At 40.5% G+C, this 72,089-nt stretch overlaps 3 protein-coding genes across 3 annotated transcripts; all 3 read right to left on the bottom strand.

Moving 5' to 3' along the window:
- Positions 1–808: 808 nt before the first annotated feature.
- Positions 809–1,744, bottom strand: LOC142108317 (olfactory receptor 6N1-like). The gene has a single exon (XM_075191951.1). The coding sequence runs from the start codon at positions 1,742–1,744 to the stop codon at positions 809–811; it is 936 nt and encodes a 311-aa protein (XP_075048052.1).
- A 21,217-nt stretch (positions 1,745–22,961) lies between these two features.
- LOC142108316 (olfactory receptor 6C4-like) lies at positions 22,962–23,918 on the bottom strand. The gene has a single exon (XM_075191950.1). The coding sequence runs from the start codon at positions 23,916–23,918 to the stop codon at positions 22,962–22,964; it is 957 nt and encodes a 318-aa protein (XP_075048051.1).
- Positions 23,919–43,046: 19,128 nt separating this feature from the next.
- LOC142108315 (olfactory receptor 6C4-like) lies at positions 43,047–71,403 on the bottom strand. Its single transcript, XM_075191949.1, has 2 exons — positions 71,179–71,403; positions 43,047–44,018 (listed from the first exon to the last, which is right to left on the bottom strand). Exons 1-2 carry the CDS (start codon positions 71,401–71,403, stop codon positions 43,047–43,049), a joined length of 1,197 nt encoding a protein of 398 aa, XP_075048050.1.
- Positions 71,404–72,089: the final 686 nt, after the last annotated feature.

The raw sequence follows: 72,089 nt of genomic DNA, 5'->3' as shown, positions 1-72,089 counted from the left end.
AGTACATATTATTGTTATGAAGTGTGAATTACACACAACACAAAACAATATTTTCCCACCCAATATAGATATTGTGTGGGAAAACTTTACTAAATCTGGGTACACACTAATGTAATTATTGTGCATCACACACAGTAAACAACCATTATGTCAGATGTTACATTAGTGTGTGTGCTCCCACGATCCTGTTTTATCATAGCAATGCACATTGTATTGTTTGAGTTGGGTTTTTAAACTTCCTAAAAATCAAGATCAGCAATTTAACATTGTCAGGCAAATGTGGAAGTGTGTATGCACTCACAACCAGCAGTGTAGACGGATCTATATAGAGTGTACAGAGTCACAATCTTTTCAGCAGATGGTTATGACACATGGAGATCACAGTTCTGAAGGTAAAAAATGGAGATGTTTATACATGAATTATCATTGGGACTTTCAGCAATTGGTAAAATCGAAACAGAAATCGCATTTAAAGTATTATTGCGTTAGTGTGTACCCAGCTTTATGCAGCACTACAGTTCACAATTAGCAACAGGGTGCATTGGATGGGAATCCATTACAAATGCAGGAATACATACACAAGTAAAATACTATAAGTGTGAGATAAACTGATCAGTAGGTTGTCTCAGAAATGCGGCTTATGCTGAATATTTGAGTGCCTTATTTAGAGATGGACGTAGTTACACATGGCATGCGCTTGGTTTAGAGGTGTCTTAAAAAAGACAGTTTTTATGTGGCAAATTATTCTATAGAAAACATACACTAGCTATAAGGAAATGTAAAAAGCCTATTTAATTTGAACATCTTTTTACAAGGACCCTTGTTTTATAAGACGGTTTATTGAATTCCTGAAAGCATTTTTCACATCCCTGTTTCTAAAGGTATAAATAAAAGGGTTAATCATAGGTGTGAATGCTGTGTACATAATAGCAAGATACTTGTCATAATGGCTTCCCTTAGGTTTGACGTACACAATGATGCCTGCACCATAATATAGGCTGGTTACAATGAGATGAGATGTACATGTAGAAAAGGCTTTCTGTTTTCCCTCCTCACTCTTGATCTTTGAAACAGTGATTATTATATTGACATAGAATCCTATGATTATAATTAAAGTAAAAATAGTAATTAATATTGCACTTGTGCTTGTACATATAATGCTAATGAAGGGATCTGAACATGCTAAGTTCTGTAGAGGAGCAAAGTCACAGAAGAAGTGGTCGATCATATTAGGGCCACAGAAATCCAAACGTGCTGTGATGATGGTGGGGATTAAAATAAAAGCAAATCCCATGATCCATGGTAAAACAGACAACTCAATACATAAATCATGTGTCATTATAGCTGGGTAGTGTAAAGGATTGTTAATAGCCAGGTGTCGGTCAAAGACCATTACTAGGAGAAGATAACATTCAGTTACACCTAAGGAGTCAAAGATGTACATTTGGGTAAAACATCCATTGAAAGATATAATATTATTAGCTGCGATTAGATTGGATAAAAGTCTGGGGACAGTGACAGACACAAACATAATTTCTAAAATAGAGAATACACTAATAAAAAAATACATTGTAGTATGAAGAGAAGGTTCTGTTCTGACAAGAACAATTATAGTAACGTTCCCCATGACACATGTAATGTAGGTCAGCAGAAAAATAACGAAAAGTAAATTCTGAAACTGGTGTAAATCAGCAAAAGCCAATAACATAAATTCTTTAACAACAGTTTTGTTTGTTTCCATCATTTTGCTGACAGATACCTATGAGAAAAAAGATCAGGTTCCAAAATTAGTATGTAAAGAATAGATATTAATTAGTCATAATTGTACGTACCTTTTTGTTATCTAACTAAACGCAAATCTTTTTTTATATAAAATATATTATATTTTAGAAGATGTTTTATTATTTGTTAAGAAAATGGAATTTTACTAGTAGCGCTTTCATTTAAAATACATTATATGAAATATAATATATGAAACATAAATATAAAATATAATATGAAATATAAAATATATATATATATATATTATATGATTTATGGCGTTTTACATAATGTTATCTGCTTAAATCATATAATTGAGCACATATCATGCATCATATATTCCATAGAAAACATCTGAAACTGTCTTAAATCAATTTTGTACCAGCTTAACTATTGGAAAGCAATATGACTAAATTGAAGTTAAATTGCTTTATGAATTGCTATTGACAAATGTACAATAACGCTTATTGGCAAATTTATTAGATTTTTTTAGTGCATCTAACAAATATATTTTTTCTAAACAATGAGTAAAGCAGTGTCATGATATTGTTGTGAGCACTGAGATAAAATATAACAGATTATACCAGAGAAGCATTACACATATTGCTGGGAATTACCTTGGGACCTGCTAATAAGGAGAACTGTAAATATCTTTATATGTTAATGAGCCTAGCGGGAGCAGGGAAATATCTACATATTGAAAACAGTGATGCTTGTATATTAGGATCATTATTTTATTCTTCAGTAAATATACTCAGTTATGTGTGAAATGTTTTACACAACAGTTATCACTCCTACATAGTGTTACTTCAGGAAATGTTGAAATTTACTAGACTTGATATAATGGTCACTTTTACTGGGTAAATGTATTTTTAGCAACCCAAAATAAGTATTTCAAGATTTTAAGATTTTTATATACTGCTGCATTAAATACAAATAAGTCAATTGCAATAAGTCTATTGATATTGATACTTTGCAAATTTTATATGGAGTTTGAAGATAAGGCATACGATGTTCACATAGTTATATGCAATGTAATTTCAAAATAAAATAATGTGCACACAGCTTCATGTAGAAATAAATACATATCTTGTAGACACTGAGATTGATGGCTTGTTCACATCTATGTGCTGTTAGTCTGATTTTCATCTGCTGAATAAAGTCTGAAAAGTGAAATTTAACATTATAGATGGGTTCTTATGGGCTTGTTCCCATCACTGTGTTCCAAATAGCAGCTCACCCTATTTGTCATGCGTTAAAATAATAAATAAATGAAAATAAGTGAAAAACGCATCCCACTGTCTCACATATTTGCAAATATTTAGTCCCAAATCCAGATTTCTTTTTAATCCAAACTTTCTAAATATCTATAATATTATAATATAATAGAATTTGACACATGTCAATCTATTTTATACAAACTTTTAGCTCTGATCTTCTTGCACCACTGCTGTGCCTTAATGTTGACAGCTGCAAGCATTCCGTGTTTTAGCTATTAGAACATATAGAGGCTCGTGTCCCAACTCAACAATTCCGTTCTGCACAAGATCTGTGTCTCTCTTCCACTCTCATTACATGCTCCCATTACTGTTTACAGAACGTTTTTCGAGCTTCACCCAGTCTATGGAATTCCCTATCTAGCACAATAAAAGTTTCCTCTGGTTTACAAACCTTCAAGAGTTCTCTGAAAACCCACTCTTTCAGGCAAGCTTTTAATATTCCTCAACCTCCCTCTTAACTTTCATAGGTTACCCTAATACCACCTTCTACTCAAATCACAAAAGACAACAACCCACTGACCCCCTGGCCAACATTGCTGTATGACTGGATCTTACAGCATACAAATCACTTTTTACCTTTCCAATCTGGCTGGCCCTAAATGCAATATATAGACTTAACCTCATGTATCTAACTTCCATTGTCCCACAGATCGTAAGACTGCGAGCAGGGCCCACTTACCTCTTTGTATATAATACCCAGTATTGTTTAATTACTGTGTTTGTCCCCAATTGTAAAGCGCTATGGAATTTGCTGGTGCTATATAAATAAATTTTGTTGTTGATGATGATAATACACATTTTTAGTTTAGGAACTAGTGCTTTGTGCACTTGGGCAGAAGTAAAAAGAACTCATTGGACCACATACCAAATACATTACATTATTTTCTATGGAGCAGAAAACACAAATCTTTTCGTTACTCATCCATAACAAAGAATATTTTTTCCATAAGCTACAAGTTGTTCTATGCACAGAAACCATGAATTCACATTTGTAGTAATAAATTACTTACCATTTACCTTAAGGAAAATTTGAAGATTTTTCTGGAGAACACATGTATACGTAATTGATTATCAATTATCAATTAATTATATATTTTTTTTTCATTTGTCATTTATTGCAGATGTAATAATGTAATTGCCCCAAAAATAGTAGAAGAAAATTTGAAAAAATATGCACTTGAGGTGCAGATTCTATTATTTATACCTCTGAAGAGAGGACTGGAAAAAGAAAATTTTGCTGCGGATTCAGCCTTGGCAGTGTTAGAGCCAGGTAATGTAACTTAACCTTATAAACACCTTTATTATAATGTGTGAAAAAAAGCATCTTCCTCGGGGGACAATTGTTTCCATTGATGCTTGAAATAGTTCTCATTATCCATTCATTTTAGTACTTAATTAAAAAAAAGTCTTAACAAGGTCCTTGTTGGCTTCAAATTTAACTCTACACTATAAAATTTACTTGCTGATCGCTAATTACTGTAGTATTACAGTAATCAAATCCTAAATATTTGGCAGTAAATCTGAAGACAATGCATCAGATTATCCAATTATTAAAATTTATTTAATAAATTATTTTGCCTCTTTTACCTATTTAAATAGAGATAACTCTTCACAAACATTTTATTTTCCTATTGTGTTCCTAACTGGTCAATATAATGGTACAGATTTTCATTAAAAATACAATAATAAAAATAGAATTTGCTCTGTTAAAAAACAGAACATGTAGATTTAATAAAATAGGAAAATAAAAATATAGCAAATAAAGTGCACTGGTCTTATAATATAAGTGTTAGTGGGGTAATGAAAAGTATAAAGTAAGGTATAAATATATTACTTGTAGCAAGGATATTTTTTTTATAGCAAAGTTATGCTGTTATTATACTATTTGGATAGAGGGCATACAGGTAGATAATAGAATGGAAAGCGTGATTTCCATGGTTCTCATACAATAAATTGCCAAACTAAGTAGTTCAAAATGTGTTTATAGCTCCTTGTGAAAATAAGTATTGATGTAAACATCAGCTGTTTGCACTGGTCAGCAAAATGACATATATGTCTCTTACCCTGTAATCTTTTCCTAAAGGTTCCTCCAGTGAGCCTTGCTTTTTTTAAAGTTCTATCTGCTGGTAAATCTTTTAGTAAACTCGTTTGGCTCACTCAAGTTTGATATGTTCAGAGATGCCGCCAACAAGTTGGTAAATCGCAGAAAGGAGAGCATAGGCAATTACTGAATACAGAGGCTGGTATGCCGACATAGAGGAGGAACTCAAACCCCAGCAAAAGGGTTCATAGCCTCAGGATTAAGCACCTGCTCCACCATTAAAAATACTTTAACTTGGGGATGTGGCTTGGTGGCCACATCCTGTGGACAATCTGGCATTTCTGATATAAAATACATCAAAATTGTGCACTCACCCTCCCCCTAAACTCTGCAATGTTGACCACCACAGAGCATCAGGAGACTCACTGGCACCAGTTGATTCGGGTTTTGCCCGATTGAAGTGAAGATTGAGTTCTGTGATGACTCCACAATACAAGGTGCCAAAGCAAATGCCTCAATTTGGTACTCACCAAGCGCTTTATCCTGAACTACATTACAAAGCTGAGCCATGCACAGACCTGCCAGTTTTCTGTCTCCCACACCAGATGCGGCACTCTGCAACCAAAAAGAGGCCACAGCCTCTCCAATGCTGGACAACATCTTTCAGCTGAACCTGGAATTATCCCGAATTCAGGACCATAAATGTTACCAGCATATATCTGATTAAGACCCATCCACTGACCATTATAAGCTAGCAACACTGAATCCCTCAGCTCTATTTCCTTTCTTCAGCCATCTGCTATGACTACAATTATCTGACATAGCTTCGGCAATTACACTGGACTTTTCGCCAATAGGTTAAGGTGACGAGTGCGTATTACCTTTTTTCAATTTGATCAAAGGAGGTGCTTACCTTGAGGCTGCTTTGTTCCTTTGCTTGAAGGGGATTAGTTGTTATACTGCCAAAAATCAATTTCTCAACAGAGCTTTGAGATTCCGCAGTACAATCGCTGCTTCACTTCATGTTGTTTCAGTCTATAACTCTGTAGCTCCACCTACTGACCACTGGTTGAATTCCATCTCTTGGAAGGACAGAGCTGTTTCTTACTCTTAAAGATGTTTCCAACTGGATTGATGGTCGCCCCCTGAGAGAGCGGAAGTGAAAAATTGATATGGCACATCTAAAAGCAGCACTCTAGAAAATTACATTGATGATTAATTGCAAAATGTTTGTGCATATCTTATTTAATAATTCTTGGCAACGTCTGTTGAGAAACAGTGTTTTCTGGTTTATAGCCAATTGGGTGTTCCTAGGTACCTCAGATAAATTACGTCTTGATCTTTTTAGTTTGGTTCACTTTCAACAGGGGAGTCCCCTGCTGTAAGGCCACTTAATAATAGCCCCCCATTATTTATTTCATCCCATCTGTTTGCCTAGAGCAATTAATTTGCGCCCCACCTCTGCGATTGGTTTTGCACTCTAGGTGGAAGGGAAGATAAGGGATTCAGGTTTTTCTAATTGGGTGTGAATATACAGGGATGGAATATGTTCATACAACGGTACTTTGAGTCATGTTTGCTGTTAGATTTAAGTACATCTATTTTTTTCATTGTGTATTTTTTTATTGTAGCTGGTGATGTTGTGAAATTTATCTGTTATATACGATTACTTAGGATGGGTGGATGGTCAATATTTATTGGTCTCTATATATGATGGGAATGTGGAGATGTTTCTCATCTGTTTTACTATGTCTTTGTCTTTATATTATCCTATCTATGCAGAGGTTGATGTCTAATGTCACGTACTGTATGTGGTATGTGTTATACACAGAAACACATATTGTAGGCAGGAAAATTCTAGCTCTTTAAACCCCTGGGTGGGCGGGGTTTCCATGCTGATCCCTCCTCTAACTCATAAAGAGTATTTGTATTAATTAAGAGACATTTGCACCTTGTTTTGGAACAGATCCAGATCGCCCCCTATGGTTGCTTTGTGTTCTTCTGTGCACTGGTAGATGCCTCCTCTCTTACACTTTTGGAAATGTACATATTTATATACATCCCTCCACTTTTAATACTGATGTGCTCAAGAGCTCAATAACATTTATTGTCCTCTTCCTGAACTCTCTATTAATTTGTATGGGTGACTTCAATCATATTATGGATGCTGGTCTTGATCGATGGATTGAAACAGCCTCCATTGACAGATCTCGGTTTTTGTAATTTTCCAGGCTCATAATGAGCTCATCTCCTCACCCTAAATAATTTTCTTGCCATTCTTTGTCACATCACACCTGTATTGACTTTGCCTCAGTATCTAATAGTTCCTTAGTCCGGGAGGTAGAGTATATTTGCAGGGGTATATCTGACCTGTCACCAAGTCTGATGATATCACAGATCCTTGTTGTCTACTTGGCTAAGCACTGCCCATCTAGGAGGAGCGGAGTCTAATTAGGCAGAAGGTATTCTACAGTGACCCCACCTATAAGATATGGGCTTTGCGGATTCTGCACCGCATTTTGCGGTTCTCAGAGTGGGTGCCAGCCAAAACTAGTAGGAATACACTAAAGGTTAGCAAGATCAGGTGGATCAGGAATACAAGAGGTGAAGTCAGTCTGCAGGTTGAAGACTGAGACACGGGGCCACACTGAGGACCAGAAAATCTAGGTAGCTGCTGAATACAGGTTGGCGCAATCATTTGTGGCACAAAACCACAGTGAGGACTTGATGAGTCAAGAAGCTGTTGGATCAATAGTCTGTGGCATGAAACTGTTAGGAACCCCTCCAGCCAGTACATCAAAACCCGGAGTCTGCTCTGAAGTCTGGTGTTCACTGGAGCCCCTAGTGGTGGGGACACACTTGGCCGCAGACAACAGAGGGTCGTGAGTTGTGCACTGACTGGGGAGAACCCAGCGATAGAATATAGGAGCAAACAGCAGAGTGAAGTCCATGCAAGGGTCGAGGGCCGGCAGCAGACAGAGTATCCAGTAGACAAGCCGAGGTCAGAGGTCACAGGCAAAACAGCAGCGTAAGAGTCCAGTCAATAAATCAAGGGGCACAGGCAGTCAAACGTAGTCAGGTTTCCAGACAAGGGTCGGCAACAATAAACAGATACAAAAGCAAGCAGGTGCAGAGAGCAGGCTAGAGCACTGAATACTGTGATGGTCAAAACAGAAAGGAGGAGGACAGGGCTGATAATCAGCCTCAGGAGGCTGCTGATTAATTACTAGCTGGGAACTAGCATAGGTCATATCACAACCAGGAACATGTATGAATAACAAATATAATCACGCGAGAGCTCCCCCTGGAGTTGGAGGATGTCCCTACAACCTCCAAAAATATAACAGTGCATTGAAACTAATGTACGCGCTCGGCTGCTACCTTACGCCAGGATGCGGCGTATCGCCGCGACTCGTAATAGGAACCACAGTGAGAACCAGAAGAACCAGATGAAGAAGCTGCTGAAGAATAAGTCTGCAGCACAGAACCACAGTAAGTACCAGATAAGCTGAGAAGCTGCAAGAGCTATAGTTTACCGTCATGGAACCACAGTGAGGACCAGATGAGCTGATAAGCTGCAGGAGCAATAGCCTGTAGCATGAATAGAAAGCAGCCACATCTGAACTGACTGTGAGACTCAAAGATCTGGCATCATTTGGAAGATACAGGTGCTTTAAATAGTGTATGAGTCACTAGGTATCAGACAATGGCATAGAGGAGAAGCTGATAAAGGTCAGGTCTGTGCATTCACAGAGCGAGCCTCTGAACTAATTCAAAGAGAGGACCACTAGACCACGACTAGACAGACTGTGGGTCCGGTGCATGACACCCCCTCTTTTATAGGTGTGGCAGCACAGTTGTCTAGTGGTTAGCACTTCTGCCTCACAGCACTGGGGTCATGAGTTCAATTCCGACCATGTTGCTATCTGTTTGGAGTTTGTATGTTCTCCCTGTGTTTGCGTGGGTTTCCTCTGAGTGCTCCAGTTTCCTCCCACACTCCAAAAACATACTTGTAGTTTAATTGGCTGCTATCAAAATTGACCCTAGTCTCTCTCTCTCTGTCTGTCTGTGCATGTATGTTAGGGAATATAGACTGTAAGCTCCAATAGAGCAATAATTGATGTGAATGAATTCTCTGTACAGTGCTGCGGAATTAGGTGCGCTACATAAATAACTGATGATGACGATAGGTGGACACCGTATACCTAAGATTAGGTTTGTTGGGAAACCTGAAACGGAATTTCCTCAATAAGACAGAAGCACTGATGTCAGAAGAATTGACCCAGGAGCATTTTTCGGGTCCAAATCCATTGGCTGATCTCAAACTTTTCCCCTTTTGGATACTGACAAGATGTAGAGAAGGAAGAAAAGCAGTTGATGACCAACGGTTTTAACAGAGAAACTTGGAAAGTATTAGAGAATTTCAAATTTAAAGAATTTGAATTCATAGAGAAAGCTTCATGCAAGGAACCTTCAAATGGATATTCTTGGTGGAAAGCCAAAACTAATCTCCTTCTTTTAGTGGAGAAGCTCAGCACTTTTTGTCTGCAAAAAACTTGCATCGGTCTGAGGACTTCTTCAGGCATAACAGGACTTGAGCCCAGATGTACATAAAGTCCCAGTACAGGGCACAACCATGGGAGGGAGGGCTGAGAATTTGGGGAGGGTGGGATGGAGACTATAAACAATGGAGAAGGGAGTAGCAGAGGTAGACTCATGGTAGAGATTGTTGTGGGCAAATTCAGCCCATGGCAAGAGATAATACCAGTTCTCTTGAGTGACAGAGAATTACATATCCTGATGAATGTCTCAATATCTTGTTTGACCCTCTCTGTCTCTCCATTGGACTGCGGATGGTAGACTGAAGAGAAGCTGAGTTGGATGTTAAACAACTGGACTCCATGATTGGAGACAATTTTGACTGGACAGCCATGAAGTCAAAAGACTTTCTTAATAAAAATTCAAGTAAAAAATGGAGCAGAAGGGAGACCAATGACAGGAATGAAATGGGCCATCTTTGAAAAAAGGTCAACTACCACCCTAACAATCCTACATTTCTTACTAGGAGAGAAGTATAAACTCCATAGTGATATGGGACCAAGGTCTAGCAGTTAGTAGCAGTGGTAGAAGAAGACCGCAGGGAGATTTTTGTGGTAGGCACATATCTCACAGGCATCCATGAACTCCTTGAGTTCTGAGTGGAGAGAAGGCCACCAATAATTCCTGTAAATCTGTGATCTTGAGTACTCTGGCATTGCCGACAAAGGAGTTGGAATGGCACCACAGAAGGAATTTCCTTCATAGATTCGAGAAAATGAAAGTATTGACCAGAGCTGGCATAGAGGAAGAGGCCATGAAAGTTGAAAGTAGACAACTGGGATCCAGAATGGGGCTATTAGTGGACTCCACTGTGTCCTGCTTATGAAAAAAGGCCCAGGAGAGGGCATCTGCATTCTATTGCTTCAGTCAAGGTTTGATGCGAAGGTTACAATGGGAAAAGAACAAGGACCATCAGGCTTGATGACTGTCAGGTGCCGCCCCCGCACCTCTCCCCTGGGTGCCGGAGAACATCTGCCTGTCTTCTCACCGATGCGCGCCCTGTTGGCTAGCAACGGGATGCCTCTTCCCGCCTCCTGCTTTCCCTCTGTGTGCGCATGCTCACTGCAGCCGCGTCCCATTGCTAGGCAACGGGACGCTCTCTTCAGGGCTCTGTCGGCTGTCATATGTGCTCTGACCGCCGGAACTCTCTCTCCCCCTTTCAGAGGCCATTTCCCCCTATATTAGGACCCTCCTTCTCCTGGCTCATTGCCAGAGTATTGGTTCACCAGTCTCCAGCGTTCCTGTCTCCTACTCCCTGTTCCTGCGTTTGATTTGGTACCTATTTGCCGCTAGGTTCTGACCTCTGCTTTCCTCACCATTCTTCTGGATTCCCCTTTGTACTTCGCCTCGGCCATCCTGTGTACACCCCATTTCAATGGTAACTACCTGAGAGAGCCGCGGCCTGCTCACCTCACGCAGCTGAGCTCATACCTCTTCGTGGGGGTCCCTGGTGAAAACCAGGGGTGCGTTAGTCTCAGCCCCTCTCAGTCTAGTTGCATTAATACCAGTCAGTGGCTATCTTTATTACAAACGTGACAACAAAGATTAAGATACTGGGCTGATTGAAGTCACAATAAACTCTAATGGTCAGTGAAGATGGTGACTGGAATCCTGGAACCTTCCAAAAGATATCTCTACTCAGAGAGAGCCAATTTCTTTGCCAATAATTCTTTAACTCTGATGGCCTAATTAATTTCGGCAGGGATACATTTGAATAAAAAGAAGGCTCAGGGATTTAGCCTCTTTTCTAGAGGAGACTGCTCCAACTCCTACTGTAGAGCTGTCAACCTCCAAGAAGTAGGGTGGGGTGGTTTCGGGCTGCCTGAGAATGGGAGCTATTGAGATGGCTCTCTTCAGAGTGACAAAAGCCTCTATAGCCTCAGATGACCAAACTTTTATGTTGGCTCCTTTAAAGGTGAGCACCACTATGAGTTTAACCAGGGTGGATTAGCCAAAGATAAATTGCCTGTAACAAGTTGGTGAACCCGAGGTAACGTTGAATAGATGTGAGGCCAGAAGGTAGAGGCCATTCCAGGATAGTGTGGACTTTTTCTGGGTTCCACACAGTGCACACAGAGGTCATGACTCCATTCTGCAAGGCTTCTCCATGCTACAAGAGGCAAAACCTAGTGCTGGAAATAGTGAAATCAGGGCATCCACTCTGGTTGCCCCCCCCCCCCTATTTTTTGCTAGTTCCTCTGTAGGTTGGCAGCACTACAGTTGTTTCAGCTGTTTTGGGGTCCCACCTTTTTTCTGTTTTTATTTTTTACTTTGTCTGTAAAATGCAGTTATTTCTGGCAATATTGTGGCTGGCTAATAGTAGTTTGTTTGTGGAGAGCAAACGATTACCTCATTCATTACAGTAATAAATGATGATATCATAATTTTCTTAGCCCTGCTACCCTCATCACAAATTTCCTTATGTCTAAAAGGCCTTGTAGCTAATATCCAGTAGAAAGGAGCAAATGTATATCAGATATTAGTTTATGTTCAAAATGTCTCTTCCTTATCATTATAGTACAAATTTACATGAATAACAGGAATACACATTTATATTTATTTTTTATAAAAAGCAAAACACACACACTAATGTATGGAACATTCTGTTTACTAACAAACAAACAAAATAAAGTAAAAATAAAGCAATTTAAATAATATTTTGTCAATTAATATATATATATATATAGTGTCTTCTTCTGTTGTAAAAAAAGAGAAAATGATTATATTATCAAGCTTAGGCCATTTGGACAACACATATCACTTCTATGGGTTTTCTAATTACTTCTACTTTGTATACATATTTGCCGGCCTCACAGAGGTCTGAAGTGTTACATACCTTGCAGCTCTCTGGAAAGGTTCATGTTATGCTAAACACAGTAGTAGCCAGAGGACTAATACCTTTTGGAGGCACATGCAGATATATATATGTAAATTTATATGGACAAAGGTACTCAGACACTTGACCATTACACCATCAGGGACTGTAATGAAATTGTATTCAAATACATATACTTTAATATGGAGTTTGTCCCACTTTTGCAGCGATAGCATCTTCCTCTTTTCTTGGAAGGCTTTCCACAAGATGTTGTAGTATTTCTATGGGAATTTGTGCCCATTCATTCTGTAGAGCATTTATGAGGTCAGGCAGTGATGTTGGACGAGAAGACCTGGCTCGCAATCTCCATTCCAGTTCATCCCAAAGGTGTTCAATGGGGTTGAGGTCAGGACTCTGTGCGGGCCAGTCAAGTTCTTCCACCCCAAACTTATCAAATCATTTCTTTGTAGTCCTTGCTTTGTGCACTGGGGCACAGTCATGTCGGAATAGAAAAGGGACTCCCCCAAACTGTTGCCACAAAGTTGGAAGCATAGCATTGTCCAAAATGACTTGGTATGTTGAACCATTGAGAATCCCCTTCACTGGAGATAAGGGGCCTACCCCAAACCCTGAAAAGAGCCCCATACTATTATTCCTCCTCCACCAAACTTCACACTTGGCATAATGCTGTCAGGCAGGAAATGATCACCTGGTATCCTCCAAATCCAGACTAGCCAATCTGACTGACAAACAGAGAAGTGTGATTTGTCACTCCATAGAACACATTTCCACTGCTCCACAATCCAGTGTCCTTTTGCTTTACACTACTCTATCCAATGCTATGCATTGGTCTTGCTGATGTGAGGCTTGCATGCAACTGCTTGGCCATGGAAACCCATTCTATTTAGCTCATGCCGCACAGTTTTTGAACTTACATTAATGCCAGTGAAAGTTCTGAACTCTTCAGCTATGGAATTAGTAGAGCGTTGGAGACTTCTACGCACCATGACTACGCCTTAGCAGTCATTGACTCTGCTCTGTGATCATGCGTGATCTTCCGCTTCATGGCTGAGTTGCTGTTGTTCCTAAACGATTCCACTTTTCAATAATATCACTTACAGTTGACCATGGAATATAAAGCAGGGATGAAATTTCATGAACCTTCTTATTGCAAAGGTGACATCCTATCACAGTACCACGGTTGAAGACACTGAGCTCTTCAGAATGACCCATTTTGCATCACAAATAATTGCAAATGAAGACTGCATGGCTAGATGTTTGATTTTAAACACCTCTGGCAACAGGTCTGGTTGAAACCTCAATTCAATCATTTACTGGTGTGACCAAATAATATTAGGCCATTATGTCATACACCTATGGAATTGCAGACATTTCTAGGTCTAGGGTAAGTTACATGTGTGAAATCAAGGCTTTCTGATGACTTAATGCAGCCCCCCCCCCCCAACCCTACAAGATATCCAAAATTGTGACATCATGATACTTACATCTTTAATAGCCTCCTCCTTCTGGCTCTCATTAAAATCAATTGCCTCTTCGGCCTCCTGCTTCTCTTCATCCTAATGCTCCTCGTCTGCCTTCTTGTCTTCCTGGCCACCTGGACTTCCCCGGCCTCATGCACCTCCATTGGCGACTACCTCGCTCCAGTTCCTTGCCACCGGAGGATTAAGCCGTAAAGCATGGTCAGACAGTCTATTGGATTATTTATACATCAGCTGAAATCTAAAGGTTGTCTCTGTTTCTCTCTTACATAACGATAGCCAGATATTGTTAGTTTGTATTATGAAATATTCAATTCCACACATAGGCAATTGAGTGGCTAAAAAAATAACACCTCTACACCACTTACAGATGGACTTCAACTAGGTGGTTTATATCAATCACATAGTGGGGGGTATTCAATTGACGGTGGGATCGCCGAAAATCCCGTGCTCAAAGAATATCACCGCTATTCAGGGAGCTGCGAGCTGAAATCCAGCGAGTAATTACCGTATTAACGGTAATATTCTTTTCGGCGATCCCGCCGTCAATTGAATACCCCCCTGTGAATCTAAAATTTCACTATTACATAGTATTATTATTATTATTATTATTATTATTAATTATTATTTATTTAATTATTAATTATTATTAGTAGACCTTGTACTTTGTCAAATGAAGACCATTACCAGCCATATTACATTGTAATGGGCCAGATCTAACAGTTAGTTAATTTGTTAAATATAGACAATTGTGATTGATAGAGAACTCATGTCTCAGCTTTCAAAACCTCCAGGAGCTGTGACTGCCTCCTCCTGAGGTCACTCCAGCAGCACTGAAATTGGACAAAAGTATGCCTGCAGCTCAAGTGCAGCTATATGGCTACAGCTTGTCCTCATGTGATATGTACTAGCCTGTGGGTCAGTACAGGCTGTCCATAGCAGCAGTAAGAACTCTCACCTCTGTACAGGTGAAGGTTGCTGCATGCATGCTTGCAAGTGAATGAGACTTTTCAACATGCAGCACACTGATTGGTTTTCAGTGCACGTATAGGAGTAGACACGTAACTCGCGGATCCCTTCAATACCGTATGTTATATGTCTGCCTCACCTGTCAATTATTCTGTCACCAACTGTATCCTGGTAATTAGGAGTGTGCCAGCCCCCTGGCTAATCATACACAGGCAATTGCAGGAGAACGCAGCTGCATCAGATCACAGGAGAATGCACCAGCATGCCTCATATAGGAGCCAGTGAAACAATCAATCAGCCCTGCCATTTTGTGAGATCATTACAGCCAGATTCATCAATTTGTGGACTAAATATTTTGGAAACCATTGGTGAGTTCAATGGCTTATGTCAGACACTTACAGGGCATTTAAGTATCGCTCGCAATGACTGTCTTTTTTCTTCTGTTTAGAATAATCCAAAAACAACTTTAGCAGAAAGCGTCCACCTTCCAACTTATACCTTTCTGCAACTTCTTGTGAGTACAATGACCTACGTCAGACACTTACAGGCCATTTTGGTATTGTTCCTAATGCCTGTCTTTTTTCTTCTTTTTAGAACAAAATATGTTTGACCATGAGCAGTCAGGCCTCAGGCTCCTCGGCTTCAGTGTCAAAGTGGAGGCATCCCAATTTCAATGCTCAGAAGGGTTTAGTACAGCTGGTGATGGAGAGGCTGCACTCCACCACCCAGTAGCTCTGCACCACAGCCAAGGGTCGGATATGGAATGACATTATATTGCAGGTCAATGCCTTGGCTCCAATTCATCACACGGTGACTGAGGTCAAAAAATGGTAATTTTTTTTTGTGGTAGAATAATTTATATATTTTTTTATTGGCAACCCTAGTACGGGTCAGGTTATCGTTCAAAATGGTTAAAAGATTTATATAAGCTAGAAATGTTTTTTTTGTTTTTGGGAAGGCTCATTGTTCAAATATGTACTTCTTGTGGAAAAATCTTTCTTAAAAATTGTGCAAAGCTCTTTTTAAATGTTTGCAAAAAAGCTCTAATTCAAATACTGCTTTTATAAATCAGATCAAAGCATATACTAGCATTTTGCCTAATTTGATAAATTACTATCTTTTCTCATTTCACACATCGGGCAAGACTTTAAGTATCGGCTAAAATGCAAGTTGAGGGATCACCGCTAGCATATTTAGATGACAGGCGGTGGTCCTCAAGCACAATTAGACCCAAATCCCCCTGGAGACCATGGTTGCCTAGATGGGCAGATGGTGCATAGGGTGGATTATTTTGAAACTGGATGCAAACCACCCCTATTAGAACGTCTATCTCCCAGAGGTACATTGTAAAGAATTATATATTGTTTCTCAGAATTTTATGTTTTTTCTTGAGCAAAATACTTCCCTCCCCCCAACATTAACTGGCTTATTGGTAAATTTGTAATACACATAATGAATCCTTGCCACTTCTCATGCAACAGAATCATTCTAGTGTACAACGAGACCACAGTATTTAAGTTGAAGGATTATTTGCTGTAAAAATCATATATCTTAGATCCAAATGATGCAGAGTTAATAGCCCACCCATCATATTTGATGGTTGATACAGTGATGTTTACTTTGGACCTCAAAATTAGAGGTAATATTTCACCTTTGTTACACAGCTAACTGGGATGCAAACAATTGACATGTTTGAGATAATGCAAATGTGTCTTTAATCTCTTTTTACAGGTGAGGAGGGGAATGATGACATAAAGGAGGAAGTGTTGGAGGAGGCCCATGACGTGGAGGAGTCTCAGATAGAGGAGGAAGCAGGGCTCCTTCAGCAGAAGTCACTTCAATTCTATCACAGCCTTCACCAATCAAACACACAGGTTGAAAACACTGCCCAGGAGATGAGCACTACCCTCATCACCGGTATTGAGCAAAAGTTGGACACTTCCCTCACCACAATGAATACCACATTAACAAAATTCCACAATATCCTTTCCCATCTCACTGACTTTGTTTCCCAATATGTAACTTCCAACCTTCCTAGCCAAATATCACAAATTTCCTCTCCTTCCCCATTAGCACAATACCTCAACCTGCCCATCGTCCTAACTTATTCTCACCAGACTCTCTGCAACATCATTAAGCACCAGGAGGGCTGTGGTCAGTGTCTTCCACCTCCTCGCCAGAAACCTTGACCTCTTCCGCCAATTAAGAGCGATGTTATGGAACATCACACAAAGAGCAATGATGTTACATACTGTCTTTGGTACAAACATCACTGGGCCACCAGACTGATCAAGGCATCGAAACCTTGCTTTTAAAAGGCGAAATGCATTCTCCACAACCGATCCTAACAGCCATGCGTCACCATGTGGCCATGTGGCCTCAGTTGTAATCTGTGCCACGTCCCTGATTGTCTGAAGGTGAAGCAGTCATGCCGAAAGCCAGATATGGTGACAAACTGCTTCTTTATGGGCACAAGGGACTTCTCATCAAGTGGCAGATGGATAAATTGGCTGAGCTGCGATAGGAACGCCCTCAGCACAACCTTCAGTACACAACTGAAGGTGGGTTGGTACATCCCTGTCTTGACTTCCTCTGTCATCTGAAACCATGTAGATTCACAAAAATTCAAAGAAAAAGGGGAACTGCGCTTAACTCCCAAGCGACAAGAGCAGCAAAAAATCAAGAATCCCTTCCTGTGTGATAATCAATGTATTTCAATATTAATGCGCACAATTGCCTAGAGCACAACAACCATGCAAGTGAAACTGTACAATTAAAATGATATATAGCATGAATATTGCAAACAATGTGGTAAAAACAATAAATTTAATTAGCAGAAGTTAACCAAAAAGGTAGATAAATATATAATATACAATGACTGAGCAATGATTAAAATTAGGATATAAACAATACTCGAAGAGTATGAACAACCAACAATGAGGATTGTGTGGACAACCATTGGTAAATATGATAACAAAGAATCCATGAGAACCAGTCCGATTAAGCACAGTATAGAACAATAAAAAAGTCTCTCTTGAAGATAAAATAGCAAAAAAGTTCTTACAATAGTCCCGGGGGAGGGTATGAGTATAATCCAGATACCTGATGGATAAAGTGGTCATCCGGGAGAAAACGTGGCTGTGAATAAAGTAAAAGCCGGTGGCTAGCGGTGGAGCTCACAGGAAGCAGTGGGGACTGCGTTACAAAACCTGGCGTTCGTTCCACAGTGGAACGCATTGACCGGATATCCTGATGAAGTCACGGAGATGGGCGTGTCCCAACGCGTTATATCTGCCGGAGCAGATTTCTTCAGGGGAAATGCGGTATGAGTGGTGTTCTGACGGGCTCCTATATATATTGTAGAGTGAATGTTTGTCCAATAAAACGTTGTTTGGAGAATGTGTGTGGACCCTAATAAACTCGTTATACATGGCAGTGGACATTAAGTTGAAATACACCCCAAAAGGATAATAGATATAAAAAAGAAAAACAGCAAACAAAAAATAAATAAATAAAATGATATGATAGATACTAAACCATTTGATACCACAAACAGAGAGTGATATAGGTTAATTGAAAACGCTTAAACAGTAATTGGTTAAATTATACAGAAAATATTGATAGTATCTTAATAGAGATGATGAGCAATAGTATCATTATAAAATAACAACAGACTTAACACTGAATTTATCCTGACATCTAATGAAACTCTATCTCAATATACATGTAACTTAAATGTTTAGTCAAACTGATAACAAATTGACTCTGAATGATTTTATTAACATATAAAGGCCAACATAAAAAATAGAATAAAATATAAAAACAATAACCCCAAGCAGAGATGATACTGATCATTGGTATAATATAGAACTAATGACTAAAGACTAAACCCTGATGCCTGAACAGCCTAATTGGCTAATAGGCTTAATCAGAATCATCTAAAAATATTGCAATCCAATAAGTGGATAAATAAATTAGGTTTATTATAAGTTCCTATGTTGATGTACATAAGACTAAAGGTGTTAAGTGAGACAAATGACAATCTTGGCAATAAATATTAAAAAACGCATTAAAATCACATAAAGAACCTCATATGGTAAATTAAGATAATAAAAACTGTCTACATGGTGATACCAAGAAACATTGCATCATGGTAGGTGAGAGGTGGCATGTCCTGCCACTAATTATCACTATATCGGGATTGATCTGCTACATGTCTACTACTGTACCAGATGTTCCCGGGAGGTCACCTATCCCGGTACTAAGCCGGCTCCACACTGCTTGGCTTCCAAGGTCGGTGGGGATTGAGCATCACCAGGGTGGTATGACCGTAGTGTGCATGGAGATGCTTTACCCAAAAGGGAAAATAGGGCACAGACAGTATAATGTCCACGACTCACAACCAATGTAGATACAATGTTTCTGGTGATACATACATTTTAATTTTATAATGAAATATCGTATTCCATATTGAGTCCTCGTGGTGTTAAAGTATTAAAATAGAGGATCAATTTGCTTTCTTCTCTATTAATATTTTTGATAGGATCCCCTCCTCGCCAGTTGTCGGGTACACATTTAATGCCCAAAAATTCCACCCCTGCAGGATCACAATCATGTGTGTTTTTAAAGTGGCTGGAGAGGTGATGTTTATCAAACCCATTTTTGATATTTCTGATGTGCTCACCAATTCTCACCTTTAGGGGCCTAATTGTTCGGCCGATGTATTGTTTTCCACATGGGCACTGTATAAGATAAATAACGTTCTTGGTGTTGCACGTAATGAAATCTTTAATTAAATACCTTTTATTGTTTTGAGATGAGAAAGCCTCAGTTGTCCCTTGGGTGCTGTTGTTGTGGGTTATACGGCAGTTGACACATTTGCCACAATGATAAAAACCTGTTTTTTGTCTTTTCTTAGTCAACCAATTGTTGTGTGTGGTGTTGTCTTTAAAATGCAATACTGCCAACAGTTTGGTCAATACCGGGATTACTGTCCGGATATTGCACAGTGGCTCAAGGTCACTCTGTACAATATGCAGGGTGTCCATGATGGCATGAGGAGGGAGCCAATAGCGACAGACAACCTCAGTATCTAAAATCCCAAAGCAACTGACTGGTGGCCTGAAATTGTGCTCTCTGGGCCTGCAACGGTGGACCAGTTTTTGGTTTTCAATGGGGTTGACACCTGTTGCCCTACTCTTGTAGGACCTCCTCCATCTTCATGTGTGGCTATATGTTTATACTTACACCTACAAGAGACATTTCCAGAATCATTATAGAGTTGGTGAAAAAAAAACTTCAAAAATTAACCAAAAACAATGTGTATGTTAATGCATAGACATATAATAGTAGAATAGACAGACAAACCTTGTATAAATATAAACAAAAATATCACTACCAGCCTATTCTGTCTGTCTGCATACGACAAGTAATGTACAGCCGGAATGTATTTATTCAAATGAAAAAGTTTCTTAAAGCGCTGTTTTTTGGCATCAGATGTATTTGTGCATAAGTACTTGAAGAACTATTAAGCTACAGTATGTATTTTAAATGAAGAATAAACTTCTCTTACAACGAGAGAGAGCTCTGGCACTAGGACGCAGTGCAGTATGTGGTGGCCGGATATAAGGCATAATCAAGGGATTCCTGCAGTGATTTCAACATGTTTTTTTATAATATCATAAAAATGTAACACAAATGTACCCAAAAAAGTGACTTCTAAAGTTAAAAAATTCTTTGTTTCAATTCTTATGGTATGACTTTTTTTTATATAAAATACAAGGGAATACACAGTACATATTATCATTATGAAGTGCGAATTACAGAAAACACAATATAAGCTATAGATATTGTGTGGGAAATCTTTAATAAATCTTGGTACACACTAATGAAATTATTGTGCAGCTCACACAGTAGTCAAACCATTTGGTCAGATAGTACATTAGTCTGTGCTCCCACGATCCTGTTTTATCACAGCAAAGCACATCATATCGTTTGATTTGGTTTTTTAAACTACAAAAAAAATCAAGACCAGCGATTTAACGTTGTCGGGAAAATGTGAATGTGTGTATGCACTCACAACCAGCAGTGTAGACGGATCTCTATAGAGTGTGTACAGAGTCACAATCTTTTCAGCAGATGGTTATGAGAGATGAAGATCACAGATCTGAAGGTAAATCGTGGAAGTGTGTATGAATGAATCGGCATGGTCATTGTAGCTTTCAGTCATTGGTAAATTCATTACAAAAATTGAATTTAAAGTAAAATTGCATTAGTGTGTACCCAGCTTTATGCAGGTCTACAGTTCACAATTAGGTTACTGTACAAACTAAATGATTATACAACAGAGTGTATTGGATGGAAATCCTTTACAAATGCAGGAATACATACACAAGTAAAATGCTATAAGTGTGTGTCACAAACACGCTCCCAGCTTCCGTAACTTTGGGTGTTTGCTGTATGAGGTTACACACGATTCCAGCCCTCTCTCTCTATCACACAGTTTATAGATCTGCTGAATCACCCCACAACAGCGCTTTCACACCCTCACACGCTTCAGGTTTTCCACCACCTATAAAATACGGGCAATAGGACCCCTATATACTATCCCACACTGGCACAGAAGACCTCTGGCTATCCACAGGTTAGCAAAGCCCACACCAGCAATCAAAGTGTTAACTCGTCACACCTCCAGACTGTTACATAAATGTAAATGCAAGCACACACTAGGATTTTTAGTCAAATGTGTTAGCAGATCACACACCTGCATTCAAAAGGGTTAACTTGATGGAGCTATATTCTTCCTAACAGGCTAATGGATTTGTATCAAGGACGAGTATTAAAGATGCCACTTATTAAATTATAGATTTATTATACAAAGGTACATGACATTCAAATATAAAAAATTAAGAAACAATTGACATAACATACACAAGCAAAAAAAAAAAAAAAAAAAATGGATTACATTCAGAGTATAACATACATGAAGTTGCATAATCTATGCCATGGGAAATTGGCTTGGAAGATGAACAGCTTATCAATGTGGATTGATTTTTCCAAAAGACTGAGAATTTTCCCCTTCCCAACACAGGTTTTTTAAGCAAAATGAAATGGGACAGCCTTCACAGGGACAGGGATGTCCCCTGGGTGTCACTAAAGTTTGCAAATATTCAAAATGTTTTGACCTTTGGTAACTCTCCACAGATATTTCATAGAGACATAACTCCCCCTTTAATAAACCGGTCATAATTTCCCGCACATTTAAATACCAAACATAATGGAATTATGACAATGTGACATACCTTTCCCAAAGACATGTGATTATAACTGTTCCCTAATACCGCCAGTACCTATCATTCACAATCCTGGTGTGATATCAGTATGCAATGGCACCCAGATTTCCCAAAATATAAACTATGAAGACATTTTCCTTTGAAGTTCATATTTCTATATACCTGTATATGCAGCCTTCAAATGCTGAACTTTGCAAGAATGTCAAGCTGTGAGCGGCCCCACAAAGTCTATTCAGGTGTCTAAAAAACTAAATTGCATCAGGATGTAGCTCACAGCAGGGGCCTTTGAAGCTGCTACATGTGACACCGCTATCTTCTAACAATGAGATGTGCAGAGTCATCGAATATACACACAACGACTTTCTGACTTCACATTTTACATTTTAGTAGCTCAGTATATTAATGTATTCATTTGATATACCATATTTACACTGCAGTTATGATTTAGGCCTTATTCCCCACAATTATGTGATGGGTAAACCCTTATAACTCTAAGTTCTCTATGTTCACGACAGTGTGAGATAAAATGATCAGAAGGTTGCATCAGAAATGTGGCTTATGCTGTATATTTGTGCACCTTATTTAGAGATGGGCATAGTTACACATGACATGATCTTGGTTTAGAGTTGTTTTAAAAAGAACAGTTTTTATGCGGCTAATTAGTCTATGGAAAAAATACACTATCTATAAAGAAAGATATAAAGCCTATTTAATATGAACATTGTTTAACAGTGACCCTTGTTTTATAAGACGGTTTATTGAATTTCTAAAAACTTTCTTCACATCCCTGTTTCTAAAGGTATAAATAAAAGGGTTAACCATAGGTGTGAATGCTGTGTACATGAAAGCAAGATACTTGTCATAACGGCTTCCCTTAGGATTGACATACACAATGATGGCTGTACCATAAAGTAGGCTGGTTACAATGAGATGAGATGAACATGTGGAAAAGGCTTTATGTTTTCCCTCCTCACTCTTGATCTTTGAAACAGTCATTATTATATGGATGTAGATTACTATTATTATAATTAAAGGCAAAACAGCATTTAATATTGCACTTGTGCTTGTACATATAATGCTAATGAAGGGATCTGAACATGACAAGTTCTGCAGAGGAGCAAAGTCACAGAAAAAGTTGTCGATCCTATTAGGGCCACAGAATTCCAAACGTGCTGTGATGATGACAGGAATTAAAATTAAAGCAAATCCCATGATCCATGGTAAAACAGCCAACTCAATACATAAAGCATGTGTCATTATAGCTGGGTAGTGTAAAGGATTGTTAATAGCCAGATGTCGGTCAAAAGCCATTACTACAAGAAGATAACCTTCAATTACACCTAAGGAGCCAAAGATGTACATTTGGGTAAAGCATCCATTGAAAGATATAATATTATTAGCTGCGATTAGATTGGATAAAAGTCTGGGGACAGTGACAGTAACAAAGATAATTTCTAAAACAGAGAATACACTAATAAAAAAATACATTGTAGTATGAAGAGAAGGTTCTATTCTGACAAGAACAATTATAGTAACATTCCCCATGACACATGTAATGTAGGTCAGCAGAAAAACAAAGAAAAGTAAATTCTGAAACTGATGTAAATCAGCAAAAGCCAATAACATAAATTCTTTTACAACAGTTTTGTTTGTTTCCGCCATTTTGCTGACAGATACCTATGAGAAAAAAGATTAGGTTCCAAATTTAGTATGTAAAGAATAAATATTAAATATTCATAATTGTATGTACCTTTTTGTTATCTAACTAAATGCAAAGGGTTTACTATGTGCAATACATTATTATTCAGAAGATGTTTTTGTTTGTTTGTTAAGAAAATGGAATTTTCCTACTAGTGCTTTCATATAAAATACATTATACAATTAGTGGTGTTTTACATAATGTTAACTGATTATATCATAAAACTGAGCACATATCATACATCATATATTCCATAGCAAACAGCAGAAACAGTTTTTAATCAGTTTCGTACCATCGTAACTATTGGAAAGCAATATGAATAAATTGCTGTAAGTTACATTATTTTATGAATTGCGATTGACAAATCTACAATAACGCTAATTGTCAATTTTATTGGATTTTTTTTATTTAATCTAACAAATATATTTTTTTTAAACAATGAGTGTCATGAGATGTTTGTTAGCACTGAGGTAAAAAAATGACAGATTATACCGGAGAAGCATTACACATATTGCTGGGAATTACCTTGGGACCTGCTAATAAGGAGACATGTAAACATCTTTCTATTTTTATAAGTCTAGCAGGAGCAGGGAAATATCTACAAATTGGAAAAAGTGATGTTTGAGTATTAGGGTGCTTATATCATCTTGTGTAACATACTCAGTAATGTATGACATGTGTTACACAACAATTATCACTATTACATAGTATTACTTCAGGAAATTTTGAGTTTTACTAGATTTGTTATAATGGTCACTCTTACTAGGTAAATGTATTGTTAGCAAAACAAAAAAAGGATTGAACAGTCAGTTAGGCATACTACCATAATGTAAGAATTTTATATACTGTTGCAATAATATGTCTAGCTCTGAAAACATAGGTATATATATATATATATATATATATATATATATATATATATATATATATATTTGAAGACAAGGCACACTATATTGACATAGTTACATACAATGTAATTTCAAAGTAAAATAATGTGCACACAGCTTCAAGTAAATATAAATACATTTTTTGTAGACACTGAGATTGATGGCTTGTTCACATCTATGTGCTTTAAATCTGATTTTCATCTGTTGACTAAGGGCTAGATTGACTAAGCTGCGGGTTTGAAAAAGTGGAGATGTTGCCTATAGCAACCAATCAGATTCTAGCTGTCATTTTGTAGAATGTACTAAATAAATGACAGCTAGAATCTGATTGGTTGCTATAGGCAACACCCCCATTTTACAAACCCGCAGCTTAGTAAATCTAGCCCTAAGTCTGAAAAGTACATTACAACATTATAAATAGGTTCTTCTGGGCTTGTTCCCATCGCTGTGTTCTAAAAAGAAAGCTCATCCTATTTCTCATGTGTTAACAGAACAACCATATGAGAACCTTGTGGAAAATATATCAAAGCCAGATCACTAAAGCATGTCAAAAGCACACAATAGTTGTCATACATTCTTATGCATATTCCCAGAACATATTTGCAAATGACTCTGAATGTGGAAAATATTGACTTGCAAACTGAATTGTCTTAGGCACATGTACTATACGACTGTCTTACATATTTGCAAATATATAGTCCCAAATCCAGATTTCATAAAAAATCCACGCCTTCTTACTATCTGTAGTATTTAACACCTGTGAATCTATTTTAAACAAACATTTAGTTCTGGTCTATTTGCACCACAGATGTGCCTTAATTTCATCAGCTACAGGCAGTCTGTGTTTTAGCTATTAGAACACTTAGAGGCTCATTTTAAGTTTTCTGCATATAATAGACATTTTTATATATGAGTATGGCACAAACCACTAGTTTAGGAACTAGTGCTTTGTACACTTGCGCAGAAGTAAACAAGAACACAATTTGCGGTCAACTTCACATGAATCCCATAGATGATCACTGACTACATATCAAATACATTAAATACACTACATTGTTTTTTTATGGAGCAGAAAACTCATATATATTTGTTGCTTATCCATAAAAAAGAAAGCTTTTTCTATAAGCTACAAGGAGCTACATGCAAGCAAACCAAGAATTTGCATTTGTAGTAATTAGATACTTTACATTAATTATGAAGTCATTATATGTAAATGTTTATCTTAAGGAAAATCTTGTTTCAAAAAGTTTCTTTAAGGATAACACATGTATACCTAATCAAATTAGTTTTTTTTAATTATTTGTCAATTATTGCAGACAGAAAAGTTTAGTTGCCCCAAATATTTCAAAGGAAACTTAAATAAATATGCATTTGAGGTGCAGATTCTGTTATTTATACCTCAGAATAGAGGACTGGAAAGAAGAAGATTTTGCTGTGGATTCAGTCCTGGCAGTCTTGGCAGTGTTAGAGCCAGGTAATGTAACTTAACCTTATATACACCTTTGTTATAATGTGTGCAAATAAAACATCTTACTCAGGGGACAATTGTTTCCATTGATACTTGAAATAGTTCTCATTATCCATTCATTCTGATACTTAATTAAAAATAGTTCTAACAAGATCCTTGTTGGCTTCATATTTTGCTCTACACTATAAAAATAGCTTAGTGCTTATTACTAATTACTTTATTACTGAATATATAGTTTGCTATATATCAAACCTTAAGTATCTGACAGTAATGCTGAAAAAAGTACATTAAATTATCCACTAAAAGTGAACTGATACATTTTTATTTAATCTTTATTAATAAGGCACCACAAGGTTTCTGCAGCAGCACACATATTATAAACAATAGACCTTACAGGGTAAGCAGCTCAAAACCATAAACAAGTAGTACTAAGACTCTAACAGCTCCAAAAAGACCAGTATCAGTGTAGCTGGAGCAGAAGCAATAAATGTTAAGACAGGAGGGAAGAGAGCCCTGCTCGTAAGAGCTTACATACTAAAAAGCGGGCAAACAGACAGCAGGCACATGAGAGAGGCAATGGGGGGATTAGGAGCAAGAGAAGTGTGTGCAGGGAGAGGGATAGAGGGAAGTGAGAAGAACAAGCATGGAGAAGGTTAGGTGGATGGCTGGTAGGCTTTGAGGAACAGATGAATTTTAAGTACCCATTTCAAGGTGCACAGGTTAGGGGAGAGTTAGAGTGAGACAAGTCGTCCCCGCATAGGTGGGCATCCCAGGAAAAATTTTGAAATCTGCTTGTGGGATGAGGTGATCAGAGTGGAGGAGAGGCAATGGTTTTTGGCTGATCACAGAGATCGGGTGGGAGTGTGAATAGAGATGAGATTGTAGATATAAGAGCAGTGTAGTGGGAGATTGCCTTGCAGGTGATGGTGAGGAGTTAAGATAAGTCTCACAGTCACTTTGAATATACAACGAAGGGGAGCGAGGTGGGAGTGGGGGAGATTGGTGACGAGGAGGTCACAATAATCAAGATGGGAAATGTGGATTTGTTGGAATCCTGAGAAAGGAAGGGCTGGAAGAAGGCCATATTACATTGTTGCAACCAACTGTATTGGGCAAGAGATTGAATGTGGGGAGCAAAAGACAGGGAGGAGTCGAGGGTGAGACGCAGGCAGCGATGCTGGGTAACAGAAGATAACAGTGTTGTTAGCAGTGATAAAGAGATTAAGGTTCGATGATGATTTAAAATGTGAGAAAACAATGAGTTCAGTTTTGGTGATGTTGAAGGTAATGGTGATACTGAAGACTGAATAAAAGATGAGATCAACCAAGGAGGTAATGTACAGTGAAAAGGGTATAGGGCCAAGAACAGAGCATTGGGAGACTCCTACAGGGAGCGCAGAGGAAGGTGAGGCTGAGTCAGGCGTGGAAAGAGTGAAGTAGCAGTTGGTGAGGTTTGACGGGGACCAAGCGAGGGCAGAGCCAAAGAGGCCGAGAAAAAGAAGGGTCTGCACCAGGAGGAGGTGGTCCATGGTATTGAATGCCACAGAGAGGTCCAGGAGAATGAGCAGGGAGAAGTTACCCCTGTATTTAGCCGAGAGGAGGCCATTAGTAACTTTAGCCAGGGTCCGTTTCAGTGGAGTGGAGGGGGCAGAAGCCAGATTGGAAAGGGTCAAGTAGGGAGTTGTCCAGAATGTGGCTGGTGAGGCAGTTGCACACAACCAACACTAGTAGTTTAGAGACATAGGGGAGAAGTGAAATGGGGCGGTAGTTAGCCAGTGAGGTGGGGTCAAGATTGGATTTGTTTAAATGTTTAAAGGAGGAGGGGACAATGTCAGTGGAGACTCACAGATTGAAGAGGTATGCAAGATAGTAGCAGGCAATGGGTTAGAGGGAGCGAAGGAGGTGAGAAGGAATGGGATCCAGGAGGCAGGTGAGGGGGGAGTCAAAGATTAAGGAAATAGACTTCTTCATCTGAGGTAGGATTCAAGACCACCAGTGTTGGTTGTTAAAAAAAGATGCATCGATGAGGGTTTTTAGAAGGGTGAGGCGAGGAGGAGATATCGAATTTTATGGAATCAATTTTGGAGGAGAAAAATTTTACAAAGTCAGAGGCAGATAGAGAGAGCTGGATGGGAGGTGGCGGGGGAAAGGAGAGATTTAAATGATTTCCATTATTTACTGCTACTCACTCCATTGTTCACTGTTTTTCCTTATGCCCTCCTGCCTTGTTTTCTTTGCCACACCTTTTCTCCCTTCCACTTTTAAGCCTCATTACTGACTGTCTTTGTCTCCACTTTCCACTGTAATTCACTCCATTATTTTGTCTCCATTATTCTCTGTTATTCACTCCATTGTTCACTGTTTTCCTTTTGCCCTCCTGCCTTGTTTTCCTTGCCTCAACTTTTCTACTTTCCACTTTTAAGCCTCATTACTGACTTCCCCTCATTCTCCTCGTGTCCCTTGTCTCCCCCATCTCCTGCAATCGTCGGCTCCTGCTCCCCTGCCCTCCTAGTATCCTCCCATAGCCCCTTCTCTGTCTCCCCACCGCCCGCTACCTCCCTCTATCCTGCCCTCCTTTTCCCATCTGACCCCTTCCTTCATCCTCTCCTCTTCAGCCCTCTATCCCAGTCTCTCTCCCTCGCTCCTCTCTGCCCTCTTACTTCCGCGCCACTCTCTCCTCTCACTATGCCCCCTGTCCAAGCGCCATATCCATTCCACCTTACCCTCTTGCCCCCGCTCTCCCCAGCACTCTGCCTACCTTGCCAACCTCATCCCTATCTCTCCTCTTCCCTCCTTCCCCTTCTCCTGTGCCCTGTGGAATGCCAGATCCGTCTGCAACAAACTCACCACCATCCATGATCTCTTTGTGTCCAACTCTTTTAACCTTCTTGCCATTACGGAAACCTGGCTCTCCGACTCTGAAACTGCCTCCCCCGCTGCCCTCTCCTATGGCGGCCTCTCCTTCACCCACTCCGCCAGACCCGGAGTCCGTCCAGGCGGTGGTGTGGCCTTCCTCCTCTCCCCCGCCTGTACTTTTCGTGTCATCCCCACTGAACCCTCCCTTTCCTTCTCCTCTTTTGAAGCCCACTCTCTCCGTCTCTTCTACCCCATCCACCTCCATGTCACTGTCATCTACCGCCCCCCTGGTCCCACCTCCCTCTTCATCGACAACTTTGCCACCTGGCTTCCTCACCACCTCTCCTCTGACCTCCCCTCTCCATCATCCTTGGCGACTTTAACTTCCCTATCGACATTCCCACTGACCCTGCGTCCATTAAACTGCTCACACTCTCCTCATCCCTTGGCCTCACACAATGGACCTCCTCCTCTTCCCACTACCTTGGTCACTCCCTCGACCAAGTCTTCTCCTTCCTCTGTAATTTCTCTGACTTCTCCATCTCTCCCTTTCCTCTATACGACCACCACCTTCTCTCATTCTCTCTCTCCTCCTCTCCCGCTCCCCTCCCCACGTCCACTCTTACTCACTCCAGGTGCAAACTTGACGCTCTCGATCCTGCTACTCTGTCCTCTACTCTTAATACTCTCCTTTCTCCCCTTTCCTCCCATGCCTGCCCCAACCTGGCGGTCTCCTTCTACAACCACACCCTCACCTCTGCACTTGATGCCATTGCCCCGGCCCACTCTGTCAAACCCCGTTGCTCCAAACCTCAACCTTGGGACTCCAAATTCACCTGCTTCCTCCAAAAATGCTCCCGTATGGCGGAACGACACTGGAGAAAATCCCGCTCCCTGGCTGATTTTCTCCACTTCAAGTTCATCCTCTCTTCCTATAGCTCCGCTCTCTCTCTCGCCAAACAATCTTTCTTTAAATCCCTTATCTCCTCCCAGTCCTCCGACCCCCGCCGCCTCTTCGCCACCTTCAACACCATCATGTCCCCCCCACCCCTCCTCTCACCTCCTCCCTGACTTTGCCTCCTTCTTCTCCTCTAAAATAGAGGTCATCCAACTCGAAATCTCCTCCTCCCCTACCCCACCCGTCCCCCCCCACCCTCCCTCCCTCTCCCTTTAGCCACCACTCCCTCTTCTTCTTCCGCCCCACTATGGAGAAGAAGTCCACTCTCTCATTTCATCCTCTCCTCCGTCTTCCTGTCCCCTGGACCCCATCCCCTCCCTCCTCCTTCGCTCCCTTTCCTCCGCCACCTGCTCCCACCTTGCCCACCTCTTCAACCTCTCCCTCTCCACCGGTATCTTCCCCTCCTCCTTTAAACACGCTCTTGTATCCCCCATTCTTAAGAAACCTAATCTTGACCCCACCTCTCTCTCCAACTATCGCCCCATCTCTCTTCTCCCCTTTGCCTCCAAAATACTTGAGAGGCTCGTCTGCAGCCGCCTCTCCACCTACCTCTCTGATCACTCCCTCCTCGATCCTCTCCAATCTGGCTTCTGCCCCCTCCACTCCACTGAAACTGCCCTGGCCATATTCACCAACGATCTCCTCTCTGCTAAAGCTAGGGGCCACTTCTTCCTTCTCATTCTCTTGGATCTCTCAGCGGCCTTCGACACCGTTGACCAACAAATCTTGCTCCACACCCTTCAATCCTTTGGCCTCTCCGGCTCCGCCCTGTCCTGGTTAACCTTTTACCTTGCTGACCGTACCTTCTCCATCTCCACCTTTGGATCTATCTCCCCCTCCTCCCTTCCAGTAGGGGTCCCCCAAGGTTCTGTTCTCGGACCCCTATTGTTCTCTCTTTACACCTATTCCCTGGGTGAACTCATCAGCTCCTTTGGTCTCAAGTACCACCTTTATGCGGATGACACCCAACTCTACCTTTCCTCTCCCGAACTCTCCCCCTCCCTCCTCTCCAGGGTGTCCGCCTGCCTCTCCGCCATCTCCTCCTGGATGTCCTCTAGATTCCTCAAACTTAATCTTGCTAAAACCAAACTTATTGTCTTCCCCCCGCTCATTCCCCCTCGGCTTCCGACCTTTCTATCACCGTTCTCAACTCTTCTATTTCCCCTGTTCCTCAACTTCGCTGCCTCAGCGTCACCCTTGACTCCTCTCTCTCCTTTGCCCCTCATATTCTCTCTCTCGCTAAATCCTGCCGCTTCCAGCTGCTCAACATCGCACGCATTCGGCCCTTCCTCTCCCAAGATGCCACTAAAGCTCTTGTCCACTCTCTTATTATCTTCCGCTTGGACTACTGTAACCTCCTCCTTACTGGCCTCCCCCGCTCTCATCTCGCTCCCCTTCGCTCCATACTCAATGCTGCAGCTCGGTTCATTTTCCTTTCTCGCCGCTCCTCTTCTGTCTGCCCCCTCTACCAATCCCTCCACTGGCTCCCCATCCCCTACAGAATCGTGTTTAAGCTCCTCACTCTTACTTTCAAGGCCCTCTCCAAATCCACTGCTCCCTACATCTCCAACCTAATCTCCATTCACGCTCCATTCCGCCCAATGCGCTCGGCTAACGACCGCCGCCTCTCTGCCTCCCTGGTTACCTTCTCCCATGCTAGCATCCAAGACTTCTCCCGAGCTGCCACCCTCCACTGGAACCAGCTCCCCCGCTCCATCAGAACTTCCCCCAACCTGTCTAGCTTCAAACGGGCCTTAAAAACCCACCTCTTCCTTAAAGCCCTCCAGTCCCCCACCTAATTGACCCTCTCCCAGTCTCCCCTACCCCCTCCCACTCCTGCCCTCCCTCCTGTCCCCCTCTTACCTCCCTCCTTTTCATTCTCCTCTTCCCCCCTCTCCGTCTCTGCCTCTGTTCATCCCATTCCCTCCTCCTACCATTGCGTCTCTGTCCGTCCTACCGTCCCCTTAGATTGTACGCTCCTTCGAGCAAGGCCTCCTCTCCTTCTTTTCTCCACCACCTTAACTCTGCCCTTCAGCTCCTTGTCTCTTCCACGAGGTCCTCCTGCCCTTCTAACCCTCTCTTTACTCCGCTTGGGGCTCTCACCTCTCATCTAGCTGTACATTGAGCTTCGGAGTTACTGTGCTTTTTGTTAACTGTACCGTGCTGTCTCACCCTGTATCGTGTTTCTGTCTGTCCCTATACGGTGCTACGGATAGCTACTGGCGCCCTATAAATAAAAAAGAATAATAATAATAATAATAATAATAATAATAAAATGTGGTGAAGAGTGTTACGAGCCGCGGCGGTGCCCAGCCGCCGCAACTCTCCTACCTCCATCCCAGCCGTCACTATGGCGACTGGGACGTCACTTCCGGGGGCTTGCCTGCTGTTGCCGGGGCAACGGATAGACGCTCCTCTCTCCAGCGCTGCATCGCGGCATTGTAGGGCAGCTGGGCGCGTGCGCAACATCGGGACAAGCCTGCGGGCTAATTAAACAGCTGGATGTAATTAGAGAGCTGGACTCTCATTGGTCTGCTTCAGTATTTAGGGCAATGAGGTCTGCTGCCTCATTGCCGGTTATAGCTTCTGCTACCCAATCTGCTGACCTGCTTTGTTCCTGTTCCTGTCTTTTGAACTTCTACTGATCTCCCGTGTTTGAACTTTGGCTTGGATTTGGACTTCGCTTGTGTATACCGTGAACCTCTGGCCTGTTTACCATTTCTCCTGTTTTGCCTGCGACCCTTGACCCCAACTTGTTTACTGGAACTGCAACCTGCTGCCGGCCCTTGACCTCTGCATGGACCTCACTCCGCTGGCCTGGGTTCTCCCCAGCCGGTACACACTTCACGACCCTCTGTCAGTCTGCAGCCCAGTCTGTCCCCACCATCAGGGGCTCCAGTGAACACCTAATTGACAGAGTAGACTCCGGGTTGTGTTGTGCCGGCTGGAGGGGTTCCTAACATTATAACCGGCCCTAAACAGACGTTCCGGAGACGAAGTTGAGATGGATGGAAGCGGAACTTCCCCGTCTCCGGCGCAAGCCCTAGCAGGCCATGTGGAGTCCCTGTACCAAATGATCCAGGGATTGTCTGAGCGTATGTCCGTTCAAGAAGAAGCCGTGAAAACCTCACAACCCACTCCGAATTCCACCTGTGAACCTAAGGTAAATTTGCCGCATCGGTTCTCTGGAAATAAATCCCTGTTTCCGCATTTCAGGGAGAGCTGCAAGCTCTATTTCCAGTTGAGACGCCGCTCCTCTGGTTCAGAGCAACAAAGAGTCGGGATTATCATTTCCCTCCTACAAGGTGACCCCCAGTCCTGGGCCTTTTCTTTGCCACAGACCAGTCCTGCCATGCAGTCTGTAGATGCTTTCTTTGAGGCATTAGGTCTACTATATGATGACCCGGATCGAATGGCCTCTGCAAAAGCTCACCTACGGGCCTTGAAACAAGGCCGGCGGTCGGCAGAGGAATATTGCGCTGAATTCGGTAGATGGTCACCTGATAGTGGGAAGAATGACCCCGCCTTACGTAGTCAGTTCCGTCTCGGCCTGTCGGAACAGATTAAGGACTCTTTGGTGCAATATCCATCTCATACTTCTCTGGAGGATCTGATGCACCTCTCCATCAAAATCGACAGGAGATTTAAAGAGTGGAAAACCGAAAAGGAGGCATCTTCACCTCCATCCGCCTTCATTCCTGTTTCCACGGATGGTGAGGAGCCTATGCAATTAAGAGCGTATCGTCTCTCCCCTGAGGAAAGAGACAGGAGACGATCACAAGGCCTATGTCTCTATTGTGGCACAAAAGGCCACTTCTCCCGTTCCTGCCCAAATAAGCCGGGAAAAGAGCATGCCTAGGGAACGAGGGGAAAGTTCACCTAGGTCTGCAGATTGTCTCCCCGAAAAATGCTGTATTGATCCCTGCACAGCTCACGTTCAGTGCTCGTACTGTGGACCTGTCGGCCTTCATTGATAGTGGAACTGCAGGCAACTTCCTTGACATCGGGTTCACCCGCACTGCTGGAATTCCAATGGTAAAACTCAAATCTGCTATTACTGTCTGTGGTTTAGATGGAAGTCCGTTGCCTAGTGGCAAGATTACCTAGGAGACCCCGCCACTACAGTTGAATGTCGGAGCTCTCCATTCAGAGTCAGTAACCTTCTTCCTTATCGATTGTTCGTCGGTTCCCTTGAACCTGGGCCACCCATGGCTTTCCCGTCATAATTCTGTCATGGACTGGGTAAAAGGAGAAATTGTCCAGTGGAGCTCTTATTGCACACAGTCTTGCTTGACCCTACCCCTGCGTGTGATTCAGCCTATTCCGGAGCAACTTCCTTCAGAGTATCATGACATCTGGGATGTTTTCTCCAAAAAGGCTGCTAACACTCTACCACCGCACCGGGATTTCGACTGTGCCATTGAGCTCATTCCGGGTTCTAAATTACCCAAGGGACGCTTGTACTCTCTCTCTGGTCCAGAGACCAAATCCATGCAGGATTACATTGATGAAAACTTGGAGAAAGGCTTCACCAGCCAATCCAAGTCTCCAGTAGGAGCAGGGTGCTTCTTTGTATCCAAGAAGGACGGTGGACTCAGACCCTGTATCGACTACCGAGGGCTGAATCTCATTACGGTCAAGAACACCTATCCCCTTCCTCTCATCTCCGTACTTTTTGACCAACTAAGAGGGGCAACTATCTTCACGAAAATTGATCTTTGTGGTGCCTATAACCTCATGCGTATTAGAGCAGGAAGACGGCATTCAACACGCTCTCGGGCGACTATGAATACCTGGTCATGCCATTTGGTCTTAGTAATGCCCCTGAAGTATTCCAGGATTTGATTAATGAGGTGTTACGTGAGTTTCTGGGACACTTCGTTGTTGTTTACTTGGACGACATCCTCATATATTCAGAATCGTTGTCAGTACACCAGGGTCATGTCAGACAAGTCCTACAGAAATTGCGAGAACACCATCTCTACGCTAAACTCGAGAAATGCGAGTTCGAAATCCAGAAGGTATCCTTCCTAGGTTATATAATCTCCTCAGAAGGTTTCTCCATGGACCCAACCAAGGTCCAAGCAATCCTGGACTGGGTACAGCCGAATAACCTCAAGGCGGTCCAGAGATTCCTGGGTTTTGCCAATTATTACAATAGATTTATTGGCGGCTTTGCTGATATCGTGGCCCCTATCCTCACCTTGACCCGCAAGGGAAGCGATCCAGCTAATTGGTCTCCACAAAAATGGCTTTTGAAACCCTGAAGAAAGCCTTCGTGTCTGCTCAGGTCCTTAGACACCCGAATCCTAAGGTACCGTTTATTCTTGAAGTTGATGCCTCTGACGTCGGTGCCAGGGCCATCTTGTCACAAAAAGATCGCCATACTCACCGCCTACATCCATGTGCCTATTTTTCCCGTCAGTTCTCTTCAGCGGAAACCAACTATGATGTTGGAAATCGAGAACTGTTAGCAATTAAATGGGCCTTTGAGGAATGGCGACATTGGTTGGAAGGCGCTGCACATCAGATCTCCGTTATAACGGATCATAAAAATCTACAGTATATACAGTCGGCCAAATGACTGAACCCTCGACAGGCTCATTGGTCACTGTTCTTCACCCGTTTTAACTTTATAATCACCTATCGTCCAGGTTCTAAAAATGCCCGGGCAGACGCTCTGTCCAGAAGTTTCCTGGCACACCATGCCCTGGTTACTAGTCCAGAGCCTATTGTTCCTGTGTTTATGATTCATGCCGGGTTAACCCAAGACTTGAGCTGTACCTTACAAAGGTTCCAGAGGTTGACTCCTGATAATACTCCGGTAGGATGCTTGTTTGTCCCAGTTCATCTAAGAAAAGCAGTCCTTGCTGAAGCACACAATAGTCAGTCTGCTGGACATCCTGGAGTCTTCAAAACATTGGAAATCCTTTCCCGTACTGTATTGTGGCCGTCTTTGTCTGCTGACGTCAAGAGTCACGTCCTGTCTTGTGAAGTTTGTGCCAGGAACAAAGTTCCCAGGACTCGCCCAGTAGGTCAGTTAGTTCCGTTGGCCGCTCCTGCAAAACCTTGGACACACTTGTCCATGGACTTTATAGTTGATCTACCATCCTCTGTGGGACACAATACCATTTGGGTTGTGGTAGACGGGTTCAGCAAAATGTCGCATTTCATTCCATTAACCAGGCTTCCTACTGCACGAGATTTGGCCGTCTTGTTCATTCAACACATCTTCCGTCTCCATGGACTCCCTACTGACATCATCTCCGATCGGGGTTCTCAGTTCATAGCGCAGTTCTGGAAATCCTTCTGTACCCTCCTTGGAATCAAGATCAGTTTGTCTTCCGCATACCACCCTCAGTCAAATAGGCAAACTGAAAGGGTTAACCAGTCTTTGGAGAAGTTTTTACGATGCTACACATCGGAGTTCTATGACAACTGGTCCCCCTTGTTGCCCTGGGTGGAATTTGCCTGTAACAACTCCTGTCACTCATCTACCAAAACCTCTCAGTTTTTTTGCAATTATGGTTTTCACCCCAGATGTAACTCCTTGTATTCACTTCAGTCCGTTGGTATCCAGGAGATCCGCTCCACTGCCAGGGATCTCAGAGTTATCTGGAGGAAAGTACACTCATCATTGAGACAAGCCTCACTTGTTGCAAAAAAAAATTCGGACCGACACCGTACCACCTGCTCCCTTTTTGACACAGACCAATAAGATGCTTAATAATTTTAAGGAAAAAGAGTATTCTGAGGGTCTACTTAGGGAGGCTCCTTCTCATGCTTCAACTTTAGACAGGAACCTTTTGTTAAAGTCCTCAGGAGGTCGCAAGAAAAAAGCATTTGATAGTAACAATCCAGCCTTTGTGTCTCTTTACAATAATAAGTCTAAACAGATCTGTAATATTGTTAGAAAGAATTATAGCATCTTAAGAGAGGATAATGTACTGAAGAATGTTTTAGAAGACGTACCTAAGGTCATCTTTAGGAAGAATCTAGACCTAAAGAGGATGCTGGCCCCAAGCATGCTGAAAAAAGAGCATCCATTTTTTGCTAAAGCATTCACACACATTGGGGGAGTGGCTCAAGGACATATAATTGTGGGAGGAGATGTTAAGCTAGTACTCAATCATACCACATATGAAATTCCCCCATGTCCAGCTGCAATGACAAATATGCCAAAGAGTACTATGAGTTATCGTCACAGCTCAAGCTGCAAAATTTGTTTGACATGTGACTCCTCAAACATATACCCATGTTTTTAGTTTCAGCCTCTCTTACACACAGTGTCAGACTGGCCTGCCGGACAGCCGGTCTATCCACCGGTAGGCCCCACCGTGTGGTAGCTCCACCCCCTCGGTTGTTGGGGCGGAGCTAACAGAACAGCTGTTTTCCGACAGCGGCAGCTGACTCGGCTCTCAACGGCGACACTTGTGTTAAACATTCCTGCGCAGGTGCAGAGAGCCACATCTGGGCTCTCTGCACCTGCGCGGTAGTGTGTTTTTCAGTTTGAGCAGGGGAATAGAAGAGACGCCCATGAAGGAGGTGAAGTTCCGGATATCCAGCCGTCCAGAGGAGCATGAAGCAGGAACTTTTCAAAGGTAAGTCATTTTAACTTGAGATCGACGAGGCATGAGTGTGGGGGGCCAAAGCTAGCATGTCACAGTGTGTGTGTCTGGGGGTGGGCCAAAACCAGCATGTCACATTGTGGAGCGGGGGCCAAAGCCAGCATGTCACAGTGTGGAGGGGGGCCAAAGCCAGCATGTTACAGTGTGGAGGGTGGCCAAAGCCAGCATGTTACAGTGTGGAGGGGGGCCAAAGCCAGCATGTCACAGTGTGGAGGGGGGCCAAAGCCAGCATGTCACAGTGTGGAGGGGGGCCAAAGCTAGCATGTCACAGTGTGGAGGCGGGGGGCAAAGCCAGCATGTCACAGTGTGGAGGGGGGCCAAAGCCAGCATGTCACAGAGTGAAGGGGGGCCAAAGCCAGCATGTCACAGTGTGGAGGGGGGGCAAAGCCAGCATGTCACAGTGTGGAGGGGGCGCCAAAGCCAGCATGTCACAGTGTGGAGGGGGCCAAAGCCAGCATGTCACAGTGTGGAGGGGGCCAAAGCCAGCATGTCACAGTGTGAAGGGGGGGGGCAAAGCCAGCATGTCACAGTGTGGAGGGGAGGGCAAAGCCAGCATGTCACAGAGTGGAGGGGGGGGCAAAGCCAGCATGTCACAGTGTGGAGGGGGGCCAAAGCCAACATGTCACGATGTGGAGGGGGGGGGCAAAGCCAGCATGTCACAGTGTGGAAGGGGAGACCAAAGCCAGCATGTCACAGTGCGGAGGGGGGGCCAAAGCCAGCATGTCACAGTGTGGAGGGGGGTGCAAAGCCAGCATGTCACAGTGTGATGGGGGGCCAGGAGAAGAGGGAAGCAAAAGCAACATGGAGGGTGCAGTCTGATCATAAGGGGGCACAGCATGGTGATGAAGGGGCACAGTAATGTGTGTGTGATGTGTGTGTGTGTGTGATGGCACAGCAGGCTTGTGCAATGTAATGTGCATGGTAGGTGGTGGCTAACTATTTGGTGTTATTTTGTTTGTGGGGTGATAGCGGGGCAATTCAATTCTGTATTTGGGACTATTAATTTAAGATGGGGTGGTTTGGGGGCTAGTAATTGAATGTGGGGCTGAGTTTGAGGCGCATGAGGTCTATGGGCTGATTGGATTTTCTAAATGTACCCATTTTGTTTCCAAATAGGGCCCCCAACATCTGAGGATCCAGACAAGCTGCAACTAAAGAAACCAGCAGCAACAGGTGGTGAAAGTTAGAAGAACAGGTAGGACAGTCTGTCAAATGTTCTGATTCTAGTGGGACAATCCCGATTTTTGGTGACTGTTCTTTCCAATCTAAGGGACAGGTCAAGACTGTGTACTCTTTATATACACACTGCATTCTTTATATACTACACTATGGTGCTAGCTGTCCTTCGTGGGCTGACCCCTTCCCCTCTACCGTCTGGTCTCGCCTCCATGATGGCTGGCCACACCCCCTCTGGTGGGCCCCTAGCGTTGCAGTCCCCCGGTGGGCCCTTCATGTCCCAGTCCGACACTGCTTACACAGTTATCAATAGAGGCCCAGATACCTTTTTTTGTGTGTTCTGACCATGCAGGTATATCTCTAACCATAAATATAATGAAATAGACCCCATCTCATCAAAATTGATGATTAGATAGAGGAGTTATAATGAACATGGGCTCTGTCTTCATTATAGTAAGTCTGCATTTTATATATATCGGAATAAGTGCAATCAGCATTATTTGGTCGTTATACCAGACCCCAACCTAATTAAAAAATGTAAAGGTCTTTATTATTGAGTACATTAATTCTACTCCCTCTACCCCTCCTGGTATTTTTTTGGGAAGTGATAAATTAATCAGTGTCTCAGTTGCAACCTGCAACAGAACAACTGCTGAGATTACTGCCCTAAAGTCATGCCTTGCTTCTCTGACTATGCAACATTAGATCTCTCCTACTTCAGATCTCCTTATACAGATTAAAGCAATAAAAGGACAGCTGAACACTTTACTCTCCAGAAGAGTGTCAGCCACTGTATAAAATTACTGCAATGCTTATACGATAAGGCTGATAAGGCTGACACCATATTGGCTAGTAAATTATGGCTCACATTCTGACATTGAGATTAGAAGTAATATTTATAATTCCCTAATCTATGACCCTGTAGATATCGCTAAAGAATGAAAATATTATTACAATATATTATAGAACATATCCTCTTCCTTGCCCTTCCCCACACTCAAGATAGAACTGATTGATTATTGCCTGCAAGTCAAAACCTTACCTAAATTGCTTAAAGAGAGCAGGATATTTGTGTCTGAAAATATTACACTTGAAGAAACCTAACAAGCAATTAAATCTCCCCTCATTATTACAAAAAATGTCAGATTCCTTTGCCCCTAAATTGACAAATCTGTCCAATAGTATACTGGAGGGACAGCCTTTGATCTCGCGACTACCTGGGCCAACATAATTTTTGTCCCCAAAACTGGAAGAGTTGAAGCCTATTGCACCAAATGGGTTGGGTGCGTTGTACTGGTGCTTGGAATTCCTAACAACAGGTATAACGACCAAATAATGCCGATTGCAGTGATTCCAATATATATATAAAATGTACACTTACTATAATGAAGACAGACCACATATCCGATAAAACACCTCCACGGCTGGTATACATTTTGATACCAGGCAGTGGCGGGACTTCAAATTGAAGTAATTTTCAATGCAGACAGTGAGTTTTTGCTGTTTTAAAGTGGCAATGCTAAACCTAAACCTACCCTAAACCTAATCCTAACCCTAACCCTAATCTTAACCCTTCAATTAGTTTATGCAGGCTGCGTGTCCTGCCATTGCTGCTTTAACAACGAATATATGACTGTCTGCCTTTTGTGACATCAATTTGAAGCGCCACTGCTCAAAATATAGACTTACATTCCATTTAAGCATTGATCTAAACATTTTCGCAAAGATCAAAGCAAATTGGATGAACACTTCTCTCCCATCATTGATTTATCCCATTCAAGTTGATTTTACAAGCAAATTTATCACTGGTATCTTTGCTCTTTATCACATTTTCTAAGCAGTGATTTTGGCAAATGGTTTTATAACAGTCTGGAGACTGAATAGGAGTCCCGTAGAGTAAGGAAGTAAGGCCACAAGAAGATAATAAAGAATAGTTAACAAAAGCTGGGTTCGGTACACAGTAAGGCAGTGCCGTAACTAGACATTTTAGTGCCCTGGGCGAGACAGGGCACCGGCGCCCCCCATCTAAGTGGGTGTGGCCAACCTAATGTGTGGGTGTGGCTAGCACTGTACTGAAAGAATTGTTATATGTATGCAAAAAATATATAGCAATAGGTATTGTAATATTTTATGCACTTAATACTCAAATAAGAACAGCAGAATTTAGACTGTAAGCCCCAATGTTGTAAAGTTGTTCCTGTCCAACTACACAGGTACAGTTCAGATTTTTTTATGGCCACTCCAATTCAAAGGCAAATTTAAGACTAAACATTTTTATTTTTTTTGGCAGAAAAGTGAACCCTGAAGAACGGTTTTAGCCTAGGCAGAAGGATGACCTGACATGGTTAAGGCAAAGGGTAGTTTCTGCTATGAATAGGTTAGAGATCTGGGAGATTGGCAGGTTGTAATTTGTATTTTTTTTTAATATTGACCAACTGCACAATTAAATAATTATATTTCTGTCCCTTAGATGCAAATGAAATTGAATTAAAAGTTGTTATTAATTGAAGATGAGGTAGATGTCTGAGATTATGCTCCTACGGGGTGTGGTGGGGGGGGGGGAGAGAGAGAGAGAGACTTTTGTTCTGATATACTGAGCTCAGAATGATTGGTTATTATGCACATATTATTAATTATTAATTATTTTATATAATATACCTGCTAACAAGTATATATTAGTAGCAAAATGTGGAATCTCATAATGTGGTGTTTTGGCATAAATGCCATTTCCTCATGTATTTGTTCTAACCTCTTTTGCTTTCTGTGTGTGGAATATTAGAACCACAGGATACTTCAGTCACTATCAGATCATTTTGATGTCCGGAGTTATAATGTTCTTATCCTCATCTCTCTTCATCTACAATGGGAGAGAGGTGATTGAGAACTAGATATCCCCACTCACATAGCTCCTGATTAGTCTCACAGCAGCCTGCCCTTTGGCTAATCTCTTCCCCAGTATTATATCTGCCAGTGCTTGCTGCTCACCATCTAAAATAAAGAATAACATTTCTTTGTGCAGTGCTTGTACATCAAACTTTCCTAACCTTTCCATCGCCTTTCCATCGCCTTTATCTCTTCTGTTCTCTCTTCTGTGTTGCGCTGCCACTGCTCCTGTCTGCCCCAGCAGTGCTCCTCACTGAAAATGACGTCGGGCGTGATGACGTCACGCCCCACATTCAGTGGGTGTGAGGAGACTGCCGGGAGCTGCCGGGAGGTCAGGTGACCTTTTTTTATTTTTTTTATTAACACTGGCGCAAATGTTTTTTTTTTCACTATGCCGACGGGGAGGGGTTGGTAGCGGGCGGCTGCTGCGCCCCCAGGATTAGCTAAAAAGCATATGACACTGAATTCCAGGACCTGAAAAACAGATACTGATACTCCCGCACATTTCAATACCAAACATAATGGAATTATGACAATGTGACATACCTTTCCCAAAGACATGTGATTATAACTGTTCCCTAATACCGCCAGTACCTATCATTCACAATCCTGGTGTGATATCAGTATGCAATGGCACCCAGATTTCCCAAAATATAAACTATGAAGACATTTTCCTTTGAAGTTAATATTTCTATATACCAGTATAGGCAACCTTCAAATGCTGAACTTTGCAAGAAAGTCAAGCTGTGAGCGGCCCAACAAAGTCTATTCAGGTGTCTAAAAAACTAACTTGCGTCAGGATGTAGCTCACAGCAGGGGCCTTTGAAGCTGCTACATGTGAAACCGCTATCTTCTAACAATGAGATGTGCAGAGTCACTGAATACACACACAATGACTTTCTGACTTCACATTTTACATTTTAATAGCTCAGTATATCAATGTATTCATTTGATATACCATATTTACACTGCAGTTATGATTTAGGCCTTATTCCCCACAATTATGTGATGGTTAAACCCTTATAACTCTAAGTTCTCTATGATCACGACAGTGTCAGATAAAATGATCAGAAGTCAATCAGAAATGTGGCTTATGCTGTATATTTGTGCAACTTATTTAGAGATGGACATAGTTACACATAACATGCTCTTGGTTTAGAGTTGTTTTAAAAAAAACTGTTTTTATGCGGCAAATTAGTCTATGGAAAAAATACACTATAAAAAAGGTATAAAGCCTATTTAATATGAACATCGTTTAACAGTGACCCTTGTTTTATAAGACGGGTTATTGAATTTCTGAAAACTTTCTTCACATCCCTGTTTCTAAAGGTATAAACAAATGGGTTAACCATAGGTGTGAATGCTGTGTACATAAAAGCAAGATACTTGTCATAATGGCTTCCCTTAGGTTTGACATACACAATGATGGCTGTACCATAAAGTAGGCTGGTTACAATGAGATGAGATGTACATGTAGAAAAGGCTTTCTGTTTTCCCTCCTCACTCTTGATCTTTGAAACAGTCATTATTATATGGATGTAGATTCCTATTATTATAATTAAAGGCAAAACAGCATTTAATATTGCACTTGTGCTTGTACATATAATGCTAATGAAGGGATCTGAACATGACAAGTTCTGCAGAGGAGCAAAGTCACAGAAAAAGTGGTCGATCATATTAGGGCCACAGAATTCCAAACGTGCTGTGACGATGACAGGAATTAAAATAAAAGCAAATCCCATGATCCATGGTAAAACAGCCAACTCAATGCAAAAATCATTCGTCATTATAGCTGGGTAGTGTAAAGGATTGTTAATAGCCAGGTGTCGGTCAAAAGCCATTACTACAAGAAGATAACATTCAGCTACACCTAAGGAATCAAAGACGTACATTTGGGTAAAACATCCATTGAATGATATAATATTATTAGCTGCGATTAGATTGGATAAAAGTCTGGGGACAGTGACAGACACAAAGATAATTTCTAAAACAGAGAATACACTAATAAAAAAATACATTGTAGTATGAAGAGAAGGTTCTATTCTGACAAGAACAATTATAGTAACGTTCCCCATGACACATGTAATGTAGGTCAGCAGAAAAATAACGAAAAGTAAATTCTGAAACTGATGTAAATCAGCAAAAGCCAATAAAATAAATTCTTTTACAACAGTTTTGTTTGTTTCCAGCATTTTGCTGACAGATACCTATTAGAAAAAAGATCAGGTTCCAAAATTAGTATGTAAAGAATAGATATTAAATATTCATAATTGTATGTACCTTTTTGTTATCTAACTAAATGCAAAGGGTTTACTATGTGCAATACATTATTATTCAGAAGATGTTTTTGTTTGTTTGTTAAGAAAATGGAATTTTCATACTAGTGCTTTCATATAAAATACATGATACAATTAGTGTTATTTACATAATGTTATCTGATTATATCATAAAACTGAGCACATATCATACATCATATATTCCATAGCAAACAGCAGAAACAGTTTTTAATCAGTTTCGTAACATCGTAACTATTGGAAAGCAATATGAATAAATTGCTGTAAGTTACATTATTTTATGAATTGCGATTGACAAATCTACAATAACGCTAATTGTCATTTTTATTGGATTTTTTTTATTTAATCTAACAAATATATTTTTTTTAAACAATGAGTGTCATGAGATGTTTGTGAGCACTGAGGTAAAAAAATGACAGATTATACCGGAGAAGCATTACACATATTGCTGGGAATTACCTTGGGACCTGCTAATAAGGAGACATGTAAACATCTTTCTATTTTTATAAGTCTAGCAGGAGCAGGGAAATATCTACAAATTGGAAAAAGTGATGTTTGAGTATTAGGGTGCTTATATCATCTTGTGTAACATACTCAGTAATGTATGATATGTGTTACACAACAATTATCACTATTGCGTAGTATTACTTCAGGAAATTTTGAGTTTTACTAGATTTGTTATAATGGTCACTCTTACTAGGTAAATGTATTGTTAGCAAAACAAAAAAAGGATTGAACAGTCAGTTAGGCATACTACCATAATGTAAGAATTTTATATACTGTTGCATTAATATATCTAGCTCTGAAAACATAGGTATATATATATATATATATATATATATATATATATATATATATATATATATATATATATATATATATATATTTGAAGACAAGGCACACTATATTGACATGGTTACATACAATGTAATTTCAAAGTAAAATAATGTGCAAACAGCTGCAAGTAAATATAAATAATTTTTTTTGTAGACACTGAGATTGATGGCTTGTTTACATCTATGTGCTTTTAATGTGATTTCCATCTGTTGACTAAGTCTGAAAAGTACATTACAACATTATGAATAGGTTCTTCTGGGCTTGTTCCCATCGCTGTGTTCTAAAAAGAAAGCTCACCCTTTTTCTCATGTGTTAACAGAACAACCATATGAAAACCTTGTGGAAAATATATCAGAGCCACATTACTAAAACGTGTCTAAAGCACACAATAGTTGTCATAAATTCTTATGCATATTCCCAGAACATATTTGCAAATGACTCTGAATGTGGAAAATATTGACTTGCAAACTGAATCATCTTAGGCACATGTAACTATAAGACTGTCTTACATATTTGCAAATATTTAGTCCCAAATCCAGATTTCGTATAAAATCCACACCTGCTTACTATCTGCAGTATTTAACACCTGTGAATCTATTTTAAACAAACATTTAGTTCTGGTCTATTTGCACCACAGATGTGCCTTAATTTTGTCAGCTACAGGCAGTCTGTGTTTTAGCTATTAGAACACTTAGAGGCTCATTTTAAGTTTTCTGCATATAATAGACATTTTTATATATGAGCATGGCACAAACCACTAGTTTAGGAACTAGTGCTTTGTACACTTGCGCAGAAGTAAACAAGAACACAATTTGCGGTCAACTTTACATGAATCCCATAGATGATCGTTGACTACATATCAAATACATTAAATACACTACATTGTTTTTTTATGGAACAGAAAACTCATATATATTTGTTGCTTATCCATAAAAAAGAAAGCTTTTTCTATAAGCTACAAGGAGCTACATACAAGCAAACCAAGAATTTGCATTTGTAGTAATTAGATACTTTACATTAATTATGAAGTCATTATATGTAAATGTTTACCTTAAGGAAAATCTTGTTTAAAAAAGTTGTTTTAAGTATAACACATGTATACATAATCAAATTATTTTTTTTTATTATTTGTCAATCATTGCAAACAGAAAAGTTTAGTTGCCCCAAATATTGTGAAAGAAACTTAAATAAATATACATTTGATGTGCAGATTCTGTTTACCATTTACCTTAAGGAAAATGTGAAGATTTTTCTGGAGAACACATGTATACGTAACTAATTATCAATTATCAATTAATTATATATATTTTTTTAATTTGTCATTTATTGCAAATGTAGTAATGTAATTGCCCCAAATATAGTAGAAGAAAATTAAAAAAAATATGCACTTGAGGTGCAGATTCTGTTATTTATACCTCAGAATAGAGGACTGGAAAAATAAAATTTTGCTCCGTATTCAGCCTTGGCAGTATTAGAGCCAGGTAATGTAACTTAACCTTATATACACCTGTGCTAAAATGTGTGCAAATAAACATATTACTCAGGGGACAATTGTTTCCATTGATACTTGAAATAGTTCTCATTAGCCATTCAGTCTGATACTTAATTAAAAATAGTTCTAACAAGGTCCTTGTTGGCTTCATATTTCCTCTACACTATAAAATTAACTAAGTGTGTATTACTAATTACTTTAGTATTGAATATATAGTTTGCTATATATCAAACCTTAAGTATTTGACAGTAAAGCTGAAAATAGTACATTAAATTATCCATTAAAAGTGAACTGAAACATTTTTATTTTGACCTTTATTAATAAGCTTTATTAATAAGGCACCGCAAGGTTTCTGCAGCAGCGTACATATTACAAACAATAGACCTTCCAGGGTAAGCAGCTCAAAACCATAAACAAGTACTACTAAGAGTCTAAAGGCTCCAAGCAAGACCAATATCAGTGTAGCTGGAGTAGAAGCAATAAGTATTGAGAGAGGAGGGAAGAGGGCCCTGCTCGTAAGAGCTTACATACTAAAGAGAGAGCAAACAGACAGCAGGCACAAGAGAGAGACAATGGGGGGCTAAGGTGCAAGAGAAGTGTGTACAGGGAGAGGGAAAGTGAATAGAACAAGCATGGAGAAGGTTAGCTGGATGGCTGGTAGGCTTTGAGGAACAGATGAGTATTAGGTACTTGTTTCAAGGTGCACAGTTTAAGGGACAGTTGGAAGAGTGAGGGAGGTTGTTCCAGTGGAGGTGGCAGCCCAAGAGAAATTTTAAATTCTGCTCATGGGATGAGGTGATCAGATTGAAGGAGAGGTGACGGTCATCGGCTGGTCCCAGGGAACGGGTGGGAGTGTGAATGGAGATATAAGGGGCATTGTAGTGGGAGGGGGCCTTGCAGGTGACTGTGAGGAGTTTGAAAAGGATTCTGTAGGGTAAAGGGAGCCAGTGTAATGAAAGGCAGAGAGGGGAGGCAGAGTAAGAGTGTCATGAAAGGAAGATAAGTCTGACAGTCGCATTGAGTATAGAACAAAGGGGGGCGAGGTGGGAGTGGGGGAGGAGGAGGTCACAATAATCAAGACGGGAAATGAGGTGTGTGTGGATAATGGTTTTGGTGGCATGCTGAGAAAGGAAGGGCTGGAAGAAGGCAATGTTAAATTGTTGCAACCAACAGTATTGGACAAGAGATTAAATGTGGGGAGCAAAAGAGAGGGAGAAGTCGAGGATGACACACAGGCAGCCAACCTGAGGAAAAGAAGATAACAGTATTGTTAACAGTGATATAGAGATTAAGGTGCGATCCAGGAAAGACTCTTGATTAACTGTCTAAGCTTGCCACAACCATTTATGTTATGAATACATTTCTACAGAATATCATGCAATTGCATTTGTTGAGCACTTTACATGGAATACGTACATCCTTTTCCTGCAAATTTTAGCGAGAAGGATTCAAACTAATGGACAAGCTTTCTGCTCTAACCAGACTTCTATCATAATGGGATTACTTCCACTATGTTCTAAGGGTTACAGTTAGGATCTTAAATACTGAATATGTCAGCCACAAATTGCACTGTTTATGGTTTTGCTTAACATATTATGCTAGATTTAGAAACTTCAGATTTAGATTTAGAAATTTCTCGCTTTCATGAAATAAGCTAGGTCATTTTTGCCTTTTTGCACAATGGCTCTTTTGTTATTTTAACAGTTCTGTTTATAGTTTATTGTTAGCCCTCTATTTGAATGCTTCCTACACTATTATTAAATTAGTGGGCATCCAAACATTCCTGTAGTCTTAAATAGGTTGTCTTAGTTGTGATAATATGTTGTAGAATGAATAAGCTACAGAACTGAGCTGTTTTCTCACTGTTAATGTTGTTTATATGTTACCCCGCAACTAACCTCTAACTACTATGGATGTGTTTTTCCTTTCAGCATCAATGCCTGCTGCTGTAAGGCTCCACTTTGGTGAGCCTCTCTAACTCCAGAGATAGAAAACACTCCCACATCACATACATCCTATTTGTCTTTAAGACATTTTCAAACGGATATGCAATTTAAGCATGGGCCCTGTGATGAAACGAGGTATTAATATCACCTCAACCAGTCTGCACCTCGTTTCTCGCAAACTGTAGACTATAAAAATCATACTTTCTCTAGCCCTCTGGTTCCCCATATTTGTCTGTCATATTTAAAATTGTATATATTCTATTTGTAGGTAGTAATAATGTCTGTAAGCATGGTTTTCTTATCTTGCAGACTAGTCCATTGTTTCAGCCTATGAAATAGAATTATTGTCCACCAGTCCTGTATGAATGTACATTACATCAGGGGGTGTCATGTGTTAAGATATGGAAAAAATCCACAGGTGAGCTCTATGTTTAATTATAGAGGACTGTATTGTGTATATAAATGTAATGTGTCTTGATTGTCATCTCTCCTGTTCAAACAAAATCTGTTGTGTAGCTATAGGACAATACATGTCCCTATCTGTATCAAGTGCAAATCATCTGTGAAAAGGTAAACACAGAAAAGGAGCAATCAGGCAGGTCCTGCCTTTAAAAGGAGCTTCAGAGAACAGTAAATAGGCATTCACTACCTAGTGACGAGCTGAAGTCAGACTGGTGTTGAGGCCTTGGCCTCTGCCCTGACAGGGAAGGGACAATCGGTTCTTGGAGTACAGCGTTTGTCCTGATCTACTTTCTCTAGGTCTTGGGGAGCTGTGTGTCTGCCAAAAGCAGAGTGACACTGATTCAGAATTGCTGCCTTGCTGGTAGCCAGGAGAAGTTTGGATAGAAGGCTTCCCCTGAGAGTGGCTAGGAAACTGGTGAGGTGTTTTTATTATACCCTGTATGTTGTATGTGCCAGACTGTAGTGTTATTTTTTGCAGGGTAGTATTTTAATATGTTTATTGCTGTTTGGTGCTACCATTTTGTTAAGTAAACCTATTTATTATATTTTGGATATTTGCCTGGGTGATTTTGAACCTTGGATTGGTAACGGGAAGGCCAGCTGTATGGCACAGAGGGTTACATTAAACCTGGTATCATCACAGACCCGATCAAGGTCCTTCCCAACAAGTTTACTGTCCCAATGGGACTTTTCACCCTCTCTGTCCTAACCACTCCCCCCCCTCTTTCATCTTGTCAAGCCCAGTGGTATCCGATCCTACCCTTCCCCCAGAACACACTCCCTACCTGCAATAATTCTCCACCATTTGGTCATCAAATGGCATTGAAAATCCTTTCCATCAATATGAATGGGCTAAATTTCCCTAACAAATGTATAATTGCATTGAGTGCATGTAGAGGAGAGAAGTCAGATATTGTTTACCTACAGGAAACACATCTTACGGGAAATCATACTTTACTACAAGGCAAGCAGTTTATCAAACCTTTTTTTGTTGCAGATTGCAACAAAAGATGAGTAGCCATCTTGATTCACAGCAAAGTTCCTTTTACCCTTATTAGAACTTAGACAGAGGCAGAGGTTTGTTAACTCATTGTTATTGGAACACTTCGGTCACAGACAGTTACACTTATTTCCCTCTATGCGCCAAATCAAGGCCAAAGACATTTTTTGCTAAAGCTTTCAGACACATTGGGGGAGTGGCTCAAGGACATATAATTGTGGGAGGAGATGTAAAGCTCGATCCTACCACATATGAAACTCCCCCATGTCCCGTTGCAATTAAAAATATGCCAAAGAGTCTTAAGAGTTATCGTCACAGCTCAAGCTGCAAAATTTGTTGTTTGACATGTGACTCCTCAAACACCCGGCAACAAAAGTTTATACCCACTACTCCTCAAACATATGCCCATGTTTTTAGTTTCAGCCTCTTTTACACAGTTATCAATAGAGGCCCAGATACTTTATTTTGTGTGGTCTGACCATGCAAGTACATCTCTAACCATAAATATAATGAACCAGACCCCACATCATCAAAATTGGAGCTTAGATAGAGGAGTTGTATCGAACATGGGCTCTGTCTTCATTATTGTAATTCTGCATTTTATAATAAGTGCAATCAGCATTATTTGGTGGTTATACCAGACCCCAACCTGTTTCTAAAACGTAAAGGCCTCCATTATTGAGTATTTGAGTACATTAATTCTTCTTCCTCTACCCCTCCTGGTATTTTTGGGGAAGTTCCCAAGACCATTATACATGATAAATTAATCAGTGTCTCAGTTGCAACCTGCAACAGAACAACTGCTGAGATTACTGCCCTAAAGTCCCGCCTTGCTTCTCTGACTATGCAACCTTAGATCTCTCCTACTTCAGATCTCCTTATACAGATTAAAGCAATAAAAGGACAGCTGAACGCTTTACTCTCCAGAAGAGTGTCAGCCACTGTATAAAATTACTGCAATGCTTATACGATAAGGCTGATAAGGCTGACACCATATTGGCTAGTAAATTATGGCTCACATTCTGACATTGAGATTAGAAGTAATATTTATAATTCCCTAATCTATGACCCTGTAGATATCGCTAAAGAATGAAAATATTATTACAATATATTATAGAACATATCCTCTTCCTTGCCCTTCCCCACACTCAAGATAGAACTGATTGATTATTGCCTGCAAGTCAAAACCTTACCTAAATTGCTTAAAGAGAGCAGGATATTTGTGTCTGAAAATATTACACTTGAAGAAACCTAACAAGCAATTAAATCTCCCCTCATTATTACAAAAAATGTCAGATTCCTTTGCCCCTAAATTAACAAACCTGTCCAATAGTATACTGGAGGGACAGCCTTTGATCTCGCGACTACCTGGGCCAACATAATTTTTGTCCCCAAAACTGGAAGAGTTGAAGCCTATTGCACCAAATGGGTTGGGTGCGTTGTACTGGTGCTTGGAATTCCTAACAACAGGTATAACGACCAAATAATGCCAATTGCAGTGATTCCAATATATATAAAATGTACACTTACTATAATGAAGACAGACCACATATCCGATAAAACACCTCCACGGCTGGTATACATTTTGATACCAGGCAGTGGCGGGACTTCAAATTGAAGTAATTTTCAATGCAGACAGTGAGTTTTGCTGTTTTAAAGTGGCAATGCTAAACCTAAACCTACCCTAAACCTAATCCTAACCCTAACCCTAATCTTAACCCTTCAATTAGTTTATGCAGGCTGCGTGTCCTGCCATTGCTGCTTTAACAAGGAATATATGACTGTCTGCCTTTTGTGACATCAATTTGAAGCACCACTGCTCAAAATATAGACTTACATTCCATTTAAGCATTGATCTAAACATTTTCGCAAAGATCAAAGCAAATTGGATGAACACTTCTCTCCCATCATTGATTTATCCCATTCAAGTTAATTTTAGAAGCAAATTTATCACTGGTATCTTTGCTCTTTATCACATTTTCTAAGCAGTGATTTTGGCAAATGGTATAATATTGAATTCCTTTGATATTATAACAGTCTGGAGACTGAATAGGAGTCCCCTAGAGTAAGGAAGTAAGGCCACAAGAAAATAATAAAGAATAGTTAACAATAGCCGGATTCGGTACACAGTAAGGCAATAAGTACAGGTATCAAGAAGAGGCATAGTCCAGGACAAGCAGAGTTCGGTACATGAGCAGTCGATAACTGAATGCAGAAGGCAGCAACAGTAACAGGAACTAGATTACAGGCAGAAGCACAATAATCTGACAAGGAAGGCAGGAAGAGCCCAGCCTTTTGTAGGAAGTCAAGGGGAGGAATCATAACATACTGTAACATCAGGAGATAAACGAAACTGAGTTAGAACACAGAGTGAAGGCAAGGAGCTGTTCAGCATCAAGAATAGCTCAATTAAGTCAGCAGAGCAGCAGCCCACTAAAGCAGAAGCCCTGGGTTTTAATCTTGATGGATATTACTAATGGTACCAGGCAAGGCGGACACCTCTCACCTCTTTATTTTTGTGCTGATACACTCCAACACTTCCATTCATACCTGGAAAGTTAGAGCATAAAATCGCATTATACACTGATGACATCATGCATACAGTTACTTATCCGCAAAACTCACTCACTGCCCTCTTGATGAAAATTGAGTAATTTGCTTCCAGGATACAAAATTAATGTGCAAAAAGCAGAGGCTCTGGATTTTTATATGGCCTCACAAATTAAATCATCTCTATATTCTCAATTTCCCTTCTTATGGCATCTATAGAAGCTCAAGTAGCTTATTATATACATATCATGGAACGATCTGGATGATTGCATTCTGCCTGGGTTGACTCCAGCCACCCCAGAGGCGCGGAGTCTAATGAGATGAAGGTTTTTGTCAGGGACCCCCTCAAGGAGATTTGGGCTTTGCTGCTTCAACATGCAGGTCGCAGTTCTCCTGGTGGGTTCCAGCTCAGACTGACAGGAGGAGATGTTATAGCCGACAAGGAGGGATCAGCATATAAAGGAATACTGGATAGTAAGTACCAGGATAATTTGAAAGGCTATCAGCACGGGACACCAGAAACTTCTGAATAGGAATGGCTACTAGATAACAAGATACCAGTGTTAGCTGAGAAGCATATGATGCTGTGGATACCAGGATCTGATGAATAGACATGGATAAAGGATAGCAGGATTAGCTAAGAAGCATATGACACTGAATACCAGGACCTGAAGAACAGATACTGATACAGGATGCCAGGATTGCAATAGACACAGGTACAGGATACCAAGAAAAAAATGTATTAAGTGTTGATTTCTAAAAGTCACCGGAAATCGTCGAGTTTGCAGTGAAAATTTTAAGCGGCAATGGCTTTAAAGGCATTGTTTTGCAAAACAATGCCTTTAAAGCCATTACCGCTTTAAATTTTCACTACAAACTCAACGATTTCCAGCGACTTGCAGAAATCGGCACTTGATATATTTACCACCAAGATTTAAAAGAGCTAAATATTTTAGCAGCTTAGCATGCTGCATGACTTGAAGGTCTAGCACCATCTTGATAGAGCAGGTGCCTTAAATAGTTTTACGAATGAGAGTGAGTGCCAATTAACCAATGGCTGTATATAGAAAATTATAAAAGAGGTGGAGCACGAGAAAACGATATACAATTCGGCCTGGACCAATACTCTTAATATCACTATGCGGGTCACTTACACACTCAATATCAATAAATGGGTAACAATTTCACCTAGGTGCACCCTTATCCTTAAAATTGGGATCAATTATCCCAAATATCCGAGACCCCTTGTCCCTTCTGTGCTATTGCAAAGCAACCAACAAACTGCCCCATAGGATGGTGCCTGTACCAAAATCAAAGCCTACTCTTTGAAGGGTTCTTCATTGCCTTGATAGACCTAGTATGGCTGGGGAGGTTAATAGGGTGCAGGGAAGAGTACTGAAAACTGGATCCTGGATGGAGGAAATCTATATGGGGATAGCAGGACTGGGAGTGATGCAAGGGGGTAAAGAGTTAAAGTGGAAAAGTAGTGTGAACATGTTAACAAAGGCATAACAAGCCAGGTGTGGGCTGCTAAAACAGATAATCTTGAAAGGAGAAAAGTGTGTGACTAAAGTCATGGGTGTGTGGGTTGTGGGGTATGGTAGGGCAGGTAGAACTTTGGAGTACAACATTACTGGATTGGGAATTATCAATGCACATCTGTGGAATAATGGTGTAGGAAGATGAGTATTGTAAGATTTTCCACTGTGGGGATGCGCGTAGATATGTCAACTCGCATGCCTAGTGCCAGAGTTGCAGATGTGAATAATGCATGTGAGGGTTGCATAGGAATTTAAATTGTCATGTTAGGGTTGGAAAGAGTGAAGCTAGATTCTAAGTGGAAAAATGTGGTTAAGAGACTGGCAGTGGCATGTAGGTATGAGGTGGGGGAGGGTGGGGAAATTAATTGTGTAAGAGGTGTGGTGGTGGGGCCTAGTGAGTACACCTATCCTGGACTGGGAGTTCACAATGCAGATCTGGAGACCCATGTGAAATAGATGTGGGAGTATAGGAGTTTTGTAAAATGTTACACTGTGGGGATCGGGGTAGAGAAGTTAAAACACATGCCTGGGTCATTAGCTCATATTTGAAATATGCACATGAGGAGTGGATTGTATTTTAGATGGTGGTGTTAGCAGTGAACAAGGTGAACCTTCAGACTAAGTGAACAACGGTGCTTAAGAGTCTGGCCATGACATTTAGGACAAGGGTGAATGAGGATAGACATAGGGAGGAAGTTTTTCATACAGATGACATGGTTAAAGCTGAAAAGTAATAAAAGGACTAATTAATCTTTGTGATTAATGTTGTACATAGAGTTACAAGTTTGTGGTACATGATAACTTGACCTAAGGAAAATAGAGGCTACTATGGGGGGCTTCTTGGTATGGTATGGGAGGTGGCAAAGAGAATAGAATGTTGGCAGTTCAAGTGGCTGTGTGGGCTGGATTACTTGGGTACATTCTTTCATCTTACTTAGAATTTATGTGTGATTCATAGGTGGGACTCAAGGTCAAAGCTAATGTTAAATCTTTGGGTGACAGAATGTCCATAGTGTGGATTCACCTCACTTCTTACTTGGATATTTATTTCAGAAAATCTCCTGGTCATTTCTTTATGTGTTAGATGTGTTGGCAATTCAGGCCTGAAGGGTTGTGGATGTGGTATACTCTGCAGCATTTTTACACCCTGTGGCTGTGCAAATTTCTATGATTTTCAAGTGATCGGTTATCCTGGTCTTCATGACTCCTGTAGTAAAGCAAATGTTTTTTTCTCTGATTATATTGGTCTGGTTTCTGGAGTTTAAATTGAAGTCTGCAGTTGGTTTGGTCATGGTGTGCTTTGTTGTTTACATGTGAGTCATCTTCTGCAGTGGTAGAAGCCATTTATTCTTTTCCTAGCTAGGTCCTGTTCCTGTGGATGTAGCTCGATGTGAGTATGTTTTTCAGGTCCTGTTCTTTTTTGTAAATTATTCTTGGTGTCTCCTTATTGTCTTTTCAGGATTTTTACCAGTTGTCTGTAGTCGCTGTTGAACTGAGTGATGAATAGTGTTTTTTCTGGTTCTGTGTTGTTACGTCCATAACTATAGTCAGTAAATAAAGATTCTCAGATGCGATTGCTGTGGTTCCAAAGCACAAAGGATTTATTATCAAAGAAAATCAAAGCAAAATTTTGTATACATACGCGTTGTCTCCTTGGCACCAACTCAAGCTTCAATCAGAAGGCTCTGATTTCCAAAACCAGTGCTCAACGCTTTATACACTGAACAGTTGTAAAAGTAGTGACATCACAGAGATACACAGTTACATTGTTAAGTTCTTTCATATTCATAGTTCATAGTCAAGAAGGGTCTTGACCTCCCAAGAACTCAGTACAGCATGGGAGGATTCTTCTAGTCATTATTTCATGGAATTGGCAAGAGTCCTCCTCAAGAATCCCACCTCTAGACCTGTTTACACTGGTTATTATGATCCTTGTGAGCTGGACGTTTAGTGTATGAAAAAGTGATATTATTTATAATTAGTGTTCGCAAGGTGTGAACACTACATAAATAATACCAGAAACATCCTCTAAATATTGCAAACAGATTGATATCAGACACAATGAATTTTGTAAATTGTAAACATTATTTACCCTCTTTACCACTTTGTTTTATATGAAACAACAGACAAATACTAAATTTATTTACATGTTATTATAATTAGGTTATGTATTCATCACATCGCAAATAATTGAAGTGTACAGAAAAAAATACTTTAAAACCTTCATCCGATTATTTATCTTTAACAGTGTTCTCTTTTTTCTGTGTAGCTGAATAGGTGGCTTCTTTCAATGATCTTAGTCTTTTCAAATTCCTGGTTGAGGAGTAGGAGGGGGTTTTTCTTTCTCTCTTTAAATTTCTCTTTTCGGCTTGTGGCCTGGTTTTCGAAGTTTTGGAGAGTAGAGCAATTTCTTTGTAGCTGATTGAATTTTCTACTGGGGATGGTCTGAAGCCAGAGTTTACACACCAGTACCTTCTCATTCTGTACAGGTAACCCAATTACGCAACACCTACACCTCCACAACCACTGCAGAGTGGAAATCTCCAACAAACAAAACACTATTAAATGGACTGTCCCCTACTAATCCCCTTCCTACTTCGACTTCTTTTCCCCTTCCCCAACTCTTATCCTCATTTTTCTTCACATACCTTATTCTTATTTCTTCCCTTTTTATTTGCCTCTCAGGCTGGGGACCTAAGTCACTGTTCTATTTAATTATTTCTCTCGACTGTTTAATTACTGCACTTTTTATTTATGTTTTCTTCACTACCAATGTCAGTGTGGGAAGACCCTTATTGATTTTGTTCCCAGAAGCTCCATCCATGCAGCAAATGGGGTTCTAAAGATACTTACCCTCAGGGAGATAAAGGGGTCTTCCAATTTAAAATAGTGCATGCAGTTCTGCACCCCACTTCTTTTCCATTTTCATTATATAACTCTTTCAACACATGCAACTCATTTCTCAAGGACTCAGAAACAGTTTGTTGGGTTTTTATCTTTTATAATACTGTTGCTTTAAGTTCCACACTTCTTCTCTAACAATTTTCTCCATGCAATCATACTCTTTCCTGGCCACATAATCTGAAGCAGGTAAAACCAGCATTGTGCAGAGAGCAAGAGATTTTCCAATTTCATTTTTGCTCTGCAAACTCCCATGCAGGTTTTCAAAATTTTCCTGCTGGAACTGAATTTCAGACATACCCGTTTGCAAATATTCTTCTAGACATGTTTTAGTCTATTTCTTGCCCATTTTAGCAAAACCAAAATGTACTGGCAGCAATTACTATTTGCTCTATTGGAGTCTTTAAGACAACAATCCTGATCTTTATATATATCCAACACTTTCCACTGGCAATTAGATAGAAACAGGTGCTTTAGCATCCTACACAGGCAAATAAAAAACTTTTGCGCACAGGGTTTCTCCCTGAGCACACCCAACTCACAACTCAGTGAATGACCAGGTGTGGCACTACAAGAACCAGCCATTTTTTAAAAATGTTGCTTTCTTTGCAAAACAAAACGTGCTGAACAGTTCACAGTTGAATTGCTCCTTTCTCTCTCCAAATACAAAATATTTGCTTTTTCTGCAAAACTGCAATCTCCCTACTGCAACTGACTGTTTTATAACAGTTTGGTATGTGATAGCGATATTAAATACATTTCACTCACCACCATTGCATCTGGTTGACTGGATGGACATCTGTGATTTGGCTGTCCTTTGCAACCCTGCTTCTGATATCACATATGACACAAGCACTGCTCTGGTGATGCACACATGAATAACTTCTTGTTTTTTAAATTGTATTTTTATTGTTCCATCACAATAAAGCAACATACACTTCCATCAGGATAACACCAAGTAACCTAACACTGACTAGACATAGTCCTACTGTCTAGATACCAGCCAATGTATGGCATCGGTTGCACTGCACAATACAAAATGCACAATACAGGATTATATACTTGACACTCCTATAGAGTCCTAGCTTAATGAACAGGTGACACTACCACCTTGCCTTTAAAGGGAGTTCTCTACAGGTGTTCTGTAATTACTATTCACTGCATACAAACCCTGCCAGCTTTGCTGTTAGCTGTGAAAATAGACACTTTCAAACCTACTTCAATGCATATAAGATAAATCCCACCATATATTTTTACTTTGTCTCACATGTTTTGCACATACTTGCCAACTTTTCAAATTCATGTGATAGGGGGTAGGAGGAGGCATGGTGGCGTCATGAATTCCCAATGTCCCGCCCATGTTAGGCAATGCCAATTATTACAGCATTTCATGGCATGGGGTGGGGCTTAATGACACAAAATTGCATCATTAAGCTCCGCCTTCATCACAGTCCGGGAGGATGCCTACTCTTCTGGGAGGAAAATTCAGAAGCCTCTCGGAAATTCCGGAGGAGTAGGAAAGTAGGGTCATGCACCTGTATACCTTAGCCTAGGTGCAGTACTATAGATGTACTATAGATGTATGTAACCCTGTCTGCAGCCTTTCCCTGCAGACTGTCAGTTGAACACCTAACTCCTTTATTAGATGCCTGTGGAAAATCACTCCCTTTGTCACAATATGTGGTTAGCTGCAGATTCATCATGTAGTAAGATTGCTGTCACTCTCAAAATGGTGGTCCTGCTAATTCCCAGAATACAAACATGAAGTCTTTGCAACTGAAGGTCTAAGAAGCTACATAGCAATAAAAATAATACCCACATCCATCCCACTCAGTTCTGATTTATGGATGGTCATTTATTTACCCGTGTATGCAAAATTGGTGCTACATATTGGACCCTGGTTTGTGAATATTCCGAGATTTCACGGTGGCTAAGTGGTTAGCACTTCTGCCTCACAGCGCTGGGGTCATGAGTTAAATTCCCAACCATGGCCTTAACTGTGTGGAGTTTGTATGTTCTCTCCGTGTTTGCGTGGATTTCCGCCGGGTGCTCTGGTTACTTCCCACACTCCAAAACATACTTGTAGGTTAATTGGCTGCTATCAAAATTGACCCTAGTCTGTCTCTGTGTGTGTTTGTGTGTGTGCGTGTGTATGTTAGGGAATTTAGACTGTAAGCTTCAATGGGGCAGAGACTGATGTGAATGAATAAGTTCTCTGATCAGCGCTGCGGAATCAGTGGCGCTATATAAATAAATGCTGATGATAATGATGATGATGATTTGGCCCCAAATTGAGGATTTAGTTTTTACTAGTGCACAACTAAAGTTTACCCACTAGTACTAGTTAATAAACTGGCTGGTTAATTTTGCTATAAAACCTTGTCCTGTGGAGGACCCTTCACTTTCACCAGAAAGAGACTAAATTGGTTTCTTAATTTTCTTTGAGCATTTATAACATTTATGTCAATATGTATATGCTGATTTAGCACTGATTTCACCAGTTTAACATACTTTGTATTATTGTTGGAATCCATTTGCAAGTTTGACAAATAAATCTGATATGCTTTATTAATATATTATATTTTACTTTTAATGTGGAAACATATTCTAATTTTATGGATATACTCCTTGTTGCTTTGTTCTAGCATTCTCTGTGTGTTCGGTTTACACTACTCTGCAGTTTACTAATAAATTATTACCCACTATAGTCTTGTTGGCTTATATATTCTTGAATTGTCGTTAAAAGTCAGCTAAGGTATTATAAGGGACCGTAATGGCAGATATTGCTCACTGATAACCAAACTAAGCAGAGGCTTCTATACCAGTTAAATGTATGTTAAATCTAATTTTATTTTGTAAGTCTACTTTTGTAGGAAGTTGCTCTGCTATCTCTTTTTAAGAAAACCATGATAAAGTTAATCTAAGAAAATGTAATATTACTGCATGTGTGTATTCCAGTGAACATGCAAATCTGTGAATTCGCAGCTCCACCATTCTGCGAGTTACAGCAATCTCACTCCATGATAGTCCTGAATCTGCAGCTAAGCACATGATGTGATGGCATACCATGTCTGTAGTGAACAAGAAACACATGCAATAAGGCTTCTGCCATAATCGTCATCATTTTATTGCTTTTTGGAGTTTGAGGGGAAGAGTTTCAATAAATCAAATGTCCCTCAGCTGGTATATCTCTAGAAATATTCTCATTTATATTGCTATGCTGTGCTCCAGGAATCCATGGTTCAGCCAGTAAGTACTTAAACTACAGCTTATTCAATATGTACATTCATAGTATCCTGTCACACTTCTACTAGGAAAAGTAAGGGTTATATACTGTCAGTCGGGAATAGCACCACCAGAAATAGTGATATAGAGTCTAACATGCCGGTGGTCTTCACCAGGGACACAAAAAGTTTGAACTTCACTGCAAGGTGACATGCAGGTTGCAGTCTTAAGCCTGTCGAAGTCGTATAATTGGATGAACGAAAGTATATTGGTTAATATTGATTTACCGTGCGATTGTGATCAGTATGCCACGTAACACGCAATCACGCAGTAAAACATGCATGCACACACTAGCACTCTAACATTTAGTTATATATATATTTCATATTAAAATGGTTCCATTCCACAGTGATTTATGAGCAGATGGTATTTAGTTTATAGATATATATATATATATATATATATATATATATATATATATATTAAGGTTATATGAACACTTATATGATGATGTAGGTTCAGGTTACAGGAAACATGTCATGTTTTGTATAATTTTAATCCCCTATTCAACAGCAGTTGTCCGGTTCATTCGCCAAAGGGATCGCACATTGCATACTCTAGTTAGCGTTGTTAGGGAATAAATGTTTAAACTGTTACTGACTGTGTATTGTGAATAGACTAGCCTAAACTGGTTTCTGGGCAGGAGAATCATCTGGAATGTTGACCCTCACCCTTGGAGGGGGTTGTTTGAACTGGTCTATGACCTGTTTACACTGGACCCTCCTGAAGCTTGGACCTATAGAAGCAAGCCACGTCATCTGCATTGTTTTCTCTGTAACACTGAGTGTATATAATATAGCTTTGCTGACACTGGCTTCAGTCATCTCTGACCACAGTATTCTGGAGGGAAGTACTGTAAGCTGGTACCAGCAGAGCACAGCAAAGGGCATGGCGGTATGTATGTATATATTTGGTATCGGCTGTATGGTATTATATTTATGTATTGAACTGCTAAATTTTGCATCTGCTAAATAAATTATTTTGTGCTTTGGAAACACAAGCAATCGCTTAGACAATGCTTATTGGAAAACGAAAAAATTACTTTAATAAGCCGTTTCTCCAGGAATGACAAATGTGTTAGGCAAAAGAGTGGTTAAAACTATCTAAGGATAGGATCACAAGCGAAAATCACAAACAGTAGACAAGCTGGGTAACTGGTACACAGAAGAATCATATAGGAACAACTCTGGGAGAGGCCTAATAATTGGCAACATACTGATCTCAGAGCCAGTTTTAATAGGGCTGACATTTTGAAAAGGGGTGGAGTCTAGAGAAATTGATGTGACATCAGAAGGTGACGGTGGGGTGGGGCAAGAACCACATTGCCGCACCCCACCGCTATGGACTAGAAGAAACATAGCAGAGAATTCTAGAAGCGTAATGGACCTCTAAGTGAGGGACAGACTCCGGGTCTCGCACATGACTGTAATCCCTGCTCTTAGGGGTGGGCTCTAAACACTCAACAGAAGGCTTCAAAGGAAACTTTTGATGGAGAGTGGGAGCATGAGTGTCAGTAGCTTTAACATATGAACCCTTCAGATCAGGGTCAGGTGTGGGATATATCCATTGATTTCATTCATGAATAAATCCCATGCAATGGGGTGTTAACATTCTTCAGCAATGCAATCATTTAGTTTCTTTTACCAGAGATGTATCTGAATTGACCACCAAGGGAAAACAGCCCTCTGCTGCATAACTGGTTGTTTTTTTTGGTAGATGAAAAAGTCAGTTAAAATCAATGTCTGTCGTAATACCTTTATAGGTGGCAAGCTGTCTGACTAGTAATCGGACAGAGGAGGAGGTATTTCTATGACATGCAGCATCTGATCAACTCATTGTTTCAAAACATCAAATCTACTTTTCGCAATGAATTGTATCAAGTGATTGCTGACTTCTAAAAAGATATCACAGACATTAGGAACCATGTGGAAGCCCTAGAATCCTAGTCAAATTAAATGTGTCCATCCCCAGGAAAAGCCAACAGCGAAATATCTTCTCTATATATAGAAATGTGAGGATATTGAAAATAGAGCTATTTGTAACAATATCCGCCTCAAAGGCATCCCTGAATCAGTTAACGCTCAAGTCCTCCCAAACCTTCTTATGGATCTCTTCAAGTCCATCCTACCAGAATCTTTGAACACAGAACTCCTATATGATACATCGCCATTCATAACATTCTAGTAAATGAATTTTATGGGGAAAAAAAGAAAAAAGAAAAACATGTTAATGACTATATTGTTAACAGGTGACATCAAAAGATTTTTTTTTGTGAGCGTTCTTTTGAGACTTTATATTCCACATATGTATTGGATGTATCAGACAGTATATTGTCTGTTAAAGTAATGTGCAACAAGACCCATATTCAACACCCCTTAGATTGTATGCTCCTTTGAGCAGGGTCATCCTCTCCTCCTGTCTTCACCACTTTTAACTCTGCTCTTCAGCTACCTTTCCTTCCTCCTCTTGGACTCTCTTCCCCCCCTGTGCCCTCTCATTTCCTCCTCTCCCCCCTGGGGGTCTCCCTGTCATCCATGCCGTCCTTCTTGGGCTCCGTCGTATGCAGACCTTCCCCTCTCCCCTCCCCCACCCCTAGCTGTGCTTTGAGCTCTCAGAGTTATTGTGCTTATTGTTTACTGTACTGTGCTGTCTCTCCTCGTATTGTAATTTCGTTTGTCCCTGTACGGCGCTACGGACACTTAGTAGCGCCCTATAAATAAAAATTAATAATAATAATAATAACAACAGATGTATCTTCAGGCCCACTCCTAGATAAATACAGGTGTGCAATTTATTTTCATTCTAAAAGCCCACAAAAGACTCACCTTTCCCCTTCCCCTCCAATTTTCCAAGGGAAGCTATTTCTAGTCCTTTTTTGCCTCTACTGCTTCGAAATATAGAGTTGTGGCCATTCTTGTCTATAATACAGTCCAACTCTTTGCACAACATGTAAATGTAAATATAGATGGCAAATTTAATATGTAATTGGCTCCCTAATGCCAGTTACTGAAGTCTGTTGTTATTCTCTCAACTCTGGTAAGATCCCTTCTCTACTGAGTCTTTTTAAGCAAATTGAGAAAAATGCCCATTCAACCTGGTTCTAATAGAGACTTTAATATGATCCTGTGCCTTTACTAGATAGTTTGCCTCATCCCCAGCCCTGTGACGTTGGCAAATAAATTTTCTATATTTTTTAAAGATCACCTTCTCCTAGACACTTGTCGAGTAACAAATGGTTCCTACTGAGGCTATGCCTTTTATACTGGCCCCAACTGAGTTTACAATCACATTGACTTTAGCTTACTGGACTCTTGCCACCAATTTTAACAGCGGTGGTGTATACTCTTTCACCTGGAAGATCATTTGTTTGTCTCTATTCAATTAACTATTTTTGACAGTCTTCCTGGAGGCTAGATGAAAGTCTTGCTTAGTCCCGCTAATTGTCTGGAACTGACAGAGACTTAGTTCTTCGCTATCAATAAATCACCTAATCTTGCTGACTCATCGTTCTTAGAAGCCCATAAAGCCACATTCAGAGGCAAATTCATTAGCATAGAGAAATCGCTTATTAGTAGACTTGAATCCCAAATTCAATCCTACTTCAGTCAACACAAAGAATCAATCAGCTCCAATTACTTCAAAGTTATCTTCTCTGTAAAGGTCACCTAAATTCGGTTTTGGTTAAATAAACTGCCAGGTCCCTTTTATGAGAAAAGCAATAATTTGTATTCCCTTCTTTCCATTTCTTAAATTAGGGTTTTACTGACAAAACCATTAACATCCCAGACCTAATACCATAAGGGAATTCCAATGCTTCTACACTTATTTATACAATCTGGGCACTTACCATCCTTCTCTTCTGACCTAGAACTAGCAATAGATGACTACCTGGCAAATTCCCAAAACTCTCTCCAAAGGCTACAGAGCTGTTCAACTCGATGATGTAAGATGAAGAAATGGTAGACACTTCATTCTATGAAGGTGGTATCGGCCCCAGGACTGGACATACTCTAGGCTTTGTATTACAAAAAATTGGCGGGTGTACTGGTTTCCAAGCTTACCACCCTTTTTATCTCAATTCTGGAGGGTGGAAAGTTTGTTCCTGTCAAAATGAGTGCCAAGATTATCCCTAAAGAAGTAGTTACTGCCCTATTTCTCAGTTATAAAAGTACCTTAAGACCTTTGCTAAAGTCCTCATTAACAAACTCAACCTGATACAGCATAGTGTATTGGATAGAAATCCTTTACAAATGCAGCAGTGCACTACACAAGTAGAGTACTATAAGGAAGTGTGAGACAAACTTTTATCAGTAAGCTGGATTCATAAATGCGGTTTAAGCTGAACATTGATGGACGTAGTTACATATGGCATGCTCTTTATTTAGCGTTGTCTGTAATTGCTTCTGACATGCTATCATTGATAATTATTTTCCACCAGGTGTATCTCACGAAATGTGCATCTGAAAATACCCATATTTTATGCAACATATTTTGTGCCTGTGCTTTTGTTGTTTTATTTACACAAATGTATTTAACTCTAAATGAGTCTCGAAAGTACTATTCTACACTGTTATGTTCGTCTAGTTACTATTCAATGAATATTGTCCTTTTCGAATAGTGTGGTTCCAACTCACAAAGTGATTTAATAGCAGGAAGCAAAAGAATAACAATTAATAAAATAAGTACAGCTGATTACATATGCAGGGGCTCTGGATCCAGCATACAGTCATTCAATCCTGAAGTCTGTAGTCAGGAAGACTATGATAGTCCCAGAGCCCAGTTTATATACAGTTGGTGTTACATTGAAAACAGTAGAGATGACTTGGCATGTTTCCATTGGTTCAGGTTTCAGGACAGTCCGGTATAATTCAGGTAACAGGTCAGTTCAAACGATGCCCTAAAAGGGTGGGGGTCAACTCTCCAACAGCTGCATACGTATCTTCCCGCCAAACAGCTGGTTCAAACTGGTCTATTTGCATTACACACACAATACCATTCTGATCATTAATTCCCTATTATCCATAACTTGCATACGCAAGGTACGATCTCTTAGCTGATAGAAATGGATGTCTGAGGATAAATAGGGGATTAGAATGACACTAAACATGATACGTTTCCTGTATCCTGAACCTTAGATCTCAATAAAGTGCTTTTAATATTATTATATTTAACTATTAACTCTATTACATTTGATTATGAATGAGTATGTGTTGGAACTATTTTAAGGTGAACTATAAACCAGTGAATGTGGAAGTGTAAATGTGTGTAGAAGTGTTTGCACATGTTGTGGTTAAATACGCCCTTCCACACCGTAGCATGCTATTCGCATATTTTCAGACAAAGACAACCAAATTGATGAATATTAATTTGAAACGACTACATCCAATTATTTGACTTTTACAGCTCCACCCTTTGATAGTGCAAAAAACTATCACCTAATTATGCTTTCTATTTCAGGATTATAATGCAGTTCTTCATTAACCTTGATACATGTACTTCTCATCACCATTACAGTCTAATTTTCAGTGTTCACCTCAGAAGAACGTTTTTCCAAACTTTATCACAGTAGGAACACATCTGACACATAAGCCAATTACTAAGATGATACCAAATATAAGAATAAGGAGCTTACCTATACCAGCAACCAATTCCTGTACCCACTCCCATAGACCTGAGAACATTTTGCAGGATTCAATCACGAGAACCATCCTGCTACCTTTTCTCCTATCTTGTACATTGAGTAATTATGGTTCGTCCAAAATTCCCATTTTAATTGTAAGATTTCATTCATTTTCTGGTCAATAACTTCTTTGGGGGGTCAGTATTATTGGTAATGTATGTGCAACATTTGACACCAAATTGGGTTGTTGGGTCACACAATATCCACCAGTAATAGATGAGAGATAATTTAACACCAGTCTATGTTGCACTAGCTCATTTTTATAAGCCTGTATCTCATTACACGTATACCTGAAAGTTTCATCATAAATCTCTGTAATATTGTCTATCAATTTAGCCACGTCTTGAATATAACTAAACTTTAAAGTTCCCAGAGCGATCATTGTGGGATCTAATAGAACCATAATTTGGAAACCAATAGTTTCACTAATTAACTTTGTAGCTACATGTTCTTTACCAGGAATCATATTTATTTTGCCACAATGTTCATACTGTGTGTGTACGCATGGAGGTGATGTAGTTCTATGGATATATATCATCTCCTCATGTGTAATTGTCATAACCTCAGGAACCAATTTTCCTAGAAAACATAAATCCTTGGAACTCGGAGTTAACCAGGAGTAAGTCTTTCTTCCACAAACATAATACACATCATCTGGCAGGATATAAGGTACAGTACGATCATTGATAACATTACACAAAGTTTTGACAAAACTCCCCATGCCTATTGTCTCCATCTGCTCAAGACAAGTTTCAGCATGGATAACATTTTCACAATAACTTAGAGGAGCTTTCTCAACAAATACTCTCCTATGTCTGTTCATATGCCCTGGTCTATGATGTCCATCACTATTCCTGGTTATTGGTGATCTTGAAAGTCTCCCATCAATAACAATGTGATGAGCCATTGTCTGATCAGGTTGGTCAGCTTCCCAATTCTCCAGTCTCTTTACATGTGAGATAGACACAACAAAGAACGATCTAAGGAGTATTGGCAAAGCTTTAGACTAGGGGACCTTGTGAAATTATTCCTCCCGTCTATGGACCTCCCTCCCTGTAACTCGAGGACCTCAGAGATGTTTAATGGGAATGGTACTAGTCTTATATTATGTTGTCTCTGAGGCACATGTGAGCACACCCAGCACTCAGTTTAGTTTAAGACCTTACCCACTAGGGAGTGATAATCTTCTACAGGATACCTGCCCAAATCCAGATTACTATTGGACTGGCATCGCTGGATGTACCTCTCTTCAACTAGGGAGTCACAGTACTTACAGATACAATATTCCTCAGACAATAGCCCCTCACACTGTCTCCGAGTTCCAGAGCTAGCAGATCTTTCCATGACACCTGAACTGAGTTTGACAACAGGCTGTACTGATTGTTCTATCAACTTTTCCTCCAACTCCACTTCATCAATATCACTACCGGACCCTTTCTCTGTCATCTGTCCTCCATAACAAAAATAGAATGCCATAAAAAGAATAAAAATGAGAAAAATCCTGGAGCAAGAAGAGTATAAAAACCGCCACTCCATTCCTGGGATAATAGTCTGTTCAACGTCCTTGGCTCAGGTGTCTTAGCTGCAGTCTTTAGGTCTCCCGAAACAGGTTCGCAATCAACAAATCTGTGTTGTCAGTCTCGGCTTTGCTTTGTACCTTCTCCGGGTTGTTGATTTTCAAGCAATGAGTAAAATGGACCCAAGTGTCTCTTTCTGCTACCTTTAGAGATGTGGTACTGATCATCAACGCTTGACACGTGCCTTCCCAACGTTCTGTTAAACAACCTCAGCGTAAGAAATTGCGGATCATAACATATTCCCCAGGTTCAACATCATGACAGCTTGTTTCTGGCATACCAGGTGACAGCATTTTGAGTTTCAGTTGCTGTTGTCTTAGCTGTTTGCTCATTTTTATGAGATATTGCACAGTCACTTCATTATTGCATTTTAAATTGTCCTGTGGACCTATGATCAAATGGGGTTGTCTGCCATAAAGTATTTCAAAGGGGGATAGATTAAGAGGAGGTCTGGGAGTGGTTCTGATGCTATGGAGGACTAGTGTCAAAGTTTCTGGCCACGCCAATCCAGTTTCAGACATCTTACTCAGTTTGTTCTTAATGGTGCCATTTAACCTTTCCACCTTACCACTCGCTTGTGGTCGGTAATGAGTATTAAGTCTGCTATCGATTCCCATAAGTTTATACATGTTCTGTAAGATATCACTAGTAAAATGAGTACCCCTATCACTTTCAATGATTGTAGGGATACCATATCTGCATAGAAATTCCTGAACAATTTTCTTAGCAGTAAAAACAGCAGTATTAGTGGCAGCTGGAAATGCCTCTACCCAATTAGAAAACATATCAGTACAATCTTATACTTATTTGAGATTCCTGCAAGGTGGTAACTGGATGAAGTCAATTGGTATTACCGTCTGTAGGAGGGATATGGGAAGGGTTTAGTTGGTATTGTCTTCCTGACATTTTTCCTCAAACAAGTAAGACAAGACATTGCCTTCTTACTGGCTTGAGAAGCAAAGCCTGGTGCACACCAGTATGCTTTAACCAGCTTACACATACCTTCTTTACATAGATCAGTCAGACCATGTGCTGCCTCAGCCAGGCCTGGGTAATATGCTCTGGGAGCCACGGGCCTACCTTGTCTATCTCTCCAGAGTCCAGAGGACTCTTGACCACATCCCTTCGCCTTCCAGACCGCATTTTCCTGTAGGGAACACAAATCTTGCATTTCAATTAATTTCTGTGTATTGTCTGAAAAACCATTATTTTGTCAGTTGATACATTTACAGGTAACCCTGCTGCCCATTTGGCAGCTTCATCCGCCCTGCTACTGCGTATTGACACTGGGTCTTCTTCGCATGTGTGGGCTTTGCATTTGATGACGGCTACTGCCTTAGGTAACTGTATCGCTGTCAAGAGTCCTTTTATGTGATGTGAATGTGCTACTGGTGTGCCTGCTGCTGTCATAAAGCTCCTAAGATGCCAAAGGGCCCCTATATCATGCACTACCCCGAAGGCGTACCTAGAGTCAGTGTGTACATTAGCTGATTTACCCTCCGCTAACTCACACGCTCTCCTTAGTGCCACTAGTTCGGCCACTTGGACTGAGTGAGGTGGGCCAAGTGGTTCAGCTTCTATAACATCCTCATCATCTACAACAGCGTAACTGGTACATAGTTCTCCTGTGTCTGTCTATCTATGGCAACTCCCATCCATGTAAAATGTAAAATCTACATTTTCTAAGGGTGGGTTACGTATGTCAGGTCTCGCAGTAATTCTCTGGTTCACATATTCAATACAATCATATGTATCAGTATACTTGCAAAACTCACCCCCAACCAGAGTCTCTTCTCCTTTCACCCTTTGTGCATCTCGAGGCACATATGGTAGGTGTGTATCAGGATTTAAAGTATTGCACCATTTGATGGTGATGTTTACAGGTGCCATCAGAGCTAGTTCCCACTTTGTGAACCTTGCTGAAGAGACATGTCTGGTTTGAGCAGCTGCTGCTACACTTCTTAAACACGTTGGGAGTGATCTTGCCACAGTGTCCAATTGCGCACTGTAGTATGCTACTGGTCTGCTAGTGTCACTATGTTTCTGTGTCAGGACACCTGTCGCACAACCATTAGCTTCCGTACACTATAACTCAAAGGGCTTTTCGTTATCAGGTATTCCCAAGGCAGGTGCTTTAGTCATATAATCTTTAAGGTTAAAGAATGCCTGCTCTGACTCTGTGTGTAACACGCTCAAGTTTGAGAATGAAACTAACTCCTGCAATGGTAATGCCAGAAGAGAAAAACCTGGGAACCATGAACTACAATATCCACACATCCCCAAGAAAGTACGGATCTACTGTTGGTTCTGTGGCAGGGTCATGTTCTGTATAGCCTGGATTCTGTCTGTTGTCAAGTGTCTTAGCCCCTGGGTGAGACAGTGTCCCAAGTATTTAACCTTAGTCTGACATGGCTGTAATTTCCCCCTTGCAACCTTGTGTCCTGTTTGTGAAAAAATGAAGCAGCAACAATTTAGTATCATTTAAACATGACATAAACGAATCAGAGCACAACAACAAATCATCTACATATTGAATTAGAACAAACATATTGCTTGGTTGGAAGGATTGCAAGCAGTCATGTTAGGCTTGGGAGAAAATACTGGGGCTGTCAATGAACCCCTGGGGAATCCTTGTCCATATATATTGCACCCCCTTGTAGGAGAATGCAAAGAGATATTGACAGTCTGGGTGAAGGGGGGCCGAGAAAAAGGCAGAACAAAGATCAATGACAGTGAAATGACTGGCAGAAGGTGGAAACTGCATAAGGATGACAGCGTGATTGGGCACTACGGGGAATTGGCTCTCAACAACATTCCCCTTCGGTCCTAGACTAATCTATAGTCCCTTCCCCCACTCTTCTTTACTGGGAAAATGGGACTATTAGCTGTCCTTTATGTAGAAATTAAGATTCCTTGCTGCAACAGCCTCTCAATTACAGGATACAACCCTAATTTCACCTCCGGTTTTAATAGGTACTGTGGAATCTTTGGAGCATGCCTGCCACTTTTCATATTAGCCATTAAATGAGCTATATTTGCCATCAATCCTGTGTCCTGTCCATCTTTGGTCCATAGGGAACCCGGTATTTGCAATAACATCTCCTTTACTTGTGATGGACTTTGTTCTATAACGACAGAGTGTAGCATTAACCTTTGTGGGGTGTTCAATATGTCCTGTACCTCATGTGCAACCTTTCCTGGTATGTCTAGAAATACACTATCAGGTGTACAGTAAATTACAAATCCCATTTTGCACAACAAACCCCTGCCCAATAAGTTAGTAGGAGCCGCTGCAGCCAAGAGAAATGAATGCTTGGTGTGCAGAGGCCCAATAGAATCTTCCACGGGTATAGTCTAAGGGTAATGTAGCACTTTACCCATTACTCCCATAGCTGGAACAGTTTTGTTACCTGTAGATATAAAGTAGAAGTTATCACTGACCTGGCCCTCCCTGTATCTACAAGAAAAGTTTGTTTTGTGCCAGATATATCAACTGCCATTGTAGGTTATTCACTAAGATTCTCAGTTAACCTAACTGGCTGTAGAGTACAGATATGACTTGACCCCTACTGCTGGCTATCATTCTACCACAAAGCATTTGCTGCTATGATGTGTGCGGTTAACTGCTGGGAATTTTCTGTTTGTCTCCTTTGTGGGTATCTATGTGATTCCCCCCTAGGTGCCCCTGATCTTCTCTTTTTACAGTACTTCATTATGTGTCCCTCTTTGTGGAAGTGAAAACACTTCACTGACGTATGCTGTTTTCTGTATGTGTTGTAAGTTTGTGGTTGTGGATAATTACCATCATTAGCCTATCACTTTGCGCCTCTTTCTTCTTACATATATTTTTATCATGCGCCACGGCAGACTCTCCAAGAGCATCCACCGTGATTCCTCTCCAGTTAGGTAAAGAGATTTGTACCCTGGTCTTCAGATATTCCTTCAGACCATCCATTAGCACCGTAACAGCTACTTCCCTGTGATGCACGTCATCCTTTATATCTGATATCCCTGTGCACTGGGTCATTGCTGACAGAGCTCTAGCAAAATAATCTGCTGCAGTCTCATTATCTTTTTTATTTGATAGTAAAAATTTTGCTCCAGTTCACAACTACTGAAAAGTATATGGCCAACTGTGAGATTATTCGTTTGATATTTTCTTGATTATCATCATCCGTTAAGGATATATCTTCCTCCAATTTACAATTCTTAATAAACTTTTGTATATCAATATTGGGAGGAAGACAGGCCCTCAAAACCACTCGCCAATCTTTATTTTTTAGCTCATGTGCATTACCTAAATCTTTAACGAATTTCTGACATTCGGCCAACTCTTATCTAGGATCTGGAAAATCGGACATAATTGAATGAAGCTCAGATCTAGTCCATGAACTATGCATTGCTACATGTTTTATAGGGACTACACCATCTTTGTCCGCTTGTCTCAGAATTACTGTTTTGGTACAATGAATGTTCCTCTGTCTATTACTTTCTCCACTACTCTCACCAATTTCAGCCGCTATCCCTGCTGGTGGGACCGCTCCCTTTCCTTGTCTGCGTTGTGCCTCTTGCAAGTTAATAGCATGGGCAATGGCTGAAATGATCATGGGTTCATCATCTTCTTCAGAAACATTATCTTTAAAATGGCTTAGCACAGGATATAAATTACTTGTTTAATTTTTAACATTTTTGGTATCGGCTGTACTTTTCCCC

Source organism: Mixophyes fleayi, chromosome 12, assembly GCF_038048845.1.
Source record: "Mixophyes fleayi isolate aMixFle1 chromosome 12, aMixFle1.hap1, whole genome shotgun sequence".
Taxonomy (NCBI): domain Eukaryota; kingdom Metazoa; phylum Chordata; class Amphibia; order Anura; family Limnodynastidae; genus Mixophyes; species Mixophyes fleayi.
The sequence above is the reverse complement of the archived record's forward strand: the minus strand, read 5'-3'. Positions and strand labels throughout refer to the sequence as shown.

What these genes read in the sequence shown, in the direction of transcription:
- LOC142108317 (XM_075191951.1), bottom strand. Translation starts at nt 1,744, where the DNA reads ATGATGGAAACAAACAAAACTGTTGTTAAAGAATTTATGTTATTGGCT.
- LOC142108316 (XM_075191950.1), bottom strand. Translation starts at nt 23,918, where the DNA reads ATGGCGGAAACAAACAAAACTGTTGTAAAAGAATTTATGTTATTGGCT.
- LOC142108315 (XM_075191949.1), bottom strand. Translation starts at nt 71,403, where the DNA reads ATGACCCAGTGCACAGGGATATCAGATATAAAGGATGACGTGCATCAC. An exon ending in AAAGTGATAGGCTAATGATG is followed by an intron (nt 44,019 to 71,178) that starts GTAATTATCCAC and finishes TTTTTCTAATAG; the next exon opens with GTATCTGTCAGCAAAATGCT.